We start from the raw sequence: 72,089 nt of genomic DNA, 5'->3' as shown, positions 1-72,089 counted from the left end.
ATTCTCTTCTTTGCAGCAGACTTAATCCCATTTACTAAAATCTAGTGATTTAAAATGTAAGGTTTGGAAATCTGTCTTTTTGACAATCCCCTAGGATAACTCTTGAATACAATAGAATTTAGGAGTAACTACTATCCTTTACTAAAACCATTTTATAATTTTTTCCTGGACACAGACCTGCAAAAGGAATTGTATAAATTATGCCTTCACTTAGAGCAAATTATGCTAAGTGAAGTTAGCCAATCCCAAAAAAACAAATGGCGAATGTCTTCTCTGATATAAGGGAGGTGACTCAAAATGGGGTAGGGAGGAAGAGCATGAGAAGAAAATTACCTCTAGATAGGGAAGAGAGGTGGGAGGGAAATGGAGGGAGAAGGGGAATTGCACGGAAGATGGAAGATCAAGAGGTAGAGCAGAGGTGGAGCAGAGACCCCCTTCGTTATACAGAATACAGGTATGATGATGTAAGGGGAAAGAAAAGAACTGTGTCACATTAGATTGGGAAGAGAGAAGTGATGGGAGGAGAGGGGAAATGAAGGGGGGAGTGGAAGGACAGCAGAATAAAACAGACATTATTATTGCTGTGGGTATATACGTGACTGCATCACCAATGTAATTCTGCAACCTGTACACTCAGAAAAATGAGAAATTATATCCCATCTGATTCAATTGTATATATCAAGATCATTTTACTGTCATGTGTAACTAATTAAAGCAAATAAAAAATATGCCTTAACTTTTAGGGTACAGGATTTAGTACCATAACAAAGGATCCATCTAAGCCTTCATTATGAACTACACCCATTTTTCCTTCTTTTGCTACCAGAGAAAATAATTCTCCATTGTAAACAATTTTTTTTTGTTACCAGAAATTGAACTCAGGGCCACTCAACCACTGAGCCACATCCCCAGACCTATTTTGTATTTTATTTAGAGACAGGGTCTCACTGAGTTGCTTAGTGCACCTTTGTTGAGGCTGGCTTTGAACTTGTGATCCTCTTATCTCAGCCCCCTGAACCACTGGGATTATAGGTGTGCACCACCGCGCCTGGCTCCATTGTGAATAATTTTGAAAAACACTTGAAATATAATTTTTCTATTCCTTTGAAAGTTTTGACTATATTATTAAACTACAATTTGATGAGCAGTGATGATATAGTTTCTCAAATATGATGGCTATTCTACTTCCAAAGTCTCTTCCAGAGTGTTCTACCAGGACAGCATGAGTTTAGCAGGCTTACTTACTTCCATACTGTTAGTCTCCTTGGAAGTAGAATAAAATCTAGTCTCTCACATAAAGCAATTAAATGTAACAATATTCCTTTTATGATACATATTTTAATATACAAATATATACAAATGAATATCTGTGGGTAAACACACACATACATGTACACATCACTTTATAAACAAACTTTCAACTTCTCAGGTATTATATGTCCTCCAACATTATGGCAAGTAATAACTCTGATAATTATGCTAATGAAAATAACATTTTTTGGATTGGAAGTTGTTAGTGGTGCTTAGAAGTCAAGGATGATACATGTTGATGATTTAAGAAATTCCCACTAAAATTTTTTTAGAAAAAAATTCACCTGTATGTTTCAGGATATTGATTATCTAACATGTCTAAAGTGGTGAAAAATTTTGGCACTTTCCCTGTATTTCCAGATTCACTATAACATGGAATCTATCATCTTACTTGTATTTTCCTTTTATTGTGTGAGGACTGGAATATGCTTCTGAGAAAGAATTCAAGAGGAAAGATCAATAGCAGAATAGAAACAATCAATAAATTAACTAGTGGCTGGAAGAACAGGTCAAATACCTACTAGTAGTATCAGGAATGAAGATAAGCAACATGATATACTGGCTAAAATTAAGATGCTTTGGGTTTGTATCTCATGTATGCAACTTAATAGTTGAGAAACTTTAAACAAATCACTCTTAACTATCTTAATCATTTCCTCATGTAAAATAGGTAATCATACCTATATAGTTTTGTAATGAGGATTAAATTAGTTAAAAGATGCAAAATGTACATTAGAGTCTTTAGCAAATAGCTAATGCTGCATAAATGTAAAGTCGTTTTATTATATCTGGTAAATATGTGTATGTGTTTGGGGTCAAATCCAGGGTTTGAGCATACTAGGCAACTGTTCTATCACTGAGTTACACCGTCAGATCAAGATATTCTTATTATAAAGAATTAGGAACTATAAAAGAGTAATTCATAGGAAATGTAGGAGAGAAGCATCTATCATTCAACTAACATGAGTTCTTAAAGAGGGAAACAAGATGAAAGGAGGAAACAATTAACAGGAAGACTATTTAAAGACTGTTATATTCCAGAATCAAATAAAGACGAAATCTCTCTGAAAGTCATAGAGAGTTAAAAGCGATGAGGAAAAGAAAACTATACCTAGACACACTGCCATAAAATTTAAGATCAGAGACAGCATGCTCATGCGTGCGTGCATGAGCAAGAGAGAAAGAAAGCTGTGTGAGAAAACAGAAAATCATGAAAAGAACAAGAGTAGGTTGACATCACATTCCTCTACAATAACACTGGACACAAGAAGATAGTGAAGTACTACTTCAGGTGAACTAATATAATTAAAAAAAATAGGGTTTTATACCCAGAAACACTATATCCATATGTCATGGAGCAAAAAAGAAAGGGTCAGACATTGAGGAGTCAGAAAAGACTATTAGAGGGGGGAAAAAACCTGAGAAAAATAAATCGAGACAGTTGTGGAAATGAGAGGTAAGTAGGTGACTGATTAAAGCATTTAATTTACAAAAATTGTAGGTCTGTTTGTGTGAGATAATCCCATGCCACAGCAAGAAAGCAGTTGTGTATAGTTTGGTCAGGAGAGCAGGTGAAGGAAAGAAGAAACAAAGTTCCAAAGGCCTTGTCTTAATCATAAAAAACAAAACAAACAGAAGTAAAGAAGTAGAAGTCTTAGCAAATTAGACATATAAAATATATAGTTTTCATATCATCAGAAAAAAATAAATCTTTTCATAAAAAGTGAGAAAGGGAAAAACAAAAAGAATCTCATGCTTCAACTTCCCCCACTGCATCAAACCCCTACTTCTTGTATTCTTAATTTCATTATGTTTAAATTTGCAACCTCATTATGAGTTAGCACTTATCCAACAGTCTGTATCAGATAATACAGTGGCTTTAAATTACGTACTTATATGCCTAGAAAATCATTTATTCGGACATCAAAAAGTTGTATCTTATGACATTGCTGTCAGGTTTGGTTGAGGCTTAATTTTACAAGAATTTTAAGAAATTAGTATCAAACCCAAGACTACAAGAGAGAATAAATTACTTTAGATATCATTTAAAGGATTCCTAATACTTTTTATTTTGGGGGGAGTACCAGGTATTGAACCCAAGGGTGCTTAACCACTGAGACACATCAGTTGTTGAGGTTTGTCTCAAACTTGCCATCCTCTTGCCTCAGCCTCCCACCTCAGCCTCTTGAGCCACTGGGATTACAGGTGTGTGCTACCATGCCCAGTAAGGATCCTAAATATTTTTAAAGTAGCCATTTACTTACATCCATTTACTTGCAAATTTGGAAGTAGGTATCAATCACCCTCATGTACTCATTAAGTACTCATGTACTTTTTTTATTTAATTTATTTTTTTATTGGTTGTTCAAAACATTATAAAGCTATTGACATATCATATTTCATACAATAGATTCAAGTTGGTTATGAACTCCCAATTTTACCCCAAATACAGATTGCAGAATCACATCGGTTACACATCCACATTTTTTTTTGTCAGTCTTATTGCTCAAATGTTTGTTTAAAATAAATACTTAAGGTGTTGGGGCTATAGTTCAGTGTCACAGCACTTGCCTAGCAAGGTGAGGCACTGGGTTTAATGAACACTGGGTTCAATCCTTAGCACCACATAAACAAATAAAGGCATGCTGTCTATCTACAACTACAAAAGAATAAAATTAAAAAAAATAAATGCTTAAGATAAAATCCTCCTTTCTCCTTTTGATTGGAATTAGCAAAGTAAGTGTGTACTGTAAAAAAGATTCTAGTATAAAATATTAAGTACCACACAATACCCAGGCTGACCTCTTGTTAACCCTCCTGACAGTGCTCAACCCATAGGGAGAAGCTGACCTATCCATGGTGATTCTAGGTCTTGGTCTAAGCAGTCCTAAGAACTGTTTTTTTAACCTTGTGCATATATATACTACCAGGGTGTGTTCAGCCAAGATAAATAGTGCATAACCAATTTATCATCTAATCCTTATTAAAATTAAACTCAACACTTATTTTCTTTGGCTAATTATAAAATTATTTCTTTTCTTAGCTTTATGGCAGATAAAGGCTTGTTGTATTGAGTGATTGATGTATATAAATGCCTAAACCACTATGTACAAATAAGAGAGGATGATTTTTACTTCATGATCTTTTCCTCCTTGGACAAAACCTTGATTATCTCTTCCTCAGCCTGGGGTGGCTCTTCAGGATGGTCTGGGATTCCTTGCTCTTAGTCCCACAGGCTACAGTCTGGTCAGCTAGGAGCTTCCTGGAGGCTTTCTCTGCCTTCAGTTTATGGATGTGTTCCAGGTGAATCTCTTTGATATCTATCTGCTTGAAAGATAATGTAATCTTTAAGATAAAAATCACCTAAGTTGCTTTTCTTTGGGCACTTCAGCTCCAACCACATGTATTGCTTCAGGCCTCTGAATAGGCTGGCTTCCAGCATCCTCTGCTGTGACATGAATGCTTGGTAGGATCCAAATGGGACCAATCCAACAGTCAATGCCAGCTCCAGTCACCAGATCTGGAAGCAGATCAAAGAAGAGTGGATCATTTGCCAGCCTACGATTATCTATTCCTAGGAAAAGGGGCAGGCATGTTGGGTGTAGGTAAGCATGCAGATCCTTCAGATGCTGAAATGTCTGAAAAAGTAACATGCATGAAGAGGACTCTATTCTGGCTTCTTAAAAAGATAATGCAATCAAAGACTGATCACCACCTGTATCACAGCATGTACCTGGAAAATACATGTGTCAGTTTAGAATCTAGCATGTAATTGCCCACATGGGTTCTTCTAGAGTCTCCTTTTTGTTTACCTTAGTAATTTGCAATGTAATAAGAAGTAGTGCTCCATCAGTCTGGGTTCCCGATTAAAGAGCTAAAGGAAGACTGTGCAATAGCAGAGCCACTGTTACTATAGATAAAGAGAGAAATAAGCTTTTATTGTTTTAAGCTTAGATTTTGTAGAATTGTTGGTTATTGCAACATAACCCAGAATATACTGACTGACAGAGTACCTTATTTGCTCCAGACAACAAACATACAAGGTATGTAATATTTCTATAAATTTAATTAATATGTAAATGGAGACTTTGGGAGGTTACTTATATCCAAAGCCAGCATTTGGATGATCTCATGCAAAATTCCTGTGTATTTACACCTTGTCTTTCTGACTCAAAGAAAGTTTTGAAGTAAAATTCATTAGACTCCCTAGCATGCTTAGAAATATGTAGATGATACACAAAATTATGTTGAACAATGTTGCACATGCCTTTGGATCACTCTTCCAGTGATCTTGAGATTAGTGAAAAAATAGTCCTCTACAGAACCAGAGAAGAACACTTCTAGAGACTAGAGAGAAGGCTGGCTTTGGAATCTGCAGGAATTTAAGATTCAACATAATATCAATTAAGAGGTAAATGAACAAATATAGCATAAATTGTCTAAAACCTAATTTTAAAGTAATACAGCCCAAATTTTCAAAATACTTCAGCCATAACTTATCTAAATCATGGTTACTGTTAGAATCATCACTTACAGTTTTAAAATAAATATTCTTTTGTAGAAGTAGGGAGATAGAAAAGATATCTATGTTTTCAATTTGGGAGACCATATAGGAATCACACTTCCATTTATTAGGTCATTTTAGGCATTAAAATTCAAGAAGAAAATACATGTTCTAATTTTTATCTTTTATTTATTCATTCATTTGAAAAATAATTATTATTATGGTAGGTACTGTATGTAAAACAATTAATAACTTAGATAAAGATCTCTGCCCTTTTGGAATCTATATTTTAGTTGGGGAGACAGACAATAACAAGGTAAAATACAGAGTTAGAAGCACAATGGAGAAAAATGCTATAACGGGAAAAAAAGAATGCAATTAGCATACTATGCCAGGCTGGGGATGTGGCTCAAGCAGTGATGCGCTCGCCTGGCATGCGTGGGGCGCTGGGTTCGATTCTCAGCACCACATAAAAATAAAATAAAGATGTTGTATCCACCGAAAATGAAAAATAAATATTAAAAAATTCTCTCTCTCTCCCTCCCTCCCTCTCCCTCTCTCTCTCTCTTTAAAAAAAAAAAAAAAAAAACATACTATGCCCACAAGGGAGGCACATTGTACATTTTTGTTAATTTCCAAAATGATAGGTCTTACTGAGAAAGTTAAATTTGAACAAAGCCTTATATATGGTGAACTAGCCAACTACTTAGCTATGTGGAGGAAGAATGTTACAGAATCATGGAATGCCAACAGTAATGGCCCTAGGGTGGCAGTATAGCTCAGGAGATAACATGCTCAGCATGCAGTAGACTCTGGGTTTAATTTTCAATCAACAAAATGAAACAAAAAACAACAATAACAACAAAAAACCCACAATGACTCTGAGGCAGCATTGTGCCTGGTATAATTAGGTAAAAAAAAAAAAAAAAAGCTAGATCAGTGTAGCTAGTAGAAAGTGAGGACAAGGCCTTCTATCTTGTTCACCATAAATCTCCATCCTAGCAATTAGCATAAGTGCCTGGTACTTAGAACACTCTGTAAATATATGTCAAATAAAGGAACTAACCTATGGACAAAGGGAGTGAATGGCTTTAGGGCTGCCTGGTCAAAGAGGATGCTAACTGTATTGTATGTATGTGTACAGTTTTCTTTAAATTGAAAAGAATTAAGTCAATGTGACTTACTAGATGTAACAAACACGTTAATTTGCTAAGAGTGACAATTTTGTGTTGTAAGAAAGCACACTGTACTTTGTTTGGTTAATTTCCAAAATGATAGTGATCATCCAATTCAAGAGATGGTACCAAAAATTCCACACCCTACAAATGAAGTGGCTAGACGGGGTGTAACATTTCCACTTGCTGTTTCATGTTATCCTACACATCTCTGAGAGTAGGTGCTACTCTCTCCTTTTTTCATCTGTGGAAACTAAATCTCAGAAAGCTTATGTGAGTTGACTAAGGTTATGTACAACTAGGAAAAATAAGAGATAAAATTTCTTTATAGGCTTTTCTGACTCTAACTCCAGTATTTGTTTTTTATATAACACTATCAGGCATCTCACATGAGAACCAACAGGAATTATAAAATATATTCAACCTGTTTGTTACATCTAGTAAGTCATAAGAAAAGAAAATCAAGCTGGGTACAATTTTAGTATCATTCTATGCTATTAATATTTTTTATTAATCACTTAGAATTTACAACTTATAATAATTCTACTGATTACCCCCTTCTTGCCTCTCATACCTCCAACTGACTTATTCCCTGCTCATGCAATTCTTCAACAACTGTGTTAGTTTTCCAATGCTATGTCAAAATAACTTGGTAAAATCAACTTAAAGGAAGGAAGGTTTATTTTGGCTCATAGTTTGAGAGGTTTTAGTCCATGGTCAGCTGGCTCCATTGCTTTTAGGCCTGAGGCAAGAAAGGGAATCATGGAGGAAAGTTGCTCAGATCAAGGCAGCCAAGAAGGAGAGACAGAGAAGGGGTGGGGTCGGGGGAGAGAGAGAAAGAGAGAGCAAGCATGTGCATGCCGAGGGGTAGTAGGAGACACATTCCAGGGTCAAGATACACGCTTATAGGGCACACCTCCAGGGACCTCCTTTCTTTAAGTAGGCTCCAATTCCTATGGTTTCTGCCACCTACCAATAGTCCATTTAATTATGAACCTATGAATGAATGAATGATCCTATTGATGGGATTAGAGACCTCATGATCCAATCACCTCCCAGAAGCCCCAACTCAATACTGCTGCACTGGGGACCAAGCTCCCATGTTTTAGGTAAAGCCTAATCATCTCAGAGGAGAAAAAAAAACCTTATTTCCTGTATCCCCTAATGCTATCACTAATATTGTAGTTTATTACTTTTAATAACTGGGTGATTGAACTCTGATGATAAATACCAACTAACACAAAGAAAAAGGCTGGCTTCATCGATACTCCCTTTAGTTTGTACTTATGTTAAGGCCTGGGCCATGGGTTGAATTCCTACATAGGACTCTAGGCTACATACAAAAATCTCCATATTTGTTTTGTTGTCCTGTAAAATGATGTTGTTAATTGAAGATACAATGATGATTCATCAATATAACTAAGAAAGCAAAGCTAAAGTGCCTCTCTTACCTTAGAGTCATCTTGGTGCTGATGCTCACTGTCCACCAAAATAAAAAGTTCAAAAGAATCTGTTGAAGAAAGTGGCAAACCACAGTGAGAAAGAAAGGGTCAGTAGATTGAAATAAAACATATTTACTATCAGCATAAAAAAACAAAATCCAAGACTCCTCACTTTGGAAGGATGTGACACATACATTCTACTGGAGTCACCATGTCAAAGAGCTATGTACTCTATCCTGAGCTCTGTGCCATAGATTATTAATTCTACAGGCACACAAGTAGCTGTCACGTTTTGGGTATATCTGTGTGGTTATTGCCAGATTACAAACAAAAGAAGCTCCAACATGTGGAAAATAAACTAGACTACAATACACTGTTCTTTTATGGGGAGCATTTCATATCTCATTACTTTTATCAAGTGTAAGCTGGATTTTCAACATTTATAAGGACTTTCCATTGCTTTTCTTCCCTTTTGGGGGGTTTGTATTTTACAGAAGGCATATGACACTAATTTCCACATAATCAAAAAAGCTTGTGTTTCATATGGGAAAAAAACACTGTTTTAACCAACTATATTTTGCATAGCACTTCCATTGTTTAATTGCTAACTTTTCTTCCCATGTCTTAAAGACAGTATTATTTCCCTTTCCGGTATTCATAGAGCTCTCCCTCACCAACAAAAGTCCCCAAGTTGTCTTTTCACTTAAAAACAGTTCTACATCACTTATCTTCAATCTTATTCATTTGGGTCTCCTTTTTCTATAAACCTGTAACAAATCCTAATTTAGTGTCTATTCCTGAAGAAGGATGCTAGCTGGCAAAACTCTTAGATTTCTTTTTCTAGGAGCCTTGAGCAACAAATATACCACTTACAGTAACTTTCAAGCGGAAAATGTAATTTTTATACAATTTGAAAAATATACCTGTAAAAAAAACTTTGAATAATAAAAACCTCAGAAGGAATCTGACCTAAAGGACAAAGAATTTAAGTGTGGGAAGAGTCTTTAAACAATACTGTCTCATCTAATGAAAGATTCTATGACCTGACTCTCATGCTTATTAAGAAACCCTTGTTTTTTCAGTTTTCCTTATACTTGGGGGAAATGGCCAAAGGGAAAAATAAAGGAAATTAAAAATGTTAAATAACAATTCCTCAGTCTGCTTTTAAGAACTTTCACACCTCAAAAGCTATCTCCACCCAATGACTGAAGGATCCTACAGCAACTTTTTGAAATTCTTATTTGTTTTAGCACCATTTTAGTTAGTTTAACCTTACACACACTTGTATTTAAAATTAACTACGAGGAACTGAGAAGACATCAAGAAAATGAAGAATGTGGTGAGTCCTTTTCTGGAGAAATAAAAAAACAAAAACAAATATTAATCAATATGATATAACTGTAATTAACCCCAGTTCTTGAGGTAGAGGATGGTATGTTTAAAAAAAAAAGAGGTTTGGAGTTATAGCTCAGCAGTAGAGCACTTGCCTATCATGTGTGAGGCACTGGGTTTGATCCTCAGCACCACATAAAACTAAATAAATAAAATAAAGGTATTGTGTTATACTTTTATTTTATTTATTTAGAAAAAAAATTTAAAAAAGAAAAGACAACCAAGTAGTTCTACCACTGTAGTTGCTTTATTTTGTATGCATATAGCCTTCATAAAATGAGATTGGTATTCACTGACCAAAGGGCAAAGAGCTCAAGAAAAAATATCTGTTGAGCTTCCAATGTGCTTATCTTCAATCTTGTTTTTTTTTTTTTTTTTTGCCACGTGTTCTTGTTTCTGGAAATATAGTGGTTATATCTGCATGTTTTAGAGCTAAACTGGGTTCACTTAATTGCTGTAAAATCTTAGGCAAATTGCTTAATCCATTAAGGCCCATTGTTCCAGACACAGGGCAACTATAAAAACTTAAATTGAGCAACAAATATACTACTTACAGTAACTTTCAAAATAATCATTGTTTGTAAGAGTTCTATTCTTTTGAAAAAATAGGTGAATGACTAGAGCTTTTAAAAATATACATTTCTTGACAAAATCATAGAATTTGCAGGGAAATGGATGGCATTAGAGCAGATTATGCTAAGTGAAGCTAGCCAATCCCTAAAAAACAAATGCCAAATGTCTTCTTTGATATAAGGAGAGTAACTAAGAACAGAGTAGGGACGAAGAGCAGGAGAAGAAGATTAACATTAAACAGGGATGAGAGGTGGGAGGGAAAAGGAGAGAGAAGGGAAATTGCATGGAAATGGAAGGAGACCCTCAGGGTTATACAAAACTACATACAAGAGGAAGTGAGGGGAAAGGGAAAAATAATACAAGGGGGAGAAATGAATGACAGTAGAGGGGGTAGAGAGAGAAGAGGGGAGGGGAGGGGAGGGGAGGGGGGATAGTAGAGGATAGGAAAGGCAGCAGAACACAACAGACACTAGTATGGCAATATGTAAATCAATGGATGTGTAACTGATGTGATTCTGCAATCTGTATATGGGGTAAAAATGGGAGTTCATAACCCACTTGAATCAAAGTGTGAAATATGATATATCAAGAAATATGTAATGTTTTGACCAACAATGAAAAATTAAAAAAAATATACATTTCATATATATATATATATATATATATATATATATATATGAAAGCATATATAAAGGCTATATAAACTCTAGATTATGATTTCCAACCTAGTTTAGAGCTCCTGTGTCAATTCTGTTGAAATTCTCAAAGAATTGAAAGCTTAAGACTTAATGAATTAAGCTTTCTGAATCTCAATTTCCCAATCTATGGGGATAGTACTTTTATCAAATTTTGGTATTATTCTTCATCGGATCCTCACAACCTCTATTTTGAAAAGGATTTCAAGTAAGTTAAGTAGCTTTTTAAAAATTATTTATATGAGGAAGCGGAATGCATTACAATTCTTTTTACACATATAGAGCACAATTTTTCATATCTCTGGTTTATACAAAGAATATTCATACCAATTTGTGTCTTTATAAATGTACTTGGATAATAATGATCATCACATTCCACCATCATTTCTAACCTCATGCCCCCTCTCTTCCCCTCCCACCCCTCTACCCTATCTAGAGTTGTCTATTCCTCCCAATCCCACTATGAATCAGCTTCCTTATAAGCCACCTACTCCAGCCCTTCTTTTAAAAGGTCCACAGTTAAATATATGACTTTTCCGAAAAGCTAGTAATTTAAGACTTACAAAATTCCTTCAAACAAGAAAAAGAAACTTCACGAAGTATCTATATTTCCCTAAGTAAGCAGGGTATATAAATTCAAATTACAAACTTTTTAGTGCCTTTAGATATGTGAAACTTTCATTTGTCATCGCCCCAGGCCCGTCCACACCCTAAATATTGCTTTTCTCGCCTCAATTGACTGCAGTGCCTGTCACTCCAAACACTTTTACACCTCTCCCCAGAACCTCCTAATTGACTTAAGCCTTGGTCCGGCCCACTCCTCCTTGCTCCTCCCCGCGGAGCTGCTGATTGGTCGAAGCACCCCGCCGCGTGGGGCTGTCTAGGCCACCTCGCGCAGCGCCCGCTGGGAGCCTAGCCAAGGCACGAGGACTAGCGCGAGCTCCTCCTGGTGGGCCCCCTCCCCCTGAGACGACCCCCGCCCCTCCGCCCGACTGGTCCCAGAAACGGTGGTGGTGGCGGCGGTTTGTGGTCGTTGGTCCCAGGGATTTAGGACCAACCTTTGAAGACCCAAAGGGGTGAGGAAAGGATGGGGACAGTGGGTTTACAGCCAACTAACTTACCGCAACTAACAGCTGGAGACCCTGCCCCTTGGCCGCAAAAAGTCCGGTACCACTCACTGTCACGCAGAACAGGCAGCAGGGGATCGCTGTGGGCTCATCCCGCCCTCCCCAATGCCACCCAGCAGCCCAAGTCAGCTGTTGGAGAAGTCCCTCCCTGGCCCAGGGGCATCTTGTGGCCCGACAGTGTCTGGCGCCCGCTCTCGCGCCGCCCGTCCCCGCCGTCGGGCCTCTGCTGCTCCTTCCGCCCAGCGGCGCCCTGCCCTCTCTCTCCGCCTTATTTCCGCTCTCCCTCGCCGCCTTCCGGCTGCTTCCCGTCTGCTGCCTTCCATGTTCTCTCCTTGACCCTCTTCCTGCGTAGACCGCAGCAGGTCCAGGCCGCCCGCCTTCCTGTCCGGCAGTTGTCGCGCCCGCGAGTCCCTTCCAGAGCCTTTGAGACGACGCCTAGGGGCGTCCAGACTGCTGGGTGAGATTTAGCAATCACGTCGTGCCTCCCTCGAGTACTGAGAATGAGCCTCGAACTTTCCTCTTGCTGTAACTCCTTCCTGTCTCTTCCCCAAGCCCTCTCATGCGTGTTGAGTAGTGTGGAAGGTCGCGGGTGGACCTGGAAGACAAGTGACCCCTCTCACCCGCGTACGCCTTGGGTAGCTGGACGCGCCACAGTACCATCATGGTTTCCTTACACTTGATGGCTTTAATGGCTAATTTTAAAACGTTTCTGGAGGAGAACTAGGGAGTTCCTAGAATCTGGAAATTGGGGGTTTTACCTTAGCGTTGATACAAATGCTGAGATCCTCGGGTAAACCTTTGGTTGGCTCGGGCACCGCCTTCCTCCTCTGTAGATTTAATTTGGCTCACGTTGAAGTTCCTTTAAGCTTTGACTCTCTTTACATTCGTGGTAAATAGGCTCTACTCTTTACGTTATGTGTTGGAGCTCTTTTAAATCCTGTCTTTAAAAAAAATCTGCCCCACGTTGTTTGAGAATGGCGTTATAAAGCAGGAAGCAGGATGCCCTGCAAGTAGACTTTAATTCACGTGTGGGCAGAGATTTGCTTATTGAAATGATCGGAAGATATTTTCAAGAATCAACAAAACAGAAAGTTGAGGAATAAACATATTTGGAGCTTTTCAGATTTAAATTTCTTATGAACCGTGATGATAGACTTATTCAAACCATTCCATTTTAATACTTATTTGCAACTGTGTGTCTTTATAGACGTAAAGGTGACTGCAGTTACTGCATATTAACAGTGCCTTGTGTTCTGCTTAAGGTACTGCTTTAAATGCCGATTTCCACGTCAGGGGGAAGTAGTAAACTTGAATATTGCTGAAGATAATAATGTAGTTCAATACTTAAAACGTAAACATGTATTATGGGATATATTATGACTTAAAGATTAAGAATATACCCAATTTATGGATTGAAATTTAAGCCTCATGTTTCACAGTGTCATTTTGTTGTCTGATGACACCAGACGTACTTAAGAAAGAGTTGTGAATAGAAATCAGTGAATTGGCTTAAAAAGTTGGACATTTTAACGCTGGCTATTGTTTACCATTTTATTTTAACTACCTAGTGGTTGGTTAGGTTAGATAAGGAAATGTGGGAAGAAAATAGGTCTTGGTTATAGAAAAAATTTAAGAATAGAGGTATACTTAATTTGGACAATAATATGTGGATATATTTGTCCTGCATTCAAAGTGTGTATATACTTTTGTGTTCAAAAAATATTTTAAAAGTTTCTTAAAAGTTGTAAATTATTTTTTAAATTTTTATTTTATGCAAAATTTAAATCTCTCTGCAGTAATTCTAGGTGCATGAAACACTGCATTACATTTATTTTACTTTTTGCAACAAAATGTGCTGATTCTTTAAAATTTTAAATGGAATTCAGCTGATCCATCTGTGCACTTTTATTTTGAAATAATCTTAGATGCACATATCTTCACAGGTCTTATTAATCCTTCTTATTTTCCAAACAAGTTGCTCTAGTGCATTCTGTCACTAAAATGAATTGCTGCTGAAAATCTCCACTGAATTGGCAGCCATGGTCTCACTATACTGTAGTGTATAACTGAACTGTAACGTATCAGGAATTTAACATTTACTTTTAAGAATTCCATAAATATCTAATTGCTTTCTTTAAAAGTTTTGATATCTTAAAATGTTTTCATTATTACATTTAATTTTTAAAATCACAAAAGATGGGACTGGAGTTATGACTCAGTGTAACGCACTTGCCTAGCATGCGTGAGGCACTGGGTTTGATTCTCAGCACCACATACAAATAAATAAAATAAAGGTCCAGAAACAACTAAAAAATATTTTTAAAAAAAGACCTGTTCACTTTCAAATTACTACTTGTTTTGTAGAAATTTGGAAGAAGTTTTAATTTAAATTGATGAAACCAACTTCCTTAGATAAATTGTGTTGTCCATTTATATTTTACTAAAATTGTATTTGTCTATTTTTTATTAATATGTTTAATATATTTCCTTTTTTGCAAGACAATGAAAATCTGAAAAACATGTATTTGTTAACGAAAGATGCTTGAAATTAAGATGTAGTTAACAAAGCTAAAGATTTGGTGGAATTGTTGTATATCTGTTCTGTGATTAGCTATGTTGTCCTGACCTTTTCATAATTTATTGAGTTTTTTCATTTTTTCAAAATTAAACTAGAGGTAAAAATATTTATCTCTGAAAGTGTGGTAAATATGGCAAAAGAACATTTATTTATTTTTTTAGGGAGTATTTATTGGTTATTTTTTTCATATTTTTCATTGGTGCATTGGGTAAAACAACTTTTAATCTATTATTTCTACTTTTTTTCTTTCTTTTTCATAAACCATTTGTGTCATTCTCTTGCCCAGGAACCCTCATTTTCCTACTCTAGTCCTTGGGTCTGCAGAATAAAGAAAAAAGTTGGTAGAATACTTTGGAGTGTGAATCCACAGCTGAAAGTAGCAGAGGAAAGAGTGAGCCTGGAACCCTCAATTGGTATGTCAGCTTTGTCTTGATGATTAGGGCTGCTATGCTTCCTTAGACATTTAGGTTAGATCTCAGATTGATTCTGGAATGTTTTAGAATGAATGTTTTAGATCTGAGTATAATTCTCTGGCTCTGAATCTTGAATTTTGGTTCTTTTAGAGATATAATTTGGCTAATAGTGTGTTAAATTTAGGCACTTGTAAACTTTCTTAATTGTGCATTTTATATATATATATATATATATATATATATATATATTTATATTTATATTTGTATATATCTATATATCGTTTTGGAGATTTTAAGAACAGATACCTTTTTAGGAGCTCCAGTGGCGCAATCGGTTAGTGCGCGGTACTTATAAGAACAGATACCTTTTTAAAGAGATGATGGGATTGGTGACTCTCCTGTGTGTCTTAAATTTCTGTAATTTCAAGCTTTTGCAATATTTTGATTGAAATTTCTTGAACTGTACAAAGTCTTGCATATATTTCTTGTCATTCTCTAGTAAAAGGAGTGGGTGAAGATTAGATGGTAGGTAGGGAGAACTGGCAGTCGAATCTAATAAGATAAAATTCAGCTGATTGTAAAATCTGGTTACTTAGTATATAGATCAGGACAGATTTCTTTTTTTTTTGATAGATATAACTCATTTGAACCAATAATTTTATGCAACTCTATTGGACACTAATGTGATCATTCTCTGTACTAGTAACTTTTTAATTTTGGCTACCACACTTTTAAAAGAAATAGGATAGTGAGAGAACATGATGGTACAGTATATAAGAAACAGTTAAAGTAGCATTTTCCAAATGGTTCTATAGGAAGTAAATAGTTTGCCAAGGGAAATTAGGAGATCATGCTGAAATAAATTTGGTAAACAGTGGAATTAAACAAAGATGAAAAGTTCATTTTAACTGAAACTTTTAATGGCCTTAAATATGCTGATGTTCATTATTATAGTTTGAGGGGAGAGGTATAGTGATTCTTTGAGACATAATTAGATGTGGAATACTTATACCCTGGAAAAGTGTTCTGAGGAACAGAACATCTTTCTCCCTTAAAAAAAAAAAAAAAAAAAAAGCTGTTTTTACTGTATTTACCATACTTTAGGAAACCAGTTTGGGAAATGTTGTTTTAAAGAAACTGAATATTTAGCCTGGAGAAGAGGAGAATTATCTTTTAGATGCAACTGTATGAAATTGGATAGGAGGATAAATCAGGATCAATATTGAAATTTATAGAGAAAAAGATTATAATGCATTGAAAGAAAGATCTCAGTTAACCAAAGATACAGAGCTCTAGATGATAGTCCATGTAAGAATCATGAATAAAATGGATATCTGCTCTCTATGGGTGTTACAAAAGAGGATGTAGATTTCACATGGGTAAATTTGATATTTAAGGTCTCTAATAATTCTGAAATTATTTTACTAGAGGTTTTTCCAAGAAGCTTTTGTTGCTAGACTTTCTCCTTAATATAGTTTTGAGTTTGTTTTTTAATCATGGTATAAGTTTTCAAAGTCAATGAGTAACTGACTAGATGTTTTACTTTTTTAATTTTTTAAATATTTATTTTTTTAGTTGTAGTTGGACACAATACTTTTATGTATTTATTTTCATGTGGTGCTGAGGATCGAACCCAGGGCCTCACCCTTGCTAGGCAAGGGCTCTACCACTGGGCCACAACCCCAGCCCTTGACTAGATGTTTTAATCGTTTGAAAAAAACTTCTATAGTGAAAAAATCTGAATTCAGGTATTGGTACCACTATGTTATATGATTGCAGGTAAATCACATTTTTTTTTTCATAGCTTTTAGCTTTTAAAATATTTAAAGTGAAGGTAATATAAAATAAAGGTTAGGAGCCCAACATTTGGGCAGACAAACCTCTGAATTGAGTATATGCCTCTCCAATTCTATGATTTTTATCTCAGACTCACTTTGTTTTTCAAATGGAAAAGAACAGTATTAATCTCACAGGATTGTTGCAAGTACTACAACAAGATAAAGTAACAAGTACTGTGTCTGTCATTCTGTATGGCATTTAATTATGTTAAATATATACAGAAGTAAGCATAAACTGGAATTTCACTAATTAGGACAGTAAAGGTCAGAGTTATAAAGTGATTTGACGAAAGTGTTGACCAGTGACTGAAATTCAGGTCTTTTCTCATACAAGTTCATTATTTTCATTTCAATAATGATGTACCTCCTGTCCTGAATCATTCATTTAACATTTATCATAGGCCAAGGAGTTTACATGGTGTTAGAGATATAAAAGACTAGACCCTCTTGAATGTCTCATGGGTTTGAGGAAGGGAACAAGTGGAGGTGTAGGTGAAGAAGAGGGAGACTGACCTTCTTAGGTTCTGTGATTGTAGTGGATACAAAGGAATACCTAAAATTTAGAATTGAGAGAAGGAGAGTGGGGGTGGAGAAGGATTCCCAGAGAACACTAGGAATGAAAAATGCCAAAAAAAAGTAGGGAGGAAATGTGTAAAAAAATCTAGGTTAAGTCTAGTATATGAGAAGATGCGTATTTGAGAATTTATAATTAGGTACCTGCTGTTGGCATATAATAAGAAATGAATAATAAGAAGAGTGATTAAAAAATATATAATATATATGTGTGTGTGTGTATGTGTATGTGTATGTATATATATATATATATATATATATATATATAGTGCTTATATGCAATGGAATTCTTCAGATCTTTGTGATCAGTTAGCCATAAGTCAAAGGAAAGCCTCTGGGATAACTCCTAGATTTCTAGCTTTGACACTTTGAAGAAGGAATATATTTGTTTTGGTGCCCTGTATTCATTGAAAGAGTTGAGATAAGATAAAGTAACAAGTAACAGGTTTGGAAGATAGAATGACATTCAGTTTTTTTTTTTTAATATTTATTTTTTAGTTTTAGGTGGACACAATATCTTTATTTTACATTTATGTGGTTCTGAGGATTGAACCCAGAGCCTCATGCATACTAGGGGAACACTCTACCACTGAGCCACAACCCCAGCCCTGGCATTCAGTTTTTGATATGTTGAATTTGAGATGCCTAATGATACCTAATTTTCAGCACATATCCATTAGGCTGTTTGGTAAATGAATCTTAGCTTAGGAAAGAAGGCTGGTCCCGAGAGAGTAACTTTAAGGAAATAAGATAGATGGCACATAGAAACTATGAAGTGCATGAGTTACTTTCCTGGAAAGCAACTTTAAAAGGAGAGTGTGCGTACATATATGCATGTGCATGGAGAGAGGAGAGATATGCTATGCCATCATTCATCGCTCAGAAAAATTTAGATATTATAAAAGTAGGAAGTACTTAAGAGTTCACAAAAGTTGGCTATGTCATTTTCTGAATATTTCATTTGCATGAAAGTCAATTTAGGGGTCTTCCTTGTTTTTCAGGGGACTTAAGGTAAAATTGTGGCAGAAAGTATAACAGAATAATTTTCTTGGCAGGAAGGGGTAGTGTTTGAGATCAAACAGACCTGGTTATGAATCTGTCTATGCCACTTTCTGGCTCTTATGATCTTGGGTAGTATAATTCTCTCGATCTGTTAAATGGAAATAATAGTTTTCTTTTAGTAAGGTTTATACTTGCCTCTAGTAGTTGTAGTGATCAGCAATAACATGTAGAAATTTCCTGATATTTATAGTACACCCACAGAATTAAACCAAACCTCTTATGATTTTATTATCAGATTATTATTCTGTTTCTGTCTGGTATCACAGTTTTGTTTTGAAGCCAATTATTCTTTGGATAATTGAATAATGGGATTTCAGGATATAGTTATTTGCAGATGCCTAGTGGTTTGAAAGGTTTCAATATATGCATAAAAATTTGTGGTTGAGTAGTATTTTTATTGTTTAAAGCCAAAAAATGAATCCTAAAGGCTTTTTTAAACATTGATTTATTCTTCATAAAAATTTGTGAGACTAGGAAGTATTATTTCTGCACATGATAGATGAGGAAGTTGAGATACACTGGAGCTAATAAATAACTTAAAATTATATAGTTAGTAAGTGAAAAGAAAGATTATGAGTCCAGGTAATACTAGGGAGGATGGCTGCAGGGACAGTTCAATGCTCTGGAGCAGATCCTTTGGTGATATCACTTCAATCCCATCCCACTTACTGTAGAGATGTGGATATTCTTCTGTAGCTATGTGTCTGTCATATCACACTCACTTCTTACTTTTGAGAAAATGAAATATGTTTCTGAAAAAAGCATGTCTGTGTCAACAGAGTTGGTGCAAAAAAAAGTAAGATGTACTGCTAGTCTCGTATTTATCAAAGCTAGCCTTTATTTGATATTGTGGAATTTTGGCAATCTTTTTACATATCTTGTCTTATTCAGTCTTAAAAGCAACCATGTTATAAGGTTATCTCATTTTTAAGTGAAGAGACTGAAGTGTGAAGAAATTGAATAAATTGTCTAAGATTGCACAATAAGGAAACCTGAAATTGAGGTGCTGTGGCTCAGAATTTCATATTTTAAAATGCTTTGTGCCAGTGACTTTGTTTCCATTTATAATTAGGAAGGTTCTATTGGAAAGTGAAAAAGCTTTCACAGTGTATTCTTTCTCCATGCTGTGAATTTTAATTTTTGTATTTATTCATGATAACATTGAATGAGCAATATAAAATTAATTAATAAGCCACAGCATTGATATTAGGAAAAATCCTAAAGAATATGGTAATTAAAGTACATTTTTAATGGTAAGTGAGTTCTCAGCTCTTTTGCCTTACCTCCTGCCCACCTGTTTTATTTCTTAAGCTGCAGCTAGTAGGAAATTATAGTAGCTCTTGTTTTTGCTCAGATGACCAGAGGTTGTATTCTCTCATCTCTCTAGTAACTTCTAGTAGATAGGTTCAGGGACTGACTTGAATCTCTTATTCCAGTTATCAGGTTTTGGATTCTGGTGAAGCTGTTTGGGATTGCTGACAAAATGAGCAATATTGGCAGAATCTTACTTGTACTTGGTCACAGAAAGATGGAGTGGCCTATATAATAAAGTGATTTAAATCTTAGGCTATGAAGATTAACAATGATTATGTATTCTTTGATGGCAGTATGTTTTGTTTTCTTGCTCCTTTTGCTGTGTGTGTGTGTGTGTGTGTGTGTGTGTGTGTGTGTGTGTGGTGTTGGGGATTGAACACAGAACCTTATGTATGGGACGCAAGCGTTCTACCAACTGAGCTATGCCCGCAGCCCTTGTTTTATTTTTTCCTTCTCTCTCTTGTTCTTTTTTTTTTTTTTATCATTACTGGTTTTATTTCTTTATCTTTTTTCACTTTTTCTGTCCCTTCTAAAAATTAAAATATTATGAGACAGGCTTTTTGTCTCTGCTTTATTTACTCTTCAGTAATAAAAGAAGTTTCCAGTTTCTATTGCAGAACTAAAGGGAACAAACAGCAAAGAGTAATCACCCAACATGGCAGCCACAACTGTCATTGGTTTCTTGTACAAAGGAATGCTTCATAGATTATGGGTTCTATGACATAAATTTAAGCATTTTTAAATTTAACTTCATTTTAGGTATTACAGCCATGAATGAAGAAAATATAGATGGAACAAATGGATGTGGTAAAGTTCGAACTGGCACTCAGAATGAAGCAGCATTACTTGCTTTGATGGAAAAGACTGGTTACAACATGGTTCAAGAAAATGGGCAAAGGAAATTTGGTGGTCCACCTCCAGGTGGGGATTTGTTTATATTCTTTTAAATTAGATCTTTAGTCATTTAGATGATGTGTATATTTCTGCAAGTATCCCAAATAGTAGCTCTCTCCTTGTAACTGCTTTAAGACCTCACCAGTCATTTTAAGGGGAAGGGATAGATGCTGTGCTCGTCTTACTCCCCCACCTCCCACCTCCCTTTTTCCCCAGCTCTGCTCTTGGTTTGAGAAGCAGTTGAGAAAGAAGTCTGGATTGGTACAATGTGAAAAAGAGTACTTTTGGTATTAAAGTGGAAGTTGTTTGGGAGAGAATTTGAAAGCAATGAGTAGAAAATTGCTATTTATATGAGAAAATCAGATTCAAAAAGATATAGTATTTTATTTTCCTACCAGTGGGCAGTGCAGCTACTTTGTTCAGAGCCCTCCAGTTAGCTTTATTATATCTAAAGTTCTTGCTTCCAATGACCTCAGTGACTGTATCACTAAATCCTTTGCTTGACCCTCAAGCATGCTGTAGCCATATAGACCTTTATGCTATTTTGCTCTAACATCTAAAACTCCTGTTTTTTTCTTCTTCCTGAATGCTCTTCTCTGAGAGATTCCTCATGGCTCATTCCCTTATTTGTACTTAAACATCACAAGCTCAGAGCTTTACCATGTCACTTTATTGAATGCATCATCCCTTTCATGGCTTGCTTTTTCCTTCATAGCACTTACCATTCACTTATTGTCTTTCTTCTCTTTTGAATATCAGCCATTGTATCTCCAACACCTAGAATAGTGCTTGGCACATAAGAGGCTCACAGCAAGTTTGTTGAATGAATAAATGATTCAGTAATGAATAAATCTTTTTAAAATTTTTTTTTTGGTCTTTCAGGTTGGGAAGGTCCACCTCCACCAAGAGGCTGTGAAGTTTTTGTAGGAAAAATACCTCGTGATATGTATGAAGATGAGTTAGTTCCTGTATTTGAAAGAGCTGGAAAGATATATGAATTTCGACTTATGATGGAATTTAGTGGTGAAAATCGAGGTTATGCTTTTGTGATGTACACTACAAAAGAAGAAGCCCAGTTAGCCATCAGAATTCTTAATAATTATGAGATTAGACCAGGGAAGTTTATTGGTGTGTGTGTGAGCTTGGATAATTGCAGATTATTTATTGGAGCTATTCCTAAGGAAAAGAAGAAAGAAGAAATTTTGGATGAAATGAAGAAAGTTACTGAAGGAGTTGTAGATGTCATTGTCTATCCAAGTGCAACTGATAAGACCAAAAATCGTGGTTTTGCATTTGTTGAATATGAATCTCACAGAGCTGCTGCTATGGCTAGGAGAAAACTAATTCCAGGTAAACTGATCTTTTAAAGGTTATTTTTCCATATTAACTTTATTATTACAAATATGGAAAAATAACAGTACATCATAGATAATTATTAACAAAATATGTAATGCCGCTTAACAGGAATAAAGAATTCTTTGAGTAAGGGAAGTAAAATAAACGATTCTAAAAGACAAGAAATTATTCCTATAAAAATTTATCATGTTTATGATAATTATCAATTACTGAACTATATACTTTAGTTGAGGTGTTAATTATTAATAAAAATCCAAAGAGAATTAATTCTTCTAATGGAGACCTAGCTTTAAAGAATATTTGTCATATTTGCTTAAATAAATTTCATTGTCAGGTGCTTGCCTGTAATCCAAGCTACTTGAGAGGCTGAGGTAGTAGGATCCCAAGTTTGAGGCCTTCTTGGTCAACTTAGCAAGACCCTGTCTCAAAATTTAAAAAGGTCTGGGGATATATCTAAGTGCTAAAGCATCCCTGTGTTCAGTTCCCAGTATCGGGTACAGAGGGGATTCCACTAAATTCTGATTATGTTTGCTTTAATAAAAAGTTTTTATGTGAGTAGGAAATGAAGGCTTAACCAAATATAATGATATGTGCTTGAGTTTCTGCTTCTTTGAAGAAATAGTTTTACTTAATATTTAAAACTTTTGTTTTTTGTTCTGATTGTCTTCAAATTAATATAATTCTTTTATACAGGAACATTCCAACTATGGGGCCACACCATACAGGTAGATTGGGCTGATCCAGAGAAAGAAGTTGATGAGGAAACCATGCAGAGAGTTAAAGTTCTCTATGTAAGAAATTTAATGATATCAACTACAGAGGAAACTATTAAAGCAGAATTCAATAAATTCAAGCCTGGTGCAGTTGAACGAGTAAAGAAACTTAGAGACTATGCTTTTGTTCACTTTTTCAACCGAGAAGATGCAGTGGCTGCTATGTCTGTTATGAATGGAAAATGCATTGATGGAGCAAGTATTGAGGTAACACTGGCAAAACCAGTAAATAAAGAAAACACTTGGCGACAGCATCTTAATGGTCAGATTAGTCCCAATTCTGAAAACCTGATTGTGTATGCTAACAAAGAAGAGAGCCACCCAAAAACTCTAGGCAAGCCACCAACTCTTCTTGCTCGTCTTAATGGTCAGCATAGTCCAAGCCCCCCTGAAATTGAGAGATGCACCTACCCTTTTTTTCCTGGAACAAAGCTTACTCCAATTAGTATGTATTCTTTAAAATCCAATCATTTTAATTCTGCAGTAATGCATTTGGATTATTACTGCAACAAGAATAATTGGGCACCACCAGAATATTATTTATATTCAACAACCAGTCAGGATGGGAAAGTACTCTTGGTATATAAAATAGTTATTCCTGCTATTGCAAATGGATCCCAGAGTTACTTCATGCCAGACAAACTCTGTACTACATTAGAAGATGCGAAGGAACTGGCAGCCCAGTTTACATTACTTCATTTGGGTAAGTTTAAAAATATTTAAATAATATGGAATATGAAGTTAGGAATATAATGAAAGACTGTTTATAAATGTGTTTATTTTGAATTCTTAACATTAGTGCAGAGCATTTAGTATTAATTTTATCTGTTTTATGAATTCATGATAAACTGTTGAAAGTTGTCTCCTATATAATATTCCTTCATATAGCATTTTAAGCATTTCTTGCTTAGAAGAAAATTTGGTTTTGATTTAGACCCTTTTTCATTTACTTTATTATTTTTATAATGACAAATCCTAATTTGATAAAAATGTGTTAGTTACAGAATTTATGATGTAAACCAACTTATAATTCTGCCCCTACATCTTTGGTAAAGTCTACACGTGATCTTTTTGAGGTACAGGAGTAGGGAGTTCTTTGAGAGACATTTCATGTGGGTTATGTATTGAGCCAGCCTTATGCTCACCAATCTGGAAATTTGTCATTATTACTCATGAAAGGAAAAAAAAGCATCATTAAGAGGTGTAAATTACCATCCTCTCTTAATAATTTGTACATTTATAAAGTAAGTTTACAGTGTTTGAGGGATAATTAATAAGGCTATGGTGCTCATATGAAGATATTCTAACTAAATATTTGACATTTGTAAAGGAAGACATGTCACTCTGGTGTGTCCTACTTCTTTCATTTGTGTAATTTTTTAATGCATCTATGGAATTCAATTGGTGATTCCTCTCCGTCCAGAATAATATTTACTCTAAGAGTAGTGGTTTCTTGGTCAGCAATAAGAGAAAAAGATCTACTACTGAGGATTACAGTTTTTTCTTGATTATAATTGTCAAACTTTTAGCTTATATGGTTTCAGAACCATACTAATGAAGCTTTTCTCTATATAAAATTAGTATTCTCAAATTTACTCAAGAGAAGGAATCAAGAAGGAAAATATTATCATAATGGAAAAGTAATTTTTATACATTGTGAAACTTACCCGTACTTTTGTTTTGAATATTTTCAGGAGAGTTTGGTTTGGATGTCTCATCAAAACTTTAGGGCTAAATATAGGAGTCTCCTTCAAAGAAACTTTTCAGTAGTGTCCTTCATTAATAGTTTGGAAATGTTAAGAATTTAATAGTCACACAAGATAAATTCTTAGATATTACTGTTTACACAAAATAGAAACGTTCTTTTTCTTTAAACAAAGATCATCTAAATTTATTAGGTGAATAGCAAATCATTCAAATTCTTAGACAAAAATGGGTTAAAATTTTTTTTGGAGTGGGGTATATAGGTAATTAGCTGCTGAGCAAGGATTTCCCTTGTGTCTGATCTACCATGGTAATGCTGACACATTTTAAAATTTTTGTCCCTATTCATTCCCTTACAAATTTACTTAAATGTCTAAGATTCTTGGAACACGGCAGGTTTTTACGTAGACATGGCTTGCCCATATGTTTATCCCATAAAGAAGATTAGATTTGGAGGATTTTCATCAACTTTTAACTTTCTTATTAGGATACTTTTAACTTGAGTCCTAGGGCCTTAGTTAACTGTTATTGACCTGGAGTTCCTAAGAAAACTCTTGCAGATATGTATTGCTAACTTGATATTGGTTAATTAATGATAACATTAGCTTTAAGAAATTAAATACTTAGAGGGTTACATGCAGTTTCCTTTTTATCAACCTTGTATCAAAGCTGCTATTAATAAAAAGTTGAATGATTTTATTTTTTGTATTTACTCAGTGTATTCATTATCAGGGAGAAGAACTAATAAGTGTAAGCAAGATCCAGATATAAAAATATTTTAAAAATTAGATTAAATCCTAGGGCCTATTTGAGCACAATACCCAAGACTTAGGCCTTGACTAGAGACAGTAATAGAAAAATCCATATTAAACTTGAATAATAAATATAACTGAAGTTTGCTCAGGTAGAGATAGAAACTATTACATTTAGGCAAATGAAGAGTAGGAAAGAAAGAATTTAGGGAAGCAGAAAAGCCAGAGATCCAAGAAACTTCAATCCTAAAAACAAAACAAAAACAAAACCCAAATATCAGGCCTTCAGAGGTCATTGAAGCAGAGTCAGGAGCTATGGACAGCCAGGAGGTTACATGTTACCACATAGTGGATTAGGAATAGATTGAATATTGCTTGAGCAGTGTTTTAGCTCACTTTTTTTTTCTTTTAAAAATATTGGAGCCTCTGATTACAACATTTAAAGTGTTGATCCTATTTTAGATGCACCTCCTGTAGAGTTTCATTGGGTAGTTCAGGGTTGAAATAAATTAATGGAAGTAGTATGTTTTTGGAGGGGAAGGGGTAGTGTATTTATATTCTGCTAAATGTTTCAAGGATTGAATTTTTCTGAAGTCTTACAAGGTTGTTATTGGCTCTTGGATTCTCTCAAATAGAATTCCTTATGTGTTAAATCATCTTTTGGCTCCATTTAAAAAATAGAAACTAATTTTTTAGTTCATTTTTTAACTGCTATTTTAAGATATTTTCTTTGGATGTGATAATTTTTAAAAATTTTTGTCTGGATATTCTTCTGTGAATCCTTTCAGTTTCATTCTTTTTTCAGGTATTGTTATCTGATCTTACTTTAATTAGTTTTGCTATTGTATGTAATACAAATAATCATTTACCTTTTTATTTCAGATCATTTTGAAGGTATTTCTAATACCTTCTAATCCACATAATTTTGGAATTACCATCCCCATATTTTGAGTTTGAAAACTAAAAGAGGAAAAGAAAATTAGACTTTATGTACTTAAATGATCATCATTAATGTTATGAAAAACAGATATACCTTTTTAGAACTAACAAGAACTAAATGAATATTAGAAATATGGGAGTTTAATTCTGGTGACCATTTAGTGATCTTACCCGAATCCCAAAAGTTCTTGTTTTAAAGCATATAAACTTTTAGAATCAATCTCTGTCTCTCCTCCCAACCTCTCTCCCCCCTCCCTCCTCCTGTCCCCCCTCCCCTCCCCCACTTTCTCTCTTTCTCTCTCACATGTTCCTTCCAAAATGAGTTCTATTTTAAGCCAAATACCCTTAAATAGAAGTAAAGCTGAAAGCATATTTTTTGCTTCAAAATTATAAACTGTCTCCATTTTCATAATATCAGAGAATAACCTTCCTTTATGTCATCTGGAGATGATCACCTGTCCACCAGGATAAGAAATTGTGTATTTGCCTGGCTATTTTTTAGGAACCTGTAATAAATATCTTCAGTGAGTCTAATAGGTATAGACTTGAGGGTTAGGATGGATTGGTTCTGTACTAAATGTATAGTTTATAGAGACATCTCGGATCATTCAGTATCACTTTTAAATAAGTTTTTTTGTAATTTTGCATCTCTTTAGTAGTGGGTCAGAACAATCATGTGAGTAAGAATCCTGCTTTTCTTAAAAGATTAACTCTGTTTTGGATCTGGACCTTTCGGTAGTTACCACTGCTTTTCTCTGGAGGATTCTCTTGTAGGAGTGGAATAAACAAAATCAAGGAGATAAAGGAAAGTTCTGAGGAGTTAAAAAATTGAAATGTCCTGGAGAATACTTGGTGGAAGGGGAGAAGGAGTCTTCTTTGTGTTGATATGAATTTTCCTTATTAAATAATTTATTAACAGTAAGTATAGGCAAGGCATTCCTGCTTATTACTGTGTAATGCTCACTGATGGTAGTGGTTGTTTTTTCTTGACCACGTGAAACTTTAGTTTTTAAAAACAGGGATGAGAACCTCTCTATCACAAATTAGCTTGTGCTTTTGATTTAATTATACCTGATTTGTGTACTGTTGTTCTGGCCATGGTATGATGAAGTTTAACTAAAGAAGACATCTTTTTTGAATACCTCTTGTGAGATAAATGTGCTTTCTTAAGCACTTCAGAGATAAAGATAAATAAAACTTGTTTTTCTCTTAAGAAGTCATGGGCTAATGAAGGCAGCACAAATGTATGCATAGGCAATTTTGGTAGTATGAGGGAGGGGTTAGCTTTCTACCTGATCCAAGCTGTAAATCTTGAGAGAATATAATTAAAGAGAGGCACACAACACCAGCAAACTTCTTTAAGAAAATAGTATTGTGGTGGGTTAGTGACTGGCAGTTGTATATAGTGTTTGCTTTGGAAATTTCAGTCAGATTTTAAGAATTAAAAAAGTTGAAAAGATGTGGATGTTAACTGAACTTCTATTAGTCCTTCTGTTTAAAACTTTCCAAGTATTGTTTTTAGTACTACTGTGTTGGATGTACTTGGGGTTTCCTCGATGCATTTAGGTTTTCAAGATAAACCTATCCTGATTTCTGTGGACCACTTTATATATAAGTGTCATTTTTACTGTCTTCTATAGTTTTTTTTCTGTGTACAATTTTTGTCTGACTTGTATGTTGCTTATCATTTAATTTGAAACAGCATCAGCATACTCTTTATTTTTTCTAGTCATTTATTTGTTAAAATATTTAGTGTATGTATTTGTATTGTTTGCTATCAGTATCATTAAATTTAGTCTTTTATTTTCTGTTTTTACTTGTAACTTTCAAGAGTTATGAAATAGCAAGGTGAAAGTCATGTTGAAGTTTTCATCTTAAAAATAATTGGTGCTTTTTTCTTATGAACTATTATTATTTCCAGATTGATGGGCAGAAGTGCAAAAATAAAAAAAAATTAGATTTAAAATTTTGGCAATAAATTGTTTTGAAATAAAGAGAAACTTTTTCCCAGAGTTTTAAATTTTAATAAGTAATTTTAGTAGATATTTGAGTTAAATATAAAATGATGGTTACTTTAATTATAAGTAGAAGAAAATACTTTTAGAAAGCTATTCTTTCCAGTTTTAATTGCACCTCTGATGATGCTGTCTCAAACTGATACTTCAAAGAATAAAAATAATTTGACTTAAAAATCACCTAGTTAAGTGTTAGGTTTTGTATGATGACATATACTTGCTTTTTCGTTATTTTCTTCTGAATTAGTCAAAACCAAGATTTTTAAGATTCCTATAAAACAAATTTTACACATCTGTTTTCATATGATCAAATGGTGAGACCAAAATTCCATTAACTCAACTATGTGTCTTTGACCCTCCCAAGAGGGAACAGTCCTCATGAAAACGCATATATATATTCCTTTTGGCATTTTTTTCTCAAGACCTTTTGAATGATCATCTAGTATTATTCATAATTCTCATTAACACTTGTATTAATGGACCATAAATAATATAGAATGAGTTCTATAAGAGAAGCAGCTTAATAGAGTAATGAGTACTAAAATAAAAATATAAGAATCCGCAGTTTTAGCCACCAACAAAAGATGTGATCTAAGTTGGCAAATGAATTGGTCTTTGTGTGGACTTCAGAGCCTTTACCTCTAAAATGTGACAATTTTATTTGGTGAGCTCTAAGGAGTCTTTTGTCTCAAAAATTGGTGGTTTTGTTTAAAGTACATGTTCAAAAAATCACAAAAATGATATTTTAATATATTTTCTGTTTGCCAAAATACATTTGAATTCAAGTAATTTAAAATCAAGAACTTTTTCTAATAATTAATTCTTCATCAGTTTATCATTCCTTTCATTGTAAAATTCAAAGCTTATTTTTGCCTTTTACATAGCAGAACAACTGGATATAATATTAAAAATTTAGTCAGCCAAATGTTTTGTGTGATGACATGTACTTGCTTTCTTATTATTTTCTTCTCTGAATTAGTCAAAAAAACAAGATTTTAAGATTCTTAAGAAATAAGTTTATCACTTCAAAGTTTTTAAACTAGTTTTTAATTTTTTTAACAAGAGGACCAAGGAAAACAATGATGGTATTAAAACTTATGACCAGTATTTGTTCCATAGTTATGTTTACTAGCTGAAGTGATCAATTCTGATTTTATTTATTTTATAATAAATAAAATTAATAAATACTTATTTAATCATGCTTAATTCTTTACCCTATAATTTATTAATCTTTGGCTAATACATTCCTAAAATACTGTTCTAATACAATGAGTTTAACAGTAGCTATTGTTGTATTAATAAATTTAATGTCTCATTGTGTCATTTAATTCATGTTTTTAAAAAAATGGTTTTAAAATTTTTCTCTCCTATCAAATGCATATAAGTTCCATTCTGAGATATCAGCAGCAGTTCATAATTTTGCCACATGGTGTCGCCTAAATATATTTTTTAATGTGGCTTTAAAAGGAATTTTAATGTTATATTGATTTTTAGCTCCTTTGTTGCTTACCTTCTTTTTTTTGTTTTTGTTTTTGAATCAGGAAAATCTGTGTGAGAAGCTGAACTCAGTCTTCTTCAACCTGTCATGCCTTCATTTCTGCTTCATATTTAGTATTTAGTATAGACAATAATAGTTTATGCTGTAGCAATGTAAGTTAGTGAATGGACTAGTGAATGGAGACAGATATTCTACATTGATGACTTTACTGCAATGAAGTTATTTGTGCTTTTAATCACTTTAAAATTATTTCATGTCCATTGCTTCCAGACCTTTTGTTTAAAATCAAGTGTACTCTTACCAGTTAATATCTGACATATCAACAATCCTAGAGTAATTCATTCTCTATCCTAGAGCATCACATCTTCTATCCAGGACTTTATGGTATGTTACCTCCAAGAATGGTACACTTCCCTGTGGATTTTTAAAACAAAACAAAACAAAAACCTTAGTCTCCCCAACTAATTAGAAGTTTTAAGCTACCAGAATATTAGTAATTACTTGAATTCTCTTGCTCCTTAAATCTCGATAGTTTTTAGGTAGAGAATATTAATTATATGTGGACCATTATTTTTCTGCAAGTGATATTTGAGCTGTACAAATGACCTGCATGTGGATTTTTATATACATGTTTTAAAAGTAAGAAAATAATGTTTGGGCAAAAAAATTTAGTTTATTTCTGCATTACTTTGATTCAGTAAGTGTAGTCTTTATGCCACAATGATAGTATAATGATTTATATTGCTATTCTGTCTGTAAGTTTAGTTTAAAAAGTACATAGGACGGGGTGGGGAGAGGACCCTGGGGGTGTATCTCAGTGGTTAGAGCACATGCCTGATAATGTGCAAGGCCCTGGGCTCAGTCCCCAGCAAACACACACACACACACACACACACACACACACACACAGTTTGCAGGCCTGAAATCATTAGATTATAAGTCTTTTGTAATTATATTGCCTGATAATTTTATGCGTATACTTTGGAACTACTCTTGGTTGTGCTTTTAAACAGTAGAACTTAATCCTTGTATACTAATTAATTCAAGGGATTGGCACTTTAATAAATAAAATAATAAAAAGATGTAAACCAAGATAGAAAACTCCAGCTTCTTTTATAAAGATCTATGTTAACCTTTACTTTTTCTTTTGCACATTTTGATTGTCCCTTGTTATGTTTTATAAAGATGTTAATACTACTTCTTTAAACTTTTTTTGTAATCCTGTTTTGTTTGTGAATTGTTACAACTCTATAATCCTATTAACTTAATTTTTTTCTTGTTAACTTTGTTTCAGCAATACATGTTCCAGTCTGCTTGTTTACTGCCCGGTCTCTGGGATAAACAAATGTCCATAAATTTGCAACATGTATCCTATATATGGATACCTACCCCCCTTTTTTTTTTCTTGTTGCTGGTTTGTTAATTTTTGGTTCTGGGGTGATCAAAGTTGTAGTTACAGTTTTATAAAAAATATTGGATTATTTGGAGCATAAAATTTATAAGTTTCATTGTGAGTCATAATGAATCTTTAAAAAACAAATTTAAAATTGATTTCTGTTCTATAAGGTTATAACTTTTGCCAGAAGTAAAAACAAATAATTCAAGTAGAAAAATGTTCATTAACTTGAAGGAGTCTTATCTTTATATATGATGTGTTTACACCTGTTTCATTGAGAAATTAAAAATCCTTGAAGGATTCCTTGATATGAAATTTTGGTATACAAATATGGAAGTAAGTGTTGATACCAAGTATTGGAATTTTTTTTCTCTTAAGAATCAGAATATTCTAAGCAGAAAAATACAATGACTTACTCTATGTAAAACTACTCATTTGGCTTCTGAGGATGATTTATAAACAGGATGAAATTTTCACACTTTATTTCTTAATTTTTTCTTTTGTAATAGACTTAAGATTTTTAAGTTTTTCTCTTAAAATATAGGTAGTTTGCTGCTCACTTCTCTTGATTTTTAAGCCATCATAGTTTTATTTATTCTTATGGTTTATATTTACAATCGGAGAGCTGCTACATTAAATAATATGACTCGGAAAGAGAGATTGCTGGACTTCTCTGCAGTCTTCTGTGGGGCAGTGTGCGCGCCAGGGATTGAACTCGGGCACTCAACCACTGAGGCACATTCCTCAGGCGAATTTTGTACTTTATTTAGAGGCAGAGTCTCACTGAGGTGCTTAGCACCTCACTTGTTACTGAAGCTGGCTTTGAACTCAAGATCCTCCTGCTTCAGCATCCCGAGCTGCTGGGATTACAGGCATGTGCCACTGCACCCAACTTCATCAGTCTTTTGAGGTCTCAGAAAGTAGCTTAGCAGTGTGAAGTACGCTTTCATTTGAATTAGAATTATTTCATTGCCTTAAGATTGCATTTGAATTTTTATATAATAGTAATGATTTTTATTCTCAGTTCAATTTGAAACTTTATGATAGAAGTTTTCTATGTCAAGAAAGATTTCTATAGTTCAACTCGCAAGTATATATACTTAGGTCTGAAGCATGAATACATTGAAACTAAATAATCAAATATAACTGGCTTATTTGTTATATTTTTTCATGCAACCTGGGATGCTTTTTAATTGTATGGTATCTCAATTCAGGGAATTTACATAATACTAAAAACCCTATTGTAAAACACAACTTTTAGGAGAGGTTGGAAAGATGTTCAATTTCCCCTTGGCCCATTTTCTTACTGGAGAGAGATGACAGTCTCTCATATTGATACATTGCAGTGTGACCTAAGAATATTAATCTGCCCTCGTATCTTTTCTGTATCCTTTTTACTGGCAATGGATTCACTTTAATCTCTGCCTTATTCCACAAAACATTTGCAGTGCTTTTTATAAAGATGTAAAAACAAAAGAATGAAATTTTTAAAATGAAGGAATTCAGGCAGTGAGAAATTATGATTAAGAAAATAAACCAAGCAAAACTAAACAATATATTGTTTATGGGTATATAAATATAAAACTTTAAAAATGTAGGGAATGATTAACATCTGAAAAATTAGAATTGTGTTTACTTTAAAGGTTAGAGGAAGAATTTAGGAAGAATGCAGAATAAACTTCTAAGGCAATTTTCTATTTTTACACATGGGTGGTGAATACATGTTTTTATTTTTTAAAAATTAGTAAGCTGTACATCTGTATTATGTACATTCCTGTTTGTATATTTTTGTTATATAAATAAGCTGGCATAGAATGAAAGCCAGCAAACCAAGAGTAAGAATTCAAAAGTAATTCTACTCTTATAAAGATTCTTAATTTAATATAATTCAAGGCAAAATAGGAAAGTACATAGTGTCCAGGACAAATAATTCTGTTCTGCTCAGACTCTGATGTTTGCTTTTTGGTACCACAGTTTATTAAGACTTGACAACTAGGGAAGGCTTGGAAACGCTATAACATGAAGTATGGCAGTGAACACATGAAATGTTTGGGGCTTCTTAACCTGTAAATACGGATAAGTATACTGAGGGATCATGATCGCTGGTTTCAAATGTCTGAAGGGCTGGCACATAAAACAAAAACTAGGAAGCGCCAGGAAATAGAAGTATGTCTGATGGGAATGTTTTAGGGAGGTACATTATGACAGCAAACCAGGACTATCTAAGCCCAAACTCCATATCCTTCAGTGAAAACCAAACAAAAAAATCTTTGATTTTTTAAGATTTATTTAAAATCTGTATTTGCAAAGGATAAATGTATAGGGAAGGAGAGTTTTTTCTAGACTCTTACAGGTCAGAATGATTTTCCCTAGCAGTACTTCCATTGCCATTTGGAAGCCCACTGAAAAATTTAACAAAATATGATTCAGGGTGCCGCAGTCTGGCTGGGCACAAATAACCGAGCCACCACAAAGCCTTGTAGGTTCAAATAGCAATTCTTTATTCCCCAACTCTCACCAGCACTGCACACACACTACTCGGGAACACACTCCTTCCACCGGGCTCCACTCGCCCAATCTCCCTGAACCACTGCGAGAACTGCACAGGAACTCCAAAGTAGGGGGTGCCCGAGATTCCCAGAGCTGCCCTATTCCCGAGCAGGGTCCATATACAACTCAATCAATCCAGCATCACAGCAATTATATACAGCTTAACTCAAATCATCATCTCAATGGTTCACCTTTCAACCATTGCCTCTGGCAATATGCCAGGCGTCATTCTGACTGGGCTGTGGCTCTCAACATCAGGAAACATTGATTTGGGCATCCTTGTTCTTCTTGTACAAATACTACTTTGTTTATTATCATTCATTGCTTTAGGCCTTCTGTTTTCATTTTCTGTTTATTAACTGGCAGCAAACTGTTTAATTAATTCTTGTTAAAATGGGTTTACTTAGTAAATACTTATTCAATACTGTGCTTTGTATGAAGATCACTGTAGTGAATCAGATACAGTTGCTGCAGTTATAAAGCTTTCCTTCTGTTGACGGAGACTGCTATTCAGTTACAGTTCAGATAAATGCTCTGAAGAAGTACAGGGTGTTATGAAAATATATGATTGGTGACCCTACCTAATCTGGAATGATAGGTCAAGACATGGTACATTGCATTTTAGAAAGAATTTCAGCAAAAGGAAACCCAGTACTTAAAATTTAGTATAGCATATAGACAAAAGAGTATAAGAGCATAGCTTTTGAAGCTGGGTGTTCTGTGTTCACATTCCAGCTTTGTTGCTTGGAAAATTTTTTTCTCTGTACTTGCATCTCTCTCAATCTGTAAAATGGGAGTGAGAACAACATTTTATGTCATAAGGAAATTACAAGTATTAAGTGAGTTTAAGTTATTTATATTTCTAATTTATAAATTTATATTTATGCTCATAATTATTCAGAAAACATCCATTTCCCATCACATGTAACAACAAATATTAGTAATGATAAGAGTTAAGATTCTTTGAGCACTTATTATGTATTAGGTTTATTCTGCTAAATGCCTTTATAGTTCATTGTTCTCACAACTTACTGAGGTGTAGATATTATTTTAATATTGACACTTTATTTTTAATACATGAAGAAACAGACATTGGCAGGTGAACTTGCTTCAGATTCCAGTTAGCTAAGAAGCTGTGCTCTTAACTGTTACTCTTTGTACTTCTTCACATGATTTCAATTTCAGTTTTAACATTTGTCTAATGTTAAACATTTGATAACAGACTGTGAACTTAACAGAATATTATTGAAAATTATTCTTCTAAAAATTAAAATATTATGAGACAGGCTTTTTATCGCTGCTTTATTTACTCTTCAGAGACCATTTTGGCCTTATCAGTCCAAATCAGAGTTATTCATGAGTATCTCTATTATTATTCATTCCTTTAGGCTTTATGTTCTCATTTTCTGTTTATTAACTGTCATCATCTGTCAACTTGACGCATATGATATTGGTTGGCAATGATTATCCTACAATAAAGTTTAAAATCCCAAAGGTATTTACAAGATGCCTACAAAGGTATCTTATAAATAAGATATGTTCACAAGATCTTTTCAACTTATTCAAATGATTTCCTTAGGATTTAGCCAGATGTCCCAGGTCCACACTACACTGAAGCGATCTGGTATTAGGGCTTGTAGGATGGCAAAATTTCAAACAGGCAAGGTTTGTTTTTATTTATCTCCTGGTCCCTTGTTGCTTGGTACTCTCTGTTTACTCTGATTATATTCAAAACATTTCAACACACAGTTCAGCCATGTTTTAATCATGATAATTTATCAGTCCAGAAATGTTTTTTTCATTATTTTCTTGCTTAGGGATCTACAATAGCTTGCTGTTGTAGTATAAACAAATGCTCTGAACTCCATATTCTGAATGCTCTATTGTTCCCATCTTACCTAACCTTAGGTATGTATCTTTTACTTTGATCATCTGTACATATTCTGTTCATAGATAGTTACAGACACTTCTTGGTGCTCTTCATTCTGCTTAGAATATTGTTTTCTTGGGAAAACAAGAGTAATCCTAAATGACTTGTTCTTTATAATATTACTCAATGGTTTAGTATTTTTTATGTTGTTCTTTACTAGAACAATTTTTTATATCTTTATTTGTTTCTTATGTGGTGCTGAGGATTGAAACCAGTGTGTCACATGTGCTAAGCAAGTACTCTGCCATTGAGCCACAATCCCAGCCCTTAGCACAATTTTTAATCCATCAAGATTTGTAAAACCAAGGGACTTTGTATACATATAATTTGTTGTTGCTGTGCCCTGCATTATATATGTGAGTACCGTGTCCTTTAGTACTCCTTTAGTAGTAGTTTTAGATAAAGTGATCTGCTTGCTATAAGGTTAAAAGATAGAGGTGAAGGAAAAATAAATTTTGACTGTGCTTTGAGCAGAAAGAAGAAAGGATTGGAAAGGATGTAAGTTATGGAGTTGGCAGGAACAATTAAATTAAAAATGGTGGTTAATGGCATGAGATGTACATCTATATCAAGGAAGTAGAAATTAACTAATATATAATTTTCAAGATTCTCATGAAATGGAAGTTTTAAAATGGTAGAAACTCTGGAAGCATAGACTGAGGTATATGAAGGAATTTATATTGGACAAGTATGCGTTGTATATGTATGTATATATTTATAAAATAGAATAAGAGATTATGATTGTAGTAGTTGTTTTTATTTTTGTTTATATATTCTGTTTTTGTGGTACTGGGGATCAAGCACAAGTCCTCACACATCTTAGGCAAGTGCTCTACCATTGAGCTATATCCTCAGCCCGTAGTAGTTGTTTTTAAAGCATTAGACGAAGACTTGTTTTTATCTGTGTCAATAAAATATAATGTAGACTGTAACGGATCATATTATATATGTTTTATAATTTTTCTTAAATTCATATCCACAGTTTTATAGTTGGAATACTATCATCTGTAATATTAATGCTTCACAAATGGGAAGTATTTGGCAATAGCTTATGTTATTTCTTTCTAATTTAAGTTTATACTAGCATTGCATTTCTTCAGGGTGTTCTTCTACCCAGGTACAGGACTGAGAAGATAGTATTGTACCTTTCAGTTTAGTATGCCAATCTGGCAGGTTCATTTGGGATACACTGGAATCCTATACATTCAATTATTTTTTTGTCCTCAAGAGAATAAATAGATGTGTAACATATCTGAGAGTCTGTAAAATCGTTTTCATTTATTATACCGATTACTTTAAAAATTATATGGATTTTTCCTTTGATCAAAGAGCAGTAAAATCTTCAAATATACAGAATGTGTTTGTACAGTTTTAAATGACTTAAAATTTCTTGTTACACTTTCATAAAAGTCATATCTGCAATATTATTATATCTCATGGAAATTAATGAATTAAGATCCTAATTAGGAATTTTTACCTAGTTCATCTTTCTGTTTTTCTCCTTCTCCTACATAATAGAAAACTAAAAATAATACATAAAGTGATTCCCATTTTATAGAAAGCAGGTTAAGATCCTGTTTCTGATCTTTGTGAAGCATAATTTATTCTTATTCTGGACTTTTTGACAAGCCTTTCCCTAGTTTTCTTTTTTTAATTCTCTTGATTAAACCCTTATTGTTTGAACAATCCCTTTTGAAATAATTTCTCACATTATGAGAAATTGGTACATTTTAAAAATAAATGACATTAGTAAAATGGCTAATTAAATTGTACCAACATACTGGTACTAACCTTATGTTTGACACTACAGTGAGACTCTGCTTATAGTTTTGCCTTTGCTCTGACAATTCTCACCATTTCTTATATGCTCAATATTACTAAATAAGATATAAAATTATAATCTTAATGAAGTTTAGTTATCATAAATTGATCATTTAAATTCCAGCATTGTTCCCTGTTAAACTTGATACCATTCAGATTAAAAATTAACAGGAAAACTAAGTGGTAGGTAGTGAAGACATTATGAAGAAAAGACCTGTTCCATATTTAAGAGTATTTCCATTTAATATCTCTACTGAAAAGTCAGTATCATAGTTTTAAAATTAGTTTAAATTGTTTTTATTTTTGTATATTTTTCTGTTATGATAGTAACTATGTAATAATCAGGGATTTTGCATTTTATTGTATTATATATTATCCTCTTCTTCATCTTGTGTATCCCTGGCAGGTGTTTTAGTCCCCTTTTTTACCCCTCATTTTTACTTCTTAAGTTATAACATTATGTGTAAACAGGAAGTGCACAAATCACAAGTGTCAGCCAATGAATTACCACAAAGGACTGTATCTAGTAGTCCCAGATGAAGACAAAATACCGCCCTCCAAGAAGGCCTTTTTGTATTTCCTGCTAGATGTTAGCCTACCTCCTTCCCAAGTGAAGCCATTTTTCTCACTAATTCTGTGTACTTTTGAAATTTCATAACCTTTTATATACTTTTCTGACTTCTTTCAACATTGTAAGAGTGATCCATGTTGTTTCTTTGTTCCATTCAAATGAAATAATTTATTTGCTGTTTCTGTTGATGGAAATACAAAGTGCTTTAGTTTGGGGCTATTTTAATAATGAGGTTATGCAGATTCTTATACTTTCTTGGTTCTTGTTTTTATGTTTATTTTTATGCATTTTATTGCATTTCAGTACATTTGGTGGGGTTTTATTTTTAAAACTTAAGTATATAGTGCCAAACAGTTTTCCGAAGTGATTAATTTATGCCTCTGCAGCAATATATGGGAGTTGTAGTTGTTGTTTATTCTTGCTGATACTTAGGTAGCAATATATTTTTAGATGTGGACATTCTGGCTGCCATATATTGCTGTCTCATTAAGATTATAATTTTATATAACTGTTTTCTAATATTGAACATCTTCTAATGGGATTATAGTGCATTAGACTCTCTTTTTGAAGAACTGTGTTATCTTAAGTCTCTTGTCCCATTATTCTAATGCTTTGTCTGGGTTTTTTCCTTTCTTAATATACACAAAGAATCACAACTTCTTTGTGTGATTATATTTTGCAAATACTTTTTTTCCCTTTTTTTTTTCTTTTTACTGTCGTCATGGTATTTCTGTCAAAATTTTAATTTAATATGACTTAATTTGTTAATGCTTTAGTGCCATTTGTGTCCTGCATAAGAAATCTTCATTTACTTCAAGGTCATGAAGTATTCTTCTATATTATCTTTTAGAAACTTTAAAAAATCTTCTAAATTTAGTGAAGGTTTAAGTAAAGCAAAACAAAGCTTTCCCCCACCAATATGTACGTTCACTTACTTAGCGCTATTTATTGAAGACTGTCATTTCCCCATGGCTCTGCAGTTCCACTTTAGCATAAACCAAGTGTATTTGTATACACACAACATACATATATGTACATACATATCTTATGGATTCTCTATTGTATTGCTCCAGTCCTTACATTAATGTTCCATTATCTTATTGCCAATTTTTTGAAATGTTTTGATATTTGGAAAGGAATGTTTTCCTACTTTAATTTCCTTCACATTTATTTTAGCTGCTTTTAGTTCTTCCATTTTAATAGGAATTTTAGAATCATCTTTATAAAAAGCAATCCTACTGGAATTTTGAATGCAATTGAATTCTGTAGATTGGTTTGGAAACTACTAATATTTTAACAGTATCAGGCCCTGTGATTAATGAAGATGATTCATGATCCATTTATTTAGGCTTTCTTAAATTTCTCTCAGACATTCAGTAGTTTATTGTATAAATATCTTTCTTCATTTTTCATTATTTTATTCCTAGTATTTTTCAGTGCCATTGTAAAAGATACCTTCTTTTACTTTTGATTTCTGATTGTTTCTACTTTATATAAATATAATTTATTTTTTAACATTAAATAAAACTATTTATTTGATTCTAATGGTTTGACTCTGTAGTGTCAGCTGCATCAGTTGAGTTTTTTCTTCTTTTCTGTTCATATACTTTTTGCACTGGCTAGAACTGCTGTCCAGACATCCTTATAAACTTTTAAAATATTTCTTCATTAAGGTAGGATGTTTGCTTTTATTTATAGAAGCCTTTTATCACTTAATAGATATTTCCTTCTGTTCTCAGGTTTTATTTTTTATCTCGAATGGAGGAAGAATTTTATCATACATTTTTGTATGTATTTAGATTGTTATAACATTATTGTTATGTTTTTTTAATTTTTAGTTGTTGATAAACCTTTATTTTATTTATTTATTTATATGTGGTGCTCAGGATTGAGCCCAGTGCCTCACACATGCCAGACAAGCACTCTACCACTGAGTCACAACCCCAAATGTAGCAAATTGCATTGATACCTGAATGTTCAACTTTGTACTTCGTACTTAGGAATAAACCAACTTCGGTCATAGTGCATTATCTCTTTTATATTTTCTAAATTTTATTTTTTATATTGTCTTTAGAATTTTTATTATCTATGTTCATAAGTGAGATTGGCCCATAGTTTCCTCATAAAAATAGTTCAGAAATTTTTTTCTCTTTAACTCTGGAAGAGTTTGTGTATGTCTGATATTATATCTCCTTTGATTTTATATACATATTGCTTAAGGAGCCGTCCAAGTTTAACATTTTTAGCCTTTTAAAAAATCATACTATGTGCATTTAAAGGCTGTAAATTTTCCTCTTAAGTATGGTAAAAAGTATTTCTATAACTGTTTTATATGTCTCATTTTTGTCAGCATTTTAAAATATTTTGTTTTGATTTTTTTATTGACCCATGGGTATTAATTTCTACATATGAAAACTGTTGTAGTCATAATTTTGGTACTCATTTTGCAAGAATTAGAAGGTATATTCTGTATTGTTTCATTTATTTAAAAAATGTGTTTGCAACTGGTGATTGCAGTGTTATCAATTTCCTCATGGCTGCTGGGGCAAATTACCACAAACTGAATGGTTTATAAACAACAGAAATTAATTTTCCCATGTTCTGGAGGCTACAAATCATAAATCAAGGTGTTCAATGATCATGTTCCTTCTGGAGCCTACAGGAGAGCTTGTAGTATTTGCCAGCAGTCCTTGAATTCCCTTTGTCTATACATGAATCATTCTGGTCTCCGTCTTTGTAATAATATGGCTCTTTCCTCTTTGTGTCTTTGTGTCTGCACATGGAATTCTCTTCTTTCTCTACTCTTATCTATCATTCACATTAGATTAAGGGTGTACCCCACTTCTGTGTGACCTCATTTAAATTAATTACATCTATAGTGTACTTATTTCCAAAGAGGAGGGTTACATTCTGAGGTACTGTGTGTTTAGATTTCAACATAACTTTTTGGGAACACAATTTAGCCTATAACCACTACATATACTATTTAGGTGAAGTTTGTTAGTCCAAATTTCTTTTTCATAGTTTTACAAAAGAAATCATTCTTAGTGCTGGAGATATAGCTCAGTTGTTAGAGTGCTTGCCTCTTATGCACAAGGCCGTGGGTTCAATCCCCAGCACCACCAAAAAACCCCAAAAAACAAACAAACAAAAAAACCCATTCCTTTTCTTTAGAGAGGGTTATGAAATCACCCATTGTAAATATAGACTTATTTTTCTCTCTTTAAGTTCTGTCAATTTTTGCTTTATATATTTTGAGGTTATGTGTTAGGTACATAGAAATTTAGAATTTTATTTTATTTTTGGTGAAGTGAACCCTTTATCATATTTTGTGTCACACTGTCTCTGTAATGCATTTCTTCCTTAAGGGCTACTTTCTCTGATATTGTAATAACGTTTTTTGGTGAAAGTTTGTATATTATATATTTTCCCATCTTTTCAGATTTCCTGTTTCTTAGCATTGAGATGCCCCCAATATGTGGTTAGGATTTTTTGTTGTTGTTTGTTCAAAGTCTGTCCTTGCAGTATTTGGTCATCTTGCATTTAATGTATTTGTTGATGTGTTTGGGATTAAGTCTCTCATCTTGCCATTTGTTTATATTTTTTCATATTGTCTTTTTGCATTCTTTTCTTTAGTATTACTAATTCTACCTGGACTGTTCTTTTAGTGATTACTCTGTAAATTACAACATTCATTCTTTAAAGAACTTTTTTTTTAGTTGTAGATGGATGCAATACTTTTATTTTATTTGTTTTTATGTGGTGCTGTGAGGGTTGAACTCAATACCTCACTACAACCTCAACCCCACAACATGCATTCTTAACTTATTTAAGTTTAATGTTAGTACTTTTCTTATAGTCTAAACAATACAAGGAACTTTAGTTCTTTTCATTCAATTTAAATATTTTAATTGATATTTTTATGTAGTTTATCCCTTACGTATTTTAAACCCCACAATAACTAATTTATAGTAGTTTTTAGACTTAATATATGTTTATATTTATTTACGCATTTATTATTTCCTTTGCCCTTCATTTCTTTCTATGTCTCCAAGCTTTTACCAGAATGGTTTATTTACTTTGCCTCAAGAACATGTGCCCATAATTCCTTTTAAATGGAGATGCTGATGATAAATTATCTTAGTTTTTGGTTGTCTGGTTGTATTTTTTGATTGAAAGGATATTTTTGCTAGGTTAGCAGTCCTTTTTTTGTTTGTTTTAGAAAGGTAAATTTTTTCTGTTTTCAAATATTGCTTTTGTCCCATTTCCTTTTTTCTTTCTTTACAATATCCCAGTTATGCGTATGTTAGACCTTCTTACTCTGTCCCACATAATGGATTATATTCATTCTATATTTTCTATTCTTTTGTATAATTTAGTCTGTCTTCTTACATGTCATTTGGTTCATCAATTATTTTTTTCATCTGTGTCTAACATGCTGACAAAACCATTTATTTGGATTTGTTTTTCAATTCTATGATTTCATTCAACTCTTTATGATTTTCATTGTCTTCCAAAATTTTTAGTCTTTTATTCCCTGAGTATATTAGGCACAGTTTTTTTAAAATATTTTTTTAGTTGTAGATGGACACAATATTTATGTGTTTATTTTTATGTGGTGCTGAGGATCAAACCCAGTGCCTCACACATGCTACTTGAGCACTCTACTACTGAGCCAAAGCCCCCACCCCTAGGCACAATTCTTTTAATAATTAGTTATAAAACTTTGTTATCTATACACCTTGGAGGTCTTTTACCGGTGACAGCTGTGTTTAGTGCAGGTTTTCTTTCCTGATATACTTGATCATTTTTTTTATTGAATGCCAGATACTGCATGTGAAAAATTATAGAGATGATTTGAAGGTGAACCTAATGTTATCTTTATTCAGAAAGCATTTATTTTGGCTTAAGACTGACAATCCTATATTCTAGGCAGGAATTAAGAAGATACAAAGTTGAATTTAGTATGTTAAAGTGGGACAACTTCTGACTTAGTTTTATACTCTGGGTTCTAATCATGCCTCATCATAGCTCTTTAGCTCTTTTTTTGTCATCCTAGCCTTAAAAACTTGTCTTTTGTCACCTTCTTTTGCTTTTAATCTCCCTCTTAGGACTTGGCCAACCCTTGAAGGGAAAAAGTGCGGCACCCTTCTTGTCTAAGTCATGACCCTGTAAATTGTCACAGGCTTGCTTTCAAACAGATGCTGTTTTTAATGATTAAAAACAAAGTTTATTAATGTAATCTAGTTCATTGTATGAAAACAAGATATTGTTAATTTTTTTTGTGCTGATTATAATCTTTAAATGGTTCCTTAAAATCTACAAGTTTTTGTAGAACTTCAAACATTTTCACTTGTTTATGTTTATGCATGCACATTATTTTTTAAAATTGATTTATTTATTCTAATTAGGTATATATGACAGCAGAATGCATTTTGATTCATCGTACACAATTGCAGCACATCTTTTCATTTCTTTGGTTATAAACAATGTATCATCACACCATATATGCAGTCACACATGTACCTAGAGTAATAATGTCCATCTCATTCCAACATCTTTCTTTCGCCATGCCCCCTTGCCTCCCTCCCCTTTGCCCAATCACTGTTCCTCCATTTTTTCCATGTCCTGCTCCCATTATGGATCAGTATCCACTTATTAGAACATTCAGCCTTTCAATTTTGGGGATTGGCTTAGTTCGCTTACCATGATATCCTCCAACTCCATCCATTTACCTGCAAATGCCATAATTTAATTCTCTTTTAATACTGAGTAACATTCCATTGTGTATATATACCACAATTTCTTTATCCATTCATCTACTGAAGGGCATTTAGGTTGGCTCCATAGTTTAGCTATTGCAAATTGAGCTGCTATAAACATTGATGTGGCTGTGTTACTATAGTATGCTGATTTTAAGTCCTTTAGATATCAACCGAGGAGTCAAATGGTTGTTCCATTTCAAGTATTCTGAGGAGTCTCCATACTGCTTTCCAGATTTGTTGCACCAGTTTGCAGTCCCACCAGCAATGTATGAGTGTGCCTTTTCCCCCATGTCCTCGCCAACACTTATTGTTTGTATTCTTAATAACTTATGAACAGTGTTTTTTAGCGTGTAATTTGATGTATATCCTTGACAGAAAGCTTTAAAGAATATAAAAAAGAAATAACCACTAAAATAGATGGATGCCCACAGTGTGCTATATATGGTTATCTTAGGTTTTAAAGTAAATTTTCTTAGATTCTTTGGCTCTTATAAATTAGGTAATCTCATTTATTTTTAAAATCCTTTCTTTACCTGAATAGAGTAGTATTTCTTGGAAAGTCCAAGAAATTAAGTTCTAGTAAGAACTTAATTCACTTAGAAAGATAAATATATTTTTATATATTAGCTGTAATTTTCATTTAGATATAAAAATAGTATTCTCTGCTCATCTTTACAAAACTTCAGAAGTTATAACTATTTGCCACTTGTTTCTTTTTCTCTAAATTTATTTTCTTATATAATGATCAAAAGTTTTTAACTAAAGCTATCAAGGATTCCATGCACTTCCAAGATAGGGATAACATCACTCTAAAGACAATTCTTTTCTGTCTCCACTGCTTACAGACAGGGAACACAATCTCTTCAGCCTGGACCTGTGTAGAAGAATATGGAGAAAATAAACAGGTAAGAGAAAGTCTCTTAGGAGTATTATGATATATCTAGTTTTCAGAAAATCAGTTTTAAGTTGTTCTTTTGGATATAAGAAATATTCAGAATTGTCTAATAAAACCTTGTGGGCTGTTTTGTTTTTTCTAGTTCTGTTACTTGCTGGTTTATTAATCAAAATTTTAAAGTTAAACTTTTATTTTCAAAACTTTGAACTTGTTATGTACACTAAACCACTGAGATCGTAAACATTATTGTAAATTAGAGATGGAGTGAGCCTGTTATATTTTTATATGTTATATTTTATATATTATCTAGTATTTCTCAAAATTGTCAGAAAATGGGAGTCTTAATATTTTTCAATCTTATCAAGCCAAAATCTTATTTAGATCAATTTATAATAAAATTAATATTTATTAGAATTCACCAAGCTACTGGGAAAGGTAAACTGCAGTAGGAAGTTAAAGGTAATTTGTGGTTTGAGTGAGGATTATTACTGTTGAGACTCCTTTATATATGTAGAGGCAAAGAAAACATTATCCTGGTAAACAATGCATGTGCTGTTTCTGTGTGCTTGTGTAAGTTAATTCTCCTTTTTGTACTTCCATTTTCTCATTGTCAAAGGGGTTGAGAAAGAGTATTTATGAATCTATGTAAGGATTCAGTTTATACTGATCTAGTGTGATTATTTTGGCACTTATTAAGTCCTCATTAACTATTAATTATTATAATTAATATAATATAGAGATATATACTACAAAAAGAAATATATTATTATTTTTGAGACTTGTAACTTTATTTTTATAAATATTAAATTTTAGCTCAAAATTCAAATATATGATACTGGTCTCAGAACTACTTTCTTTACAACTTTTTATAGTTTAAATTTTGATTTATGAGGACTGATTTTGCTGACAGAAATGAAACTTGAAAAGTTTCTAAGGCTTTCTATCTTCTCCTCATTTGTGCCCATAATTTATTTAGTGAGTCACAATTTGTTCTGAGTTTTAAAGCCTAGATTGCCATTGCTCAAGTCATAATTTTTCCTCTCCTAAGCTGCTTGTACTATTCTCTTTCTATATGTTTAGAAACTAACATTAAAAGGAGTTTGCCTTAATTATCTCAGTACAAAGGTATCAAACTTGAAACTCTAGACATGATTTGTTTGGTGTCTTTAGTTCTTTGAAAGGAAAGCAATTAGACTTAGTTTCAATAGAAATAGTCATTTTTTGTTTCATATTTGGCCCTCTTTGATTCTTGTTGTTGTTGTTGAGGTGTCAACTCTTGACCTCTATAGAGTGATTTGAGTTTGTAATTGCTATGTTTTAACATATTTGAAGAATTTTTCAGTTTTATTTTCAATGTTTTCTCATTATACATTAATCCCCATTAGAGTTCTTCCCATGTTGATTTTCCAGGTTGTTCAGTGAAATAACTGTAAGGTCAAAGAAGTTTGGGGAAAGCTATACTACATATGCCCCTTGGAAAATTATCATGAGTATTATCATATTAAATAATTAAGGTAGAAACCTTTTCTTTTTTCAAGTTTTTTTTTTTCTCTTAAACTTTTCCCAAGATGATTTTGCTGAGGGATTTTTCTTTTAGGGATGCTTATTCTTGAATTGTATGGGATGTAATTTGGAAACAGTGAAACTAACCCAAAATACTTTGGGTTTTGTTTCTTTGTGTGTTTGTAACTTTATTGAGGTTTAATTGAAATACAATAAAATGTACCTAATTGCAGTATAGACTTTGGTTCTTTTTGATTAATGTATATATGTCTGTAAAATGATAATATAATCAATAAAATAAACATTTCCATCTTCCTTAAAAGGTACTGCATGCCCATTTGTATTCTGTTCTTCCTTCTTTTCTTGTCAACCACTTAGTTTGCATTTTTTAGAATTTCACACTCTTGCTTTTAAAGATTTAAATTTTAATCCTTAGATAACTTAGAATAAAATAGTTGTAATTCTTAAAATAAAGGTACAATATCTGACAAATATGTGTGTTTATGCTAGTTGTTACACACTGGCAAAATTTCACAGGAAGATTTTAAAGCTGAAATCATTACTTTTGAATATACTGTAAATTTAAAAAATAATTTTGGTTTTAAAACAAAAGCCAATGTTTTTTTTCCCACTAAAACAATTTGAAAAGTAATAGAGAACTAAGCAGAACTTTATAAGGAAGCAGTTATGTATGGTTAACTTTATTTCCTCTTCAGGCATTTATTACTAAGATTACACTATTCAGTCACTTTTAAAATTATCTTAAAACAGAAATTCATAAGCTACTCTGTGAGTCTAGTCTTAGAAAAATTTATTGGTCCCTTCAAGTCTGCTACTTGCCTTTTGCTGTTAGTAGCCTGATAGGGAACATTAAGTAGAGAGCAAATAAAAAAAAGTTGATTGTAATAGGGCAAATGAGATTTTTTAAATGCCAGTAAATTTGGTATATATATTTCCCAGCCAAAAGTATACTTAAAATTTTCTAATTCATGATTTTCAAAATCTTACAGGTTATAAAATGCTTAAAAATCAGCAGCCTGGAGAAATTTTTTTCTGTGCTTTATGGTTAGCTCTTTGTTTTCTATACTAGAATGGGAAATACAAAATATTTTTTAAAATGTGATTTGTATTCCAATATAGAATTTTTAATCTCTGTATTTTTTCCACAATATTTAGTATTTCAGTTAAAGAAAGTTATTCAGTTATGATTATTGAATGTTAGAAATTGAAATTATAAAATGGTAAAATGAGGAAGTTTTTTAAAATTTCAATAGAGAGCCACAGAAATTTAAAAGAAATGTTTAATATATGTATTAAAGGCCTGAGAAATGTATTTCATAGACAAAAGAACGTAGTTGAGTTTTTGGAAAATATAGGATTTGAAATTTTGGTCTTTAATATGTGTACATAGTTATTACAGTCATCCTCATACATGCTGGTAAGAGTGCAAAATGGTTTAGCCACATTGGAAAAATTTGGTAGTTCTTAAAAAATTGAGACAGATTTATCAATACAACTTAGCAGTTCTGTGCCTATGTATTTACTCAAGAGAATTGAAAACAAATCCACACAGAAATTTATACATACTACTCCTTAATAGCATTATTTTTAATAGCCCAAAGGTAGAAACAACATAAATATCTATCAAATAATGAAAGGATAAATTAAATGTGGTCTATCCATACAATGGAATATTATTCAACCATAAAAGGGAATGAAATACTGATAACATCTTATAATATGGATGAACCTTGAAAACATTATTCTAAGAGGCTATTTCCAGAGACTACGGAAGTTGTATGCTTTCACATAAATTTATGTGAAAAGTCCAGAATAGGCAAATTTATATGTATAAATTAGTGTTTGCTCAAAAAGAGGGAATGGGGACTGACTGCTAATGGGTACTGAGTTTCTGTTTAGGATGATAAAAATGTTCTGGAATTAGAATGGTGGTAGTTGTACAAACTTTGTGAATATATTGACAGTTGCTGAATTGTATACTGATGGTGCATCCAAAAGAGGGTGGATGTGGTGGTAGCACTAAGGTAGATAAACAGGAAGAAGAAAGAAACCAATTAAGGAATATAGGGCTGAGGATGTGGTTCAAGTGAACGCGCTCGCCTAGCGTGCGTGAGGCACTGGGTTCGATTCTTAGCACCACATAAAAATAAAATAAGATGTTGTGTCCATCTAAAACTAAAAAATAAATATTAAAAAAAGAAATATACTTTTTAATGGAAAATTAGTCTGAAGTGTAGTTAGAAATAAAAGATGAAGATAGCCAAAATTAATATGAGAGGACCCTTTGAATTCATGTTTAAGGTTTTTTTGTTCGTTTTTAAAATACTTTTTTAGTTGTCACTGTACCTTTTGTTTATTTTTTATTATATGTTGTGCTGAGAATTGAACCCAGTGCCTCACACATGCTAGCTACACTGAGCTACAACCCCAGCCCTCATGTTCAAGTTTTTATTAAGGGGTTTCCTCATTTTTAATACAGAGAAGCAGCTCCAGAAATAATGCTTTGGTCCAAACATGCAGTATGGAATTAGATATAAAATGAGAAACATTGAATAAATTAGCATGTCTGTTCCTTATATTTTCACTGAGAAACACATTGGTGATACTCACTACCAGATGGTCTTCGTGCTGGACAGAGAATACAATAGACCAAATTGTAGTAACTACATAAACAGTTATGTGTTAATGTACTGCCAGTCTCTACACTTGTCCTGTGTCAGTTGTGGCTGATTTCCTGTTCATTCCACATTCATCAACTGAAGCTCTGAATCCAGGGTTCTTATGAGCCATTACTGCTGGAACTGAATTGGAACTTAAGGTTAAGCCTATATGTTGTTATTCTTTTCCCATATATTTTTATTGGTGCATTGTAATTCTATATAAAGGTGGGATTCATTATTACATATTCATATATGCATAGGATATAACAATAATTTGGTCAGTGTCAATCCTCTGTATATTTCCCTTTCCCTCTTCTTCCTCCCCCTTCCCTATTTTCTACTCCAGTTCTGATCTGCCTCAGATTTTTATGAGACCCCCCTGCCCCACATCTTTCTTTTACTTATTCCTCTTTAGCTTCCACATATGAGAAAAAAACATATGACAGTTGACTTTCTGAGTTTGGCTTGTTTAGTCTTTAGGTACATCAGAGTTGTTCTTTGAAAGTATTTGTATTAATTCTGAATATAAATATGAAATCGTAGAAAATTTGATTACAATACCATCTCTAACATAATATTAGAGCAGTTGTTCTTACATCTTTTCTTCAAATGAAATATTACACAAATTTAGCATATAAAACAAGGAAATGCAGGCGCTTCATGGGTTGAAATGGGAGGTGTGGAAATGGGTAGGTAGGTGCAAGTAAAATCCAATTAGAGTAGCACTATCTGCTTTACTTCTGTTCTCCTGCCTATAATAATCTAAAATACTTTCTTTCGAAAATCCTGTTTAAGAATATTGCCCAAGTGAAAAAGCTTGATCAAATGGAAGTAATACTTCCTAGGAATCAGGATGCCTGATCTTAAACTTACTCTTTCTCCATTCAGCTATGGGAATATAAATCAATCACTTACTCAGTCATCTTCTGTGTCTTGTCATTCATATGGAAGAGTCATTTGACTTAGAGACTTCTACTATCTGAACCTATTTCTGGTCTGTTATTTAGGATCAAAGAATTTGATTAGTATCATCAATAAAAAGACAAAGCCAATAAAATTGAGCAACAGGCTTGAGCAGATAACTTTACCAAAGATGTCCAAGTGCTCAATAGCCACATTACTAGTCATAAGGGAAATCAAAATTAAAATTACAATGAGATAAAATTTCACATGCACTAGAATGACTATAATTAAAAATGCTGGCAATGCCAAATGTTAGGATATGGAGTAATTAAGTAGAGGTCTTACATTTTGCTAGTGTGTATATAAAATGGGCACAGTGGACAATTCTTAAAACATTCTCTTTTATGTGACCCAGCAGTCCCATTCCCAGTTATTTACCCAAAACATATATTCATAAAAAGAAATGAAAACATATATCTATGAAATATTTGTATAAGAAGGGTTCATAGCAGCTTTATTCATAATACTCAAAAACAACTCAAGTATTCTATCAATAAAAACAACTCAAGTATTCTATCAATAGGTGAACAAAGAAATTGTTATATATTCATACAATGGAATAATAACAAAAGAAAGCAAATTACTATATGACATGAATGAATGTTAGAGATTATATTGAAAAAAGCTAGGATAAAAAACTTAAAATTAATAAAATCCAAAACCAATAAAGCTAATCTATGATGATAGAAATCAGAAAGTGGTTGCTTCCGACAGAAAGGCTCTTGACTGAAGAGGGGCACAGGAAACTTCTGGATTGATGGATATGTTTTATAATTTTTGGGGGGCTTGGATTACATGATTTATACAGTTATCAAAACTCATTGAAATGAACATGTAAGGTTTATGCATCTTATTTTGTGCCAGTTGTACCTCAGTTTGAAGCATTAAGACAGTTGAATAATATGAAGTATAAGTTAAATTCTGAAGTTGGGTCTGTGTCATTCCTTAAGAAGGGGCAAAGGGAATACAGATCCCTTTCTGAGGCAGAAACAGTGGGAAAAGTTAAGGATGTTAATTGGGAAGAAAAACCAGGGTGGGCAAATATGTGCTAGGAATTTTAACTCACATTAATTTTTCCATAAACATTAAAGGGATTTTCTGCTGTTTTCTGTAATGTGCAAATTATATGTTAGAGCTAAATAAAATGTGATTCTACTTCTAGGTTTAGGCCACTAGTTAAGTATTTTGAGTTTATATTTCGTCCATTATCTTATTTGATATGTATTTTATTTTCTGATCACCCAGATGTTTTTCCTGAATATATTTAGATTCTTAGTGGTTTTAGGAGTAAAATTTATTTTTGATGTGCTTATAAAACTTTATCCAACTTTTTTGTTGCCTAATTTTTGTAGGATTTGGAAGGGAAGTTTTTTTCTCGACTTATTCTTTTTTTAAAAATCAAATTGGCATTTTTTATTGATTTTTTTAAAAAATAAATGACAGTGGAATGCATTACAGTTCTTGTTACACATATAGAGCTCAATTTTTCATATCTCTGGTTGTATGTAAAGTATATTCACATCAATTCATGTCTTCATACATGTATTTTTTTGGATAATGATGTCCATTACATTCCACCATCCTTGCTAACTCCCTGCCGCCTCCTTTCCCCTTCCAAGACCCCTCTGCCCTATCTAGAGTTTGTCTATTCCTCCCATGCTCCCCCTCCTTATCCCTGCAAATGCCATAATTTTATTCTCTTTTATTGCTGAGTAAAATTCCATTGTGTATATATGCCACATTTTTTTTATCCATGAGTGAAGGGCATCTAGGTTGGTTCCACAGTTTAACTATTGTGAATTGTCCTGCTATAAACATTGATGTGGCTGTGTCCCTGTAGTATGCTGTTTTTAAATCCTTTGGGTATATACTGAGGAGAGAGATAGCTGGGTCAAATGGTGGTTCCATTCCCAGATTTACAAGAAATCTCCATACTGCTTTCCATGTTGGCTGCACCAGTTTGCAGTCCCACCAGCAATGTATAGAGTGTCCCCTTTTCCCCACATCCTCGCCAACATTTATTGTTGTTTGTCTTCATAATAGCTGCCATTTTGACTGGAATGAGATGATATCTTAGAATAGTTTTGATTTGCATTTCTCTAATTGCTAGAGATGATGAACTTTTTTTTGTTATATTTGTTGATTGATTGTATATCCTCTTCTGAGAAGTATCTGTTTAGGTCTTTGTCCCATTTATTGATTGGGTTATTTATTTATTTTTTGGTGTTTAGCTTCTTCACTTATTCTATATGAATTAATACATGAGAATCAACATATAATTTTATATTTAATTTAGTTTCCCTAAAAATATGGGAATACACCAGTTGATTAGTGTTTAAGTTAAAGATTTACAGTAGCAGACTGTCAAATGCAGATATGCTAATGAGCATTGTGCTAGTAGCCAGCTATTTGTTTAGCTTCTTTTTGAAGTCTTCTGAAAATATCTCTGTGTGCATATTGCATGAATAGGCTGCAATACCTACCTCTTGAATAGATGTAAACCTAAAACAAAAGTTGTTTTGTCTTTGAAAACTACATTTCCCTATCTGCAGAAGTCTTCTCTTTTGATTTATGTTGTAGATGACCTCATTGGTAAAATTTAAAGAGCTAGGTGCATCATAGTATGTGGCTAGTAAGGAACTGACTGATTTAGTACTTTTCAAAAATGCAGTTATAATATAGGAACATTGTTTCAGTATTTTAAACACTCCTGCATAGTGAATTCTTTTTAAAAAAAGAAAAAAAAATATTTGAAACCTGGAGTCATGCTACTTCAGAGGGTGATGAAACAAAGTAATTTCTTATCCAGTTTCAAAATACTGAAAATATTTTGAACTGTATATGTTATATGTATTCATGTTTTTCTCAAGATGCTTATTGATCTTTTTATAAAATTTAAAAGGTTATGAAAGTATTTTGAGTTTTACAATGCTAGAAGTTAAACCTGTATTTAACTGATTTTTATTTTTTCCATTTTTTCTTAACTAGGTCCTTTCTGATGTTGCTTGAGCTTATTCTTCTGCAGTTGATCTCATTCCTGTTGGCTAAACATTAAGTCCCCTGACAACATTAAGTTAATGCTCATGTGTTTTAGGCCTCATTTATAGTACCACGATAGTATTATAGAAAAGAAAAACTTTACATTTTAGATGACCTAATTCCTTTTTTTCTATTTCTAGAAACATGATAACTTTTATAAATAGTCATTGTCACACTTTGGCTTATCTATCTACACTAAAGAACATAGTTGAGTTTTTGGAAACTACAGGATTTGAAAATTTGGTCTTTAGTTTACACACATAATTATTACAATTAATGAAGCAGGAAATTATTGGTGCATAAGATGGATATTTATTGTGGAACAGTAATACTTCAAATATAATTGTTTTTTAAATAATTTGGGTTAGTTTTTGGATATTTTTCTATACTATAAGTTGATAATGGTTTCTTAAAAGTTTATTTTATCAACATGATTCATTTTACTATTTTGTGGTACCAGTAGGACTCTAATGTTAAATTGGTATGTTGCGTTTATAAATGTTTATATTAGCATTTAAATAATGAAATATTGGACAGTTAGTTTCTACCAAATTTTTCTGAAATCCAGAGGTAAATGTTTCTACTGGTTTGATGCCTAATACAGTTTCAAAAAAAGCAACTATGAATTTTCTGTTTTTTTATCTTTTCTTCATGAACTGCCCCTTAGTGTCAGAACAGGAGAAGAGAAATCAGAGGTTCTCTTTTTCTATGTTAAAAAAATTATATAAATAAAGACAAGGAGTACATTCTAGTAAGATCTCTAAAATGCGCTGTGTCAGTGAAGGCAACATTAATACTGACTTGATAAAACTAAGGACTTGAATTGCAGTGAATATGGAAATAATATTTACCACCAGTACAGTATCATCAGGATTTGAAAATGTTAGAACATTATGTTAAAATGTGATTATAATTTTAATGCTTTATCTCTTTGAATTAAATTTGTGTCCATAAAGATGTGCAGCATAATTGTTCATGTATTTATTTACAGACTACAATTTCCGTCGCAGCTCAATAAATAGTCTTTCCCCTGTTAGTGCTACCCTCTCTTCTGGGACTCCCAGCGTGCTTCCTTATACTTCAAGACCTTATTCTTATCCAAGTTATCCCTTGTCACCAACAATATCTCTTGCTAATGGCAGCCATGTTGGACAACGACTATATATCTCCAATCAGGCCTCATTCTTCTGAAGAAAATCTGTAAACATTAGTATGAAAATTTCTTGTGAAAAGCATGCAAATTAAAATATTGTTTTATTTTAGAGTTGGGTTTGCACATTTGGCTTCAAAAATGATATGTTTATGCCAACATAATAAACATCTGCTATAATTCAAAGAATAACATAGAGTTGCAAAATTTATAAAAATGGAAAGTTTAAAAAGTTATTCAGTGGTTTAGCAAGCTACTATTCTTTTTAAACTTTTGAGATTTTCTTAATTCCTAAGTGGGTAATAGATCCCAGTAATTTGTTAATTTTTTTTTGTATAACTTTGCAGTATAGCATTTCACAAATGTAAACCACTTGAAGACAATGGTTATACTAGATTGATGACCAAGGATCTCTATCTGTATTGGAAATTGGAACACTTATATAACCAGAAGCATCTAGCTATTATGTAGAAAGAAATGATGAGGCAAAAAGATTAATATGCAAATTTTATGCAGTACTAAAGAAAAAGCAATCTAACATTGTGGTCCTTGAAAATAACTAAATAGTTTAGTTAATAATTATTTGTTACAAAAATTGTAATTTTGCTGTTAATATATTTAAGGTTTTTATAGTTATGCTTCATTTGTGTTTTTGATATTCGCTGTATTGTTTGAATAAGAAGTGTTATGGTTTTTTAATGTTGAAATCATGTTGTTTAATTTTTGTACTTGAATTCAAACTTTGACATTAAATATGTGATGCTTCTCATACATGTGTTTTATTTTAATTAGAATACACATACACAAAAATTAGGTCTCACAATCATTGTGATCTTGGAGAACAGTTTTCCTTACTTGGTTATATATAGTTATAGGATCATTGGTGCAGTGTCTTTATGAAACCAAATCATGGAATATTATATAGGGAGAAAATTGTTAGCTTTGTGATACAGTAACAAAAACATTTTTAGGGGCAATAGAAGTATTGTTTAGACTCACTGAAGTTTCTCCCATTTACTTAAAAATAATTCAGTGAATTCAGATCATTTTGACTATTCATTGGTTTAGTAATGTACATTCATAATGATTTATAATGACATTTTCTTTATTTATTTATTTATTTATTTATGTATTTATTTTTAGTATTTGGCGGACACAACATCTTCGTTTGTTTGTGGTGCTTTGGATCGAACCCGGGCCGCACGCATGCCAGGCGAGCGCGCTACCGCTTGAGCCACATCCCCAGCCCCTATAATGACATTTTCATAATTGATGTCAGTGATGAAAATCTTAGATATCAAACATTACCTTTGTTGATTAGCTCACTCCACCTGTACAGACCTAACATATGCATATAATTTGAAATGGTTGCAGATAACTTTTCTACCAACTTGAGTTTGTAATAGAAAGTATGTGAATAGTAAATTCATCTTTTAATTCTCTAAAGGTAGTTTATTACACATAAGTCATACTTAACTTTTTTACAATTTAAATGAGCATGGGCACTAAATCAGCACTATTTTTCCCCTACACAGCTGTGTCTGAATTGCATAGATTTTGCCGTTTAATTGCCATATGTTTATAGTTCACAGTTGCATATCACTCATTCAGCAGACATACGGTGTTCTATTTTTTTGTTGGCTGGTGATAGCCTTGTCACACACAGGTGACTCAGGCTTTAAGACAGAAGAAAATCAGACACAATTAGTTTTTTATAAAAATGTTTGGAATGACCCAAATTACAAGTTTCCACATATTTTTTTTTTTCATTTTGGAAAAAAAAATTTGAGCGAGCTTACCAACAACACCAAGTGTTTGGTGATCTGTGTTAAAACAGTGGAAAATGTGTAACTAAGCTTTGGTATCACATTGAATTACCACTTCTGCCATTAACAGCTCTTTGAACTTGGATTTTTTTTTTTTTTTAAGGGTTGAGGATGGAACCTGCAATCTGTGCAAATGCTCTACCACTGAGCCATACCCACAACCCCTGGCTTTTACAGTTCTTAATCTGTTTCATACCTTTCACCTTTGTAAAATTGTGATACATTCATTATAAAGTTAAAACATCTGGCAAGTGAAATGTACTCAAATGTTAGCTGATGTTTGGGTATAATTATATGAAGATGGTAGTACTCTTTTGCAGTCTTCTCATCACTTCTCTCACAGGAATATAGAAATCAGTATATTTGTGCTACTTTTTGTGATGTTATGGATGAGCAATTAATCTTATATTGTATGAAATTTCATTTGATTTGTGAACATTAATTATTTGCTGCCTTGATGTTTATACAATAGATTATATAGGCCATTACTCTAAATGAAGTCTTCCCTAGTTAGTTGAACACAAGCTATTGATAAATCTTGGTCATGATATATCTCATTGGGCAGGGAAACATTTCTAAAGACAGGTTATGTCAGAATTTGTGTGCCACTTTTTGCAAAGAACTCTGCCTAATATGTGGGAGTGTGACCAATTATGGAGCCATGTACCATTTTGCTTAACGTCCCCTCTAAACAAAAAGGTATACAGAAAGTTTAATTAACTTTATCTCTCTCCTTTGTTTTTATGTTAAAGTGGGAAAGGTTTCTGTAGCAACAACTCAAAATTCTAGAAACCATAATAGAAAAGATTGATAAATCCAACTTAAAAAGAAGAACCTAGCCGGGTATGGTGGTACACACCTGTAATCCCAGCAACTTGGGAGACTGAGGCAGGAGGATTGTGAATTCAAAGCCAGCCTCAGCAATTTAGAGAGGCCCTGTCTCTAAATAAAATTTAAAAATGGGCTGGGGATGTGGCTCAGTGGTTATATGCCCCTGGGTTCAATTCTTGGTACAAAAAAACAAAACAAACAAAAAAAACAATCCTGCATGTCAAGAAAGAACTATAAGTTGTTATTAAGTTACATCAAAAGAAAACAAACTGGAGAAATACTTAGATTATTTCACAAAGGGCCAATCTCTAATTTCGAGGTACTGATGAGTTAAAAAATCAATAATGCAATGGAAAAATGGATAAAATGTCTGACTAGACTGATGTCAGATGTCATATAAAGAGATACTTTATCTCATTAAAAATAAATAAAAGTTTAGATAATATTGAAAGTTCTATAAATTTTAGGAGAATCTTTATTGTCATACATTGCCAATGCAATTATAAATTGCTTAGTTCACATAGAGAATAACTTGACAGCTATTGATATTGCAAATACATCTTTGGATCCAGCAGTCATAGTTTTTTGAGATATACTTGTGTGTGTGGAATGATATATGTGAGGCTATTCATCATTGGGGAACTGCTTTAGGAATACATTTATCAGTACACACTAAGACATGTACAAAAGACAAAATTCTCTATTCCTGAAAGAGATAATGCTAAGCAAAAGACTGTTAAAAAAGGTACAGAAATATATGCGTAATAATTCAGTATGCTATTTTTGGGTAAAGAAGAGGGCAAGAACAATTGTATATGCCCACAGTGCACATAAAATCCTGGAAGGATAAACAGAAAACAAGTATTCTTGACAGGAGTAGATGAAGTCACCCTGCAGAAGTTCCTTTTATCTTTAGACAGTGCAGTGGTAAATAATTTCAACCAAAAAGACACATAATTGTTCTTATAAGCAAAATGGAAGATCTTTTTGTGAACAGTAATCCAAACAAACACATTAGGAAAAGCTGCACTGATCTGTTTACTGAATATTCAGAAATTTTGAGTAGAGCCCCAGGGTAAAATAAAGCTCTCCAGGAGATTAACAATACACAAGCACTATATATACTTCACTAGTTTTGACTCATTGGGTCCAGTGGACTTGAAATGTGTCACTAATTATCCTGTGTATGGGCATGAAGCATTTTCAACTTCTGATGGGAAAAATCGCTTTGAAGATCTCTAGGATTTGGAGCAAAGCCCTGATCTCTTAGTTTCCTTTTGAGAAGTAGTCCTTAGTTAATGATTAGGCCTTAATAGAAACTGACTATAGGATACCAAATAAAGTGAGTTGCCCATCATGAATTGGATGTTACCAAATTCATGAGGCTGAGAATGTCTAACATCGAAAGGGTTTGTGGTGACAAATTTGAGGCTTCTTTCTGCCATAGTGCCAGTCTGTTGTATTATGGAGAGTTCCTAAGATCAGTTGTGCTCATTTTAGGAATAAGACAAGAATATATTATCCTAAGGATAATAGTGAAAGTTGCCATCATGTTCATCCATAAGAAGTAAAAAGAGCTATGGGTAAATGGCAGATCTCAGTGTCTCAGTGGATATAAGGGAGCAGGTAGCAGGGGAGGGGAAGGAGAGGTAGTGGGGACTGAATTAGCACAAGATATGCTCCATATTTTTTTTTGGTACCAGGGATTAAACCCAGGACTGCTCAACCATTGAGCCACATCCCCAGCCCTTTTAAATATTTAGTGGTCTTGCTGTGTTGCTTAGGTGCTTGCTAAGTTTTTTTTTTTTTTTTTTGCTGAGGCTGGCTTTGAATTTGTGATCCCCCTGCCTCCGTCTCCTAAGCTGCTGGGATTATAGGCATGTGCCACCTCTCCTGACCATTTTCATGCTTTTATAATTATGTCAACATAGATTCCACTGTCATATGTAACTAAAAAGAACCAATAAAAAAGGAAAGTTGCCAAAACTAAAAATCTCTTTACACATCCTATAGAAACTATACAAAGCTAAAACAAAAACAAACCATACATTACCCACCTCTTCAACATAACAAGAGAACACTATAATTTTCAAATTACTTGTAAATAAATATATAAATATCAAATTCTAGCAGAGTAATTTTTTTCTTGAGTTCTTGTATAAGCCTTTGTGGAGAATAAGGGCTCATGAGTCTGGAAAACTAGAAAACAGGAGAGGAGAGAACCTAAGGTAAGCTAACAGAATATCCCTAGTGTGAAAACACTATAAAATTATCCTGATATATACAATAATTGACTAAAGGAAGAGGACTTTAGAATTGTTTGGCTCTGAGAGGACAGTCTTGGGAAGGTATCCCAATTGGGAGAAAATAGTAAAAAAAAAGAACTGGGATATACTTTTAGATGTGACTGGTGAAGGGGTTAAAAAAGGGGGAGGGGATTCACAGTCCTGTAAGAGAAATAAGAACCAGAAAAAAATAAGGTGGGTGACATCAGCAATATGGTGGAACAGGATTTCCTAGACCTGCTAAATCCCAGGGAGACATGGATTTAAAAGACATGACCAAACTGAAGCCAGTAGGGAAATTGGTGGCATCATCAGCAGAGCCCCTATCTTTGGCATGGTTTGGTTGGATTGAGAGAAATCCCCAACTCCTGTCTTTAATCTAGAGAGAAAAGAGTAAAACGTAGGTCCAACATTCTGACTTTTAGAGAACTTTACCAGAGGAGCCAGTTTCTATCTTGCTTGAATTCTATCACTGACAGAAATGGGATACTGATTTGCAGATCTTAGAATGAAGTACATTAGAGCCTGCAATAATACATACATACAAACACCAGAGGGAGCTCCTGTACTGTGGCCCACTACAGCCCCAGAGAGACTGCAGCATCCCTTTCAGACCTTGAATAGAAACTGGTAAACTTCTTGGATTAGGAGATTGCACACACAGGAAAGGATGCATCACCAGAAAAGTCTTGAGAGGTGTCGGGAATTTCTAGGTGGGCTAAGTGGAGAAAGTCCTCTCTGAAACCAGATCACAAAATCTGGGAGTAGTGGCTGATTCTTTATGGAGCAAAAATCCGTGCCCCACACCAAATACAAAGAAACAGATAAACATGGCATTTTAGAGGTATACCTAAAATCTCCAGAAACCAACCCTCAAAGAGAGAAATATGAATTATCAAAGAATTAGAAATTACCAGTGTAAGAATGCTCAATAAATTGAAAGCACAGGCCTCTACAGTAGTTGACTCACATAATCCCCCGTTTCGGGATGCCCACTCTCATTTAATAACAAAGAGAGGGGAATGTTGGGAGTCACCCTGGCTCCAAAGACTAACTTCCCCATCCCCCAAGAAGAGCTGTCCAATGGTGAGCCCTACTGGCTCACATGATCCTGGTGTCCAATGGTGATTCAACGTGAAATCAGGAAAACTATATGAATAGAATGGAAATATCACCAAAGAGGAACTACGAAGAAGAACCAAATAGGAATTTTGGAAATGAAAAGTACAATAACTGAATTGATAAATTCAATTGAGCAAACTTGTCCAGCCAGAAGAAAGCATCAGCAAACTCTAAAGGCAGAATTATGATAACATAGAGATTAGTTTTGGCTAGTAGCACAGAAAACTTAATGGTTTGTTCTGTTGTCAGTATGTCATATGTAAAAGTGATATTTTATACCCCAACATAAAGATTTAAGGAATTTTTACATAAGCTAAACATCTGCGTTTGAACATTCATTTTGCTCATCTTTTATATCATAATACAATTCCAAAATAAGCAATAGGAGCAATTTTCAGGAAATATGGAAGCAGCTGGTTACAAGTTACTTCTTACCCCTAATTTGAAAGATTTCATCCTTAAGGGGCTCGTGTTCAGTCAGAAAACTCCTTATTCATTCACCAGATAATTCAATTTATGTTCACTGTAATCCACATTGTAATTAGTGGTGGACATATAATGAGTGTACACTGTTCCTCTTTTTACAAGGAGAACTACTGATCAATATATAAATTCCTCCTTCAGGCCAAAGCTTCTGAATTTCTTATTAACAAAGATGTTACTAAAAACTACAAGTGCCCACACCATTGTGTAGATCTCAATAAAAAATAAACATCAGGGTTGCATGAATTCCATATAGCAAAGATATTAAGGTAAAGTACCACAGCTCCCTTTATTTAAATACACATTACAAAAGGCTCTTTGGGATGTTTCTCAACAATAGATAAAGATTTAAAGGTAATATTCAGAGAACATTGGAGTGAAGAATGCACACCAAACTGCCATCCACTGAAGGGTATTTGACCCTTGAACTGGGAGTGTAGTTTATCTTATCCCCATTTCATTTGAGTATCAGAAGTCTGGCTTTTTGAATTATTCAATACAATCAATGAAGTTGTATTATTCAATACAATAATGAAGTTAATTATTTTGGATGTCAGTAAATAATTTGGGATAATATGCTGTGTGAACTCACAAAAATCGTTCTCTAAGCAGAGAAGGGGGCATAGTATTCCAGCTAGAAAAGTAATATATGCAATGGGGGCATTCATTATGCATCACATGAATAGAGAATCAGAAGTGCAGATGGGGCAGAAGTTGCAGAACTAGACGAGGTTGTGAGAATGAAGAGCGAATCAGACACAAGCTTGGAAAGGAAAGTAGAGATCAGGTCATGAAGGGCTTACTAGGGAACTTGTGCTTACTCTATAGTTCATGGGAAAACCAATTAGAAGCTTAAATAGAGAAAAGAAATTATCACCTTCAAGTTTCTGAAACACTTTAGTTCCCAAAGCAGGACTTTTGGAAGGCAAATTGAGTGAGGCCTTAAGGACAAAAGCCCAGTTAGGAAGCCGTCACAGTCATCTGGACAACAGGTAACAAGTCTGAACTTTGACATGGCAATTGAGCCAGAAGGAAAAGGTTAAATTTAAAACATATGGGTGGATATAGAAGCTCACTGTTTTAGAGGCAACTTTTTGTTGCTGTAATCAAAATACCCAATACATGACAAGAATGATGTAGAGACGGAGAAGTTTATTTTGGCTCATGGTTTCAGAGGTTCAGTCCATGCATCCAATGGAGTTGCCATTGCCAACTCCACTGCTCTGGATCCAAGATGAGGCAGAACATCACAGTGGAAGGGCATGGTGGAGGAAAAAAAAAGGTCAGACCATGGCAACTAGGAAGCAGAGAGAGCTGTACTTACCAGGGACAAAATATAAACCCCAAAGACATACTCCCCAGTGATCCACCTCCTCCAGCTATATCCTGGCTACATCCAGCTACCTGCCTACAATTACCACCCAGTCAATTCCTATCAGTGGATTAATTCACTGATCAGGTTACACCTCTCATAATCATTTCCCTTTCTGAAAATTCTTGCATTGTTTCACACATGAGCTTTTGGGGAACACCTCATATCTAAACCATGATGTTGAGGAAGAGGGAAGAATACTGGGAAGTTCAAGCATTGTCACTTATAAGATTAGACAGTATACTAGGCATGAAATATTAAAATCAGCTTCATTTCTTCTGTTCTTTAAAATTCCTCATGTATTATAAGTATTGGAAAATTGAAAACTACTTTTTTCAGATTCCTGTGCATCTGTGATTCTGTATTTGATTTAGGTTCTGCTAATATGATGTACTCACATCAAGTTTGAAATTTGGAGTTGAGATAGAGACCATATTGCCACTCCAGTGCTTTCTGGCAAGAAAAGTTAGGGGAATGTGAGTGTTTTCAGTGTTAGAAATCAATTTCTAGTGGCTAGTCACCATCTTTGTCCTGGCAGCAGCTGTAGTAAAAACAGCGTAACTACTATCTGATCTCTGAATCACCACTGAGGGGCGGGAACCCTAAAACCTAAATTGTCCAACAGTGGGCTCTTGACCTATGCTGACTTAAGTTTTTAACTACTCAATTTCCTGTGTTAAATACCCTTCTGCAAAAAAAGCCTAGAATGTTTTCTATTCCTGCAGGGGGAAACATCCCCCAGTTTAAGAGGAAAAAACAATATTAAGAACCACAGTGTCAGCAATTTGATTTAATATGAACCATACTCTTTTAAAACAAACGTTTTAAAAGAGTGTGTGCTTGGTTCCTATTCTTTTTGTCTTGGGTGAAGAGTCTATCCTCATGTATTGTTTTTTAATAAAAAAGGATTTCAAAAGAATATGTGTCATCTCAAGTAACTCCTGATTGACCTTTGTGTAATATTTATTTCATATTCAGTTCTTGGATAGACTTTACCATCCAAGAACATAACTGGCTCTCTATTGTAATTTGTTGGTATGTATACAGAGATAGAGCTACTAGAATAAGGGATAATGGCTAAAGAAATAAAGTGAGCTATTAAGAAAGGAATAAAATAGGAATATTCCATTCTTTAAAGAATTCCATTCATTGAAATTTGTTGACTATCATCCATGTGGGCGGCACTCTGCTATGGGCTATGGATAGAAAAGTCTGATGATTTTGACTTTTAATTCAAAGTGAAAAATAATTAACGTTTGGCAATAAATCATTTCAAACATTTCAATTTCTTGTCTTCATTTTTTTGCTTTTTATTGTGGTGCTGTGGATGAAATTTGGGGGTGCCCTATTGCTGAGTTATATCACTAACGCTTTTCATTTTTTATTTTGGGAGAGGGTCTCGCTACGTTGCCAAGGTTGGCCTTGAACTCAGCCTCTGGATTCGCTGGCATTACAGATGTACACCACCATGTCCAGCTTCATTCTGATTTTTAAAACATTTCTCAGAAAGATAAATGGGATGCTTTTGTCTTCAGATTTTACTTTTGAGACTAGAGAGTTCACTTTTACTCTGACATTTCACTTTGTTCGCAACTGCCTAATGGTTACACCCAGAGGTCTTTGCCAGATCTTGACTGCCTTTAACTTTCCTAAATTATTTAATTCCTAGAAGGCTTTACATGTGTTTGACCTGAAAGGTAATTTCACATGTACTATTTTCTTTAATCCTCCTTCATACACTCTAATGTTAGCACTTCAGTTAAGTCACGTGAATTGATAAAGATCCCTTTTTTCTCTCCACACCTCAGTACAATACCAAAGGTTTTGTTATTGTTTTTGTTATTTGGACATTTTTCTTTTTTTGAGGATGCTCTCAATGCCCCTGAGTATCAAAAATTCAGCAGCTATAGCCCAGTTAAGCCAATCATTTTCCCCAACTTTCTCTATTAACAGTTTTTATTCTTCCTCTTACTCCTGACAGATGCAAAGTCAGTCCCAAAGCTCACTGTTTTATTGCCAAATGTTTATTTTTTTCCCATTCTGTTCATCTGCTGCCAACACACCCTAGAGTATGAATTAAGATATAATTAACAACCATAAAATACACTGTCCGGTAAGTGGTATGAAGAAAAAGACAAGGGAAGTGAGTGAAGGGCCATTCTCTGTAGAAGGAGCATCGCACTGGAGAAGATGATCGAATAAGTACTGAGGTCCAGAGATTGATCAAGGCAGAAGCTTCAGGTACATCCATTTCAATCCAAAGAAGGACCATACCAGGGGCCACTGGTGTCAGAACTTCCTGTGGAGCTGGCTAAGGAGGGAAGACTTGCGTAGAACAACTTCTCCCTCCATTCCTTTCCCTCCCTCCCATAGGTAGAGATCCCAAGGGCACTCCTAAATAAATATGCTAAACTCTGTGACTGTTGGTGCCCAGAGTCTGCAGAGCAAGCAAGTGATAAGGTGGGGCTTTGGAGTTAGAGCACTCACCACTGAGCTGGCAGCAACCAAGACCACATCTTTGGCAGGTGGAGTGCACATAGCATTGATAACCAGCAAGTCCTGCAGTTACTAAAACTTACACTAGTGGTGAATCAAGATGGTATGTCAGCGAAAAGCAGTGTCCTAGCTGGCGCAATGTATCATGTGTTTGAAAGGTAGGGAGATGTGCAAGGCCCTGGTTCAATCCCCAGGACAAAAAAAAGAAAGAAAGAAAAGGGGGTGGGATAAATACTAACTTTAAGAAAAATATTTGATGTCTACAGGTAAGTTTGATGGATTCTCTACAAAATGATAGTGAAAGGCTAAGGGCATTTAATAGGCATTGAAAACCAAGTTTAGAAACTGTAGGGCCTAGGTAGCTTACAAAGAAGCTCTCATCCACTGCAGAGGGAGATCAGAGAAAACTGTGGGCCTTCCTGGGACTTAAGTGGTAGAGTAGCTCAGTTTCAGAAAGTATGGAACTCCAAGAGCTAGGGAGCTAGCTCCCCGGTAGATAGCTAGCTTAATGTGTGTAAGGCCCTGAGCACCACAAAGAGAACAAAAAACTCCCCTCCAAAATGGGTGGCTGCACAAAGGTTAGAGCCAAAGTGGAGAAAGAATGGGACCCTGACACATACGTAAGGGTGACATCTGGGTGGATTCTCTCCATCTCCAAATCTCGAGTTACCTGATCCTCTGAACTAGCCCTCCTCTCCCTATTTCTGGCTAGCACCCTCCTGTGGCTGAAGACAAAGCAGAGGCACCTCTTCTGAATGACAACATGATCACCCCTTTTCCCTCATGAACTTTCCCCCTCCCCTCCTGGCCTGAAGGCCTAGATCTGTGATGAAGGCTCAGCATAACGCAGCTGGGGAGTAAGTGGTAGGCCTATGGAAGGAATGGAAGGGTTCCTCACAGGTGCTGCAAGACTTAGCATGTACCAGCAGGAGTCACAAGAGGATGAATGGGACTGGATTCTTCTGTCATTCTTGAAGCCAAGGAGGACAGTAAAACATCAAGTTTTCTTCATTACAAATAGCCTTGCCAAGTTAAGGGAAAAATGAGAGTGAGTCTGGGTCAGAATATCTGGATATATATTACCTCAAGGGCACTGGATTTTTCTCATGTATGCTGAAAGTTAGTGTTATCTGCAAAATGATGTTTTCTTGCACACATGCCAAGTTCCTTAGGGAACAAGACAAGTTAAGCTATTGAAGTAACTGATATAGAACAGAGCACAATGGAGAGGAAATGCTTGTCCATTTCATTCTTTATGACTGAATAGAGCTCCATTGTGTATATATACCACACTTTCTTTATCTATTCATCCACAGATGGATCTACACTGATTCACGATTTTGCTACTGTGAATCTTGTATGGCACTGATATCAAAACAAAGAAGCCTTTACAACTTATAAATCACTTGACTGGTAAAGCTGCAATTCCTAGGAGAATTAACATACACATTACCATGGACTGAATTGTGTATCTGCCATATTTATATGTTGGAGCCTATTATGGTGTAGATATTGAGGTATCCCCCAAAAGCTCATGTGGGAGATAATGCAAAAATGTTCAGAAGTGAGTTGACTGATATCCTTTATAAGTGTTCTGTGCTAATGAAGTAAAGGAGGCAAATTAAGAATAAGTACATTGTCTGCTGGTTGCTCTGTCCTGTCATGGGCTTCATCCACAAGTTCAAAATTGATTTGTTGCCTTAGCTACTTTCCTATTTGAAGGAAAGAGAGAAAGGATCTGAAGTCCTGGGAAGGAAGTTTGTTTATAAAAAGGAGATGACCTGAGAATTGTAAATGGCCCTTTCTCTCACATCCCATTTGCCTAAACGGAGTCACATGGTCACACTGGCTGTAAAAAGCCTGGAGATGAAGCCTTTAGCCATGTGCCCAGAGAGAAGGAAGAAGAGGTTTGTTGGGTTCAGTCAACAGTCTTCCACATTTGGTGTGCCATTTAAAGCAGCATCAATAAGTTTTGTATCAAAATCCCTCCAAACAGTACACATTTTTTTTTAGAATGTAGTAGAACCTTTTAGTGTATCAAAAGAATCTCAAGTCGGATGACAGTATAGAACAGAACTCAGAGTAGACTAATGAATGAGAAACAAACAAACCATTTCATTTAAACTGCTGTGGGTGGGGGGATTTCTCTGTTAGAACAATTTAGTCTTTATTCAGAAATAGATACCTGGGGATGGTGCACTGCCATAAAAAAATTCTATGGTCTGTTGCAAATTAGTGGTCAAGTGGGTGGTAAGGGGAAAAACGTCTCCATCAGTAATGTGTTGTCCATTGTGTAATAAAACATTTGGTAAAGTTGTGTCCTGATACAATCTTTTGGCCAACTAGAAACAGAAGGTGGTTTTCTTATTGTCCAAAATAACTATAATATGAAGATATTATTTGCAAAAGCATCAAAAATATAAAGTATTTTGGAATACATCCAATAAAATGTGCATAATGTAATTCTTTAAGTTATGTAAAAATGGGGGGACATTTATAAATGGAAGGCTAAATACTGTACCCAATAATTCTCCCCAGTTCCATTTAGATAGTGTTACCTGAATCAAAGTCCACAGAATGCTTTTTTGTAAATGGGAAGCTGATACTGAAGTTTGTACAGAATTTGTGGATACAGTTAAAGGAGCTTGGTACTGAATGGGGATAGACAGATGAATGGAATGGACTAGAGAGCCCAGAGTCATATCTTCAATAATATGGATACTTGATATTTGAAGACTATAGATCAGTGGAGAAGGGACACAGTTTTTAATAAATAGTGCTGAGACAATTAGGCACCCAGATGGGAGAAAAAGAAAAGAAAACAACAACCCTGACTCTACTTCATACTGTGCACAAGCACATCTTAAACACTCAACCATCTCTGAAATAAGGAAATTTTTTAAATCTGTCGCATGTCACAGTTTACTTAGCAACCATTTTTCTTTTCTTGTTTTGGATAATATAATGGTGGATCTTACATAGGATAATGACTTCAGTTTGATGTAACAGTTTGGGTTTGATCAAGAAAATAAAAGTCAACTCGTTTGCCAAGAGTAATTCATTTTAACACACAGAATCAGAAGGCTTCGTGATCATTATGAGGACTATAGAAATAAAGAACAGGAATGTTGTTATTGCTGATCTTGCCCAGGAGTGCTGAGAGCTCAGCAGTGAGGGTCTGTAAATCTCAGCAGCCTCCAGGAAGTCACTGACAACTCTGTTAACTTACTTCCTCAGAGACAGTGATGGTCACAAAGTTACCACCAGTGATTTTAAGTTTCTAGAGCACAAACACTGGTGAAAACACAAATCTGAATGTAGTCGTTGTCTCTCTGATGCTGGTAACAAGGTGTCATAAGAAAGGGAGGAGGGCTGGGGATGTAGCTTGGTGGTAGAGAACGTGCCTAGCATGCACAAGGCCCTGCATTCGATTCCCAGCACTTCAAAAAAATAAAATTAAAAAGGAAAATCTGGGTGCGGTGGCACATGCCCATAATCCTAGGGGCTCAGGAAGCTGAGGCAGGAGGATTGCAAGTTCAAAGTCAGCCTTGGCAACAGCCAGGCGCTAAGCAACTCAATGAGACAAAGGAGGTTTTAGAGAGATGAACCAGGGATTACACAAACCACTGACCTTCCAGTGCCTTTGCAGTTCTTTCCCATTCCTTTTTCCAAAATGAAAATTTTAATTTGACTTATCGCTTTTTGGTTTGCAAATGGATTCTGTGTATATGAGGAGAGATGAAGATGACATGTCTTAACTTCTCTTCAAATCTTCGCATTTCTAGATCAGGAGCCACTCTGAACCAGACAGAGAAGCTGCTCCTCACTCTAGGGTCTGAATTTTGAGCTGGCTGCAATAACTGGATGAGACCTTGAATATTTTTCCTTGGGGAAGATAGGGTGACTTTCATGTGTGGAAAGAATGGTGTGTGTAGGGTATTTTGATGGTTAGAAGGGCAGATGATAGCAGACTAATTGTCTCTTTTTTATTTAAAAATTTTTTGTTGTTGTCAATGGACTTTAATTTAATTTATTTATTTATATGCAGTGCTGAGAATTGAACCCAGTGCCTTGCACATGCTAGTTAGTTCTACCACTGAACTACAAGCCCAGCCCTGCTAATTCACGGCTATATGACCATCCGCAGAGAGACTACATTTCCCACTCTTCCTTGTTGCTAGGTGTGGCCATGTGACTAACAGTGGACTAAGGGAGATACGAGGGGAAGTTATGTATTCAACTTACAATTCTTATCCACTTAAGGACTAGTGATATTTTCTAGACACCTGTGAACTCGAGCACAGACATGTCACAGACATGTCTAGCATTGCCCACGAAGTCAAGGCCAATGCTCTTGGGCATGACCGTATTCAAGGTATGAGGGGGTGCACACGTGAATCTCAGGATGTCCATGTGAGCAGAGAGGTGCTGCCAGCCTAGAACAACTGGACTATAATGCAATAGGGAAAGATTAATCTATATTATTTAGCCATTACATGGTGAGATAGTTTTCATCTAAGATATCAAAATTATAACCATCGATAAACATTTATAATGAATGTCATTTGAAATAATATCCATGGTGGTTTTACCATATAATACATTTAATAGTAACCCTTTAACTCTGGAAGTCACTTTAAAATTAGCAAATTCAAAGCCTTATATTTGGAGTTTTTTGAAGTGTTAATTTGGCCTTAAATTTGAAGTTTCTGACTGAAGCCATTTTTTTAGCCTTAAAACTGTGGAACATTTTTCCAGGATGATGCATATTAGATGCTATTTTTATCTAGTCATAAAGCAATATTTAGCTATTATGACCCTTTTCTACACAACAGATAACATGAAGTTCATTTGCAGATCAGAATTTTGTATATTATCATGTCTTACGGCATTTCCACCTCTTTGTTAAGTTCACTCCAGAATTTGCTAGACCAGGCAGTCAGTTCTGAAAGAACCAGCATTACAGCTGAATAAGGGCTCCATTTTGGTGATTATGAATTTGCTACCTAGCGCAGGGGCTAATTCAATCCTGCAAATGTAAAATAAAGCATGTTGGGGAAAAAATGGGAGAGAGCCCAATAAGTAGCCATTATTACTGTGTAGATGGCAAGGAGATGTCCAGTACATGTTAATTAACCCTTGGGCTAATCATCACTCCAGGGTCCTGAATTTTGAACTGGCTGCAGCTCAAAATAAGTGCTGTCTTATCTTACATCTCTGCATCCACACCATCATTTATACTCTTTTTGGGGGGTGTGGGGTACCAGGGATTGAACTCAGGGTGCTTGGCCACTGAGCAACATCCCTAGCCCTATTTTGTGTTTTGTTTAGAAACAGGGTCTCACTGATTTGCTTAGTGCCTCACTTTTGCTGGGGCTGGTTTTGAACTTGTGATCCTCCTGTCTCAGCCTCCCTAGCTGCTGGGATTACAGGTGTATACTCATATCTCTTTATGTTAGTGGTTACTATTTATTAACCACTTAATGAGTACCGATGCTATTATAAGAACATAATTATATATATTATAAGAATATAATTATATTTTTATAATTAACAAGTCCCCAAAATATGAATTAGGTATTTGAATTATCCCTGTTTTATGAGCAAATATTCTGAGGCATAGGACAATTTGTCAAGTCCATACAGTTAGTAAGTAGCTGGTAAATCAGTGTTCACACTCAGGAGTCCTCTTTCTGAGCCTGTGCTCTTAAATGCTGCTTTCTTAGGTTACTACTCAGCCACCTTTTCGATGGTTCTCTTATGCCTACTGAATCTACTTCTCTTGACAGTCAGCACTTGCCATAATCTGGCATCTTCTTGTTCTATTACATCTGCCAACATTCACTCTACTTCAAATACCATTCCACCAAAGGGTTTATTGCTCTTTTCACCTGTTTGGTCAGTGGTAATGTACTTTTCAAAATCCTTCATCAGACTTCAATGTGATTTTCAGGAGTGTGTTAATTAGTTTTACCCCACACAGGCAGTGGTTAGTTGCTTGAAGAGAAAAAGCATACTTTAGGGGTGGTGGTGTGGTTGGTATTTAATTAAAAGGGTACTCTGAACAGCAAGAGCTCCTAGGACTTCCTCAACTGTCTTTAAGCTCTAATCAACAGGATGCCATGTAACTTTAGCAAAATAAATGTTAGAGTTTAAGTTTTACTAGTTGAAATGAATTATGTTTAAGATATGTGGCTTGGAATGGACCTTGTATAAGAATCTAGCAGGCCTCCTGGTGATGTGTTCTTTTTGGAATGGTGCCTGAGACTCGATTCCAAAATGTTGCCTGTGGGCGGCCTCATTTTCAGAAAAGTCTGGATGCCTCATGTTGAACACATGGCTGGTTGATTCTGTCTTTGGAATATTATTGCTTTTGTCTTTACCCTATCCCTCATGCTAGTCGTGAGCAGAATGCCTAAAAAGAGTTCAAACTGAACCTCATAAAACTCACTTCTGGTTATTTGCTTACTTAATGTTTATAGGTATAGACAAATTCAGATTGAGACTTATTTTTATTGGAAACTAGTATTGAGATTGGGTGAGTGGGAGGCTCCCTAGAGCTGTTATTTACCACTGACTTTTGTTACCTGTTGGTGGTTAATGATATCTACCATAACTTCTGGTAATTCTAGATGACCATACTGGCTCAATCAGTTTGCTGCCATACCCATTCCAGATCCATTTCTTACCTTTGAACTCTTCTGATAAATACTGTTCCCTGTGGAGAGTAGTATTTTCATTAGTACCTCAATAGGAACATTTTATCTTTTCATTTCATGACCTATCTTAAAACTCTACCTCTTCATGAAGCCTTTGTTGACTCCTTCTTTCTGATCATGATTATGGTCTCTTAAGACATTTAGGTATGACACACATAAGAAAAGCTTTTGATTATACATGCATTTCCCTAACAGTTTTCATTACATGATTTAGATACAACTTAATTAATTACGGGGAAAATTGCCATTAAGTGGATTTCCATGGTTAAAATGCCCATCACAATTGGGAACCATTCCTTTGCATGTGGCAGAGCAGTATTGTGGCTTCATGCTCTGTGGCATTTCCGTTCTTTCATTCTGTGGCACTCTATCATTGTGTTCCTTTGTTCTCTTGTTTGCCTTTAGAGATTTTTGAACTTCAGTAGAGGCAAAATTGCAAACTGAAGGGCAAAAATGATACAGGGAAAAACAGTTCCTGAATATGTGGATTAAAGATCAAAGGAGGAAGATTTTTACATTTGCTTTTGCCATCTTTAATCCTGAAAATTATTATTTTTAACTCACAGTGTCACAAGCCATCTATGGGCTGTGTGTGCATTATGCTGTGCATAGTAGCCTTGTGAGGGGATAGGTCTGGCATTGGGAACCTCCTGTGGCACCCCCACAGGGATTGACCACCTGACTCCCCCCTCAAGCTCTGCCAAGATCCCACACAGCACCTGAGATGGGTGTGACCTGCCAAGATGTCAATCAACCTGCTGGC

The 72,089-nt window shown here is 34.2% G+C and overlaps 1 protein-coding gene and 1 long non-coding RNA gene across 3 annotated transcripts; one reads left to right on the top strand and one right to left on the bottom strand.

Annotated features, from left to right (window-relative positions):
• Window positions 1-3,759: 3,759 nt before the first annotated feature.
• Window positions 3,760-12,346, bottom strand: LOC131424721 (uncharacterized). The gene is made up of 3 exons (XR_009228185.1): window positions 12,214-12,346; window positions 8,442-8,500; window positions 3,760-4,831 (listed from the first exon to the last, which is right to left on the bottom strand). It is a non-coding gene; the product is annotated as an uncharacterized LOC131424721 (long non-coding RNA).
• Window positions 12,347-20,767: 8,421 nt separating this feature from the next.
• Window positions 20,768-54,825, top strand: Rbm46 (RNA binding motif protein 46). Of its 2 annotated transcripts, none has more exons than XM_046459101.2 (4): window positions 20,768-20,918; window positions 21,774-22,241; window positions 22,941-23,723; window positions 54,034-54,825. In XM_046459101.2, exons 1-4 carry the CDS (start codon window positions 20,768-20,770, stop codon window positions 54,231-54,233), a joined length of 1,602 nt encoding a protein of 533 aa, XP_046315057.1. In that variant the 3' UTR covers window positions 54,234-54,825. The 2 variants fall into 2 exon arrangements, with proteins under 2 accessions (XP_046315057.1, XP_058439932.1); XM_058583949.1 differs by lacking the exon at window positions 54,034-54,825 and adding an exon at window positions 44,807-44,862.
• Window positions 54,826-72,089: the final 17,264 nt, after the last annotated feature.

Source organism: Marmota monax, unplaced genomic scaffold, assembly GCF_021218885.2.
Source record: "Marmota monax isolate L192 unplaced genomic scaffold, Marmota_monax_Labrador192_F-V1.1 WCK01_AAM20220418_F8-fsc00002, whole genome shotgun sequence".
NCBI classification, from domain to species: Eukaryota; Metazoa; Chordata; class Mammalia; order Rodentia; family Sciuridae; genus Marmota; species Marmota monax.
The sequence above is the reverse complement of the archived record's forward strand: the minus strand, read 5'-3'. Positions and strand labels throughout refer to the sequence as shown.

What these genes read in the sequence shown, in the direction of transcription:
- Rbm46 (XM_046459101.2), top strand. Translation starts at nt 20,768, where the DNA reads ATGAATGAAGAAAATATAGATGGAACAAATGGATGTGGTAAAGTTCGA. An exon ending in ATTTGGTGGTCCACCTCCAG is followed by an intron (nt 20,919 to 21,773) that starts GTGGGGATTTGT and finishes TTGGTCTTTCAG; the next exon opens with GTTGGGAAGGTCCACCTCCA. An exon ending in GTTTACATTACTTCATTTGG is followed by an intron (nt 23,724 to 54,033) that starts GTAAGTTTAAAA and finishes ATTTATTTACAG; the next exon opens with ACTACAATTTCCGTCGCAGC.